The sequence below is a fragment of the Bos mutus genome, chromosome 5 (genome assembly GCF_027580195.1).
Source record: "Bos mutus isolate GX-2022 chromosome 5, NWIPB_WYAK_1.1, whole genome shotgun sequence".
Taxonomy (NCBI): domain Eukaryota; kingdom Metazoa; phylum Chordata; class Mammalia; order Artiodactyla; family Bovidae; genus Bos; species Bos mutus.
In genome coordinates, this window is record NC_091621.1 from 17,814,557 (window position 1) to 17,886,645 (window position 72,089).

A 72,089-nucleotide genomic window follows, 5' to 3' on the forward strand; every position below is an offset into this window, starting at 1 on the left:
AAGTGAAAGTCACTCAGTCGTGTCCAGCTATTTGTGACCCTATGGACTGTATAGTCCATGGAATTCTCCAGATAAGAATACTGGAGTGGGTAGCCTTTCGCTTCTCCAGGGGATCTTCCCAACCCAGGGGTCGAACCCAGGTCTTCCACATTGCAGGTGGATTCCTTACCAGCTGAGCCATAAGGAAACCCTGTGGTTTGGGGTAAGGGGAGACTAAATGACTCCTGGTGTGAGACCAGGACTAAGTGTTCACTCAGTACTAACATTCTTGATCAGTTTGATTTGAGGACTACTAACAATACTATGCCCTTTGGGTGACTAGTGGTAAATATGAAAGGTCTGATAAGAAATACTGCCTGTTATCTGTCATAAAAATGTCTACAAATAATAAATGCTAGAGCGGGTATGGAGAAAAAGGAGCCCTTGTACACTGCTGGTGAGAATGTATATTGATGCAGTCACTATGGAAAACAGTATGGGGTTCCTTAAAATAACTAAAAATAGAACTATTTGTGTTGGCCAGTAAGTTCATTCTAGTTTTTCCATAATATGTAACGGAAAAACCCAGATGAAGTTTCTGGTCAACCCAATATCATATGATCTAGCAATCTTATTTCTGGGCATATATCTAGAAAAGAAGAAAGCTCTAATTAAAAAAGCATATGCATCCCAATGTTCATTGCAGCACTATTTACAATAGTCAAGACATGGAAACAACCTAAGTGCCCATTAAGAATATGTGATATACATGAGTGTGCAAGTGTACATCCCTATGCACACACACACATATACACACAATGGAATATTGTGTGTGCTAAGTCACTTCAATCATGTCTGACCCTTTGTGATCCTATGGACTACAGCCTGCCAGTCTCCTCTATCCATGGCATTCTCCAGGCAAGAATACTAAAGTGGGTTGCCATGCCCTCCTCCAGGGGATCTTTCCAACCCAGGGATTGAACCTGCCTCTCTTATGTCTCCTTCATTGGCAGACAGGTTCTTTACCACTATCACCACCTGGGAAGCCACAGTGGAATATTACTCAGCCGTAAGAAGAATGAACCATTGCCATTTGAAGCAACATGGATGGACCTAGAGATTATCACACCAAGTTAAGTAAGTGAAAGTAAGATGAATATTATATGATACCACTTACATGTGGAATCCAAAAATAATACAAATGAATCTATGTGCATAGCAGACACATAGACATAAAAAACTAAATTATGGTTACCAAAGGGGAAAGGGAGGGAGGAATAAATTAGGAGTATGGGATTAACAGATACAAACTACACATAAAATACATAAGCAACAAAGATTTATCATATAATAAGTACATGTGTGTTCAGTCATGTCTGACTGTATGTGGCCCCATGGACTGTAACCTGCCAGGCTCCTCTGTCCAAGGGATTTTTTCAGGCAAGAATACTGGAGTGAGTGGCCATTTCCTTCTCCAGGGAATCTTCCTATTCCAGTGATTGAACCCATATCTCCTGCATCTCCTTCATTGGCAGGAGGATTCTTTACCACTGAACCACCTAGAAAGCCACCTTATGTATAATACAGAGAACTATATTCAGTATCTTGTAATAATCTATAATGAAAAGTAATCTGAATAATGTGATTCAGGCAACTGAATCACTTGGCTGTACACCTGAAACTAACACAACACTGTAAATCAGTTATACTTCCAATAAAAAGCAATACATCATTGAAACAAATGCAAAATAAATAAATAAATAAATAAATAAATTCTGCCTGTTGTAATTTAGATAAGCTGAAGAAATCATTTTTTGAAAGCTCCACCTGCTTTTTTAGACATTTCCTTATGAATATCTGTCAAGTTTTCAAGTGGCTATCGAGGTTCAGCAAGAGTATCACTATAAAGATGTCTCCACAGAGTTTGTTTTGGGGAACTTGTGAAATAAATGTGGGAAAGTGCACTAGATTAATTATTGCAGCCATTTAAGATGATAATTTAAAGTCTATATAGCAACCCAAAGAAAAATGAAAATACTAATTGGCCTAATATAGAGTGTACATTGTATGTACCTTATAATTATGGCTGTATTATAAACTACCCAGAAATACACTAAATGCTAACAGATGAGTCCATCAAGTTGGTGGGATTTTTCTCTAATTATGAGTTGTAGATAATGTAAATTGTTGTCATAATAGAAAATAATGAATAAATAGAAAACCAGAACAGAAAAATAAGAGCATATTTGAAAGAGACATTCAAGTCTTGTCATCCATGGGGTTTCTTGACCAGTGGCTGATGATGAAGAAGGAGGAACTGAAGATCATGATTTCTAGTTTTTCTGAAGAGTGAAATGCATTCCTCAATGTAAAGAAAAGGAGCAGGCTGAGAGGAAGATAACTGAGTTCAGTTTAGACATTATAGTGTTGCGGTTACCATGAGTACTGATGCAGGAGGAGGAGGAGATTTTGGAGAAGGAAAATTTGCTGAGTTTTTGTACATTTATTATATGCTGACTATCCACCAGACAAATAGTAACTATATACTGGTGTTTGAACAGAGATGGAAAAAGTGAAGCGAAAGTGGAAGTTTCTCAGTCGTGTCCAACTCTTTGCGACCCCATGGACTATATAGTCCATGGAATTCTCTAGGCCAGAATACTGGAGTGGGTACCCTTTCTCTTCTCCAGGGGATCTTCCCAACCCAGGGATCGAGCCCAGGTCTTCCGCCTTGCAGGCAGATTCTTTACCAGCTGAGCCACAAGGGAAGCCTAAAAATACTGGACTGGGTAGCCTATCCCTTCTCCAGAGGATCTTCCCGACCAAGGAATTGAACTAGGGTCTCCTGCATTGCAGGTGGATTCTTTACCAACTGAGCTACCAGGAAGCCCTGAACAGAGATTAGAAGTAGCTAGAGATTATGATAGGGGGCCCACCAATGAATGCATAATGACTACAATTCTGAAAGTGTCTAAAATAGTCCAGAAAATGATCCCAGAGAGAAACAGAGCCAAGGACAGAACCTTGAGAGACTAAGATGAGAGGAATGGAGCAGCTGCAACTGGGGACATGGAGTCTGTTTTAGAGGCCAGTAGTGTTGTACATATCTTCTGTGAATTATTGAAGGCATTGGGAATGGACTCAGATGCTGAAAGTGAAAAGTATTTAACTATAAATCTGACTTATAAAAGTGATGAAGAGAGGAAATGAGGATAACTTCTAGGTAACTCTTGGTCTGAGTGACCGAATGAATGGTGGTGTCACCAGCTGATTACTTGAATGAAGAGGATTAGTAGATTTAGCAAAAATTCATGGATGTAGGTTTTGAGTCCCAAATGTCTATGGTACATCTGAGGAGAAACAGCCAGTCAGCAGGTAGATCTGATTGGAGTTCATGGATGAGTTTGGGGCCAGCGATAAAGACCAGTGTGGAGATGGTGGTGAAAACCCTGGCTATGGGTACAATATCCCAGAAAGAATAGGTTAGACAACATCTAACATTGCAGAGAGGATCAGGACAAGGAGTGAGATGGGGGCCACTGATTTGGCTGTGGGAGCGTCATTGGTACTTTGGTCAGGGTATAGGATCAAGAGTGCTGTTGCTGTGTTTTGAGTAATGAATACGCAGGACAGAGTTAAAACAGCAAAGCCAGACCATTCTCTTAAAATGTTGGTAGTACAAGGTACCGAGTCTTTATACTGGGGGAAAGATGCACAGCATGTTTTTAGAATGTAGAAAATGAGCCAGAGGGACTTCCCTGATGGTCCAGTGGTTAAGATTTCACCTTCCAGTGCGGGGAATGTGGATTCAGTCCCCGGTTAGAGAAATAAGATTCCACATGCCTCTAGACCCAAAGAAAAGCAACTGTAGAAGACAGAAGTAATTTTGTAACAAACTTAATAAAGACTTAAAAAAAAGGTCCACATTAAAAAAAAATATTGAAAATGAGCCAGAGAGGAAAGAATGGTTGAAAACACTTCGATATGGAGACAATGGATAAAGTAGGTCCTAGAGAAATTCTCAGGGGATCAAGTGGGAGTGAAGTTGCCATGGAATGGATGGGAATACCTACTGCTTTGAGAACCCCCTGTGAAGTGCTTTGCAAACACACCTTAAAGCAGTAATTTTCGCCCTCTCTCAGTCCGTGCCAACCTAAATCCATATTACAACTGGACTGGCAATCTTCAGATTAGTAAATCCTGACCACTCCTCAACCTTGTGCTAGCTATTAGAGTTACCCAAGTAAGAGCAGTTCCATTACTAATCAGCTCCTGAAATGTGGATCCTCTGCCCTTTTGACTTTGAAATCACCATTTATTTCCTCTCCATCCTTTGGCAATGGAGACTCTTTGAAATGCCATTAGATCTCAACATGAACATTCCATGGAACTTATGGTGGTGGTGGTTTAGTTGCTCAGTCGTGTCCGACTCTTTTGGGGCCCCATGGACTGTAGCCTGCTAAGCTCCTTTGTCCATGGGATTTTCCAGGCAAGAATACTGGAGTGGGTAGCTTATCCCTTCTCCAGGGGATCTTCTAGACCCAAGGATTGAACCTGGGTCTCCTGCATTGCATGCAGATTCATTATCAACTGACCTTATATGTTAAGTTAGATAACCCCATGATGTCCACTAAATTCAGTAAAAATTCACCTAACTGTTTTTTGTTTCGGTTCATGAGGCAGCAAATGAGAAAACAATTAAGCATGCATTATATATTTTGCATATTTTGCATCAAACCATCATTTCCAGAATGAAGGGAAAAACTAAGATCTGAATGAATGAAGTAACTTGTTCAATAACGTGTGGTGACCGAGCATGAGCTATAACTGAGGCTTCCTGCCTTGAATTCTCGTGCTACATCCTGCAGCATACATTTCAAACTTTTTGTTACAAAACACACGGGCTTCCCTGATGGTTCATCAGGTAAAGAATCTGCCTGCAATACAGGAGACTCGGGTTCAATCCCTGGGTGGGAAGATCACCTGGAGGAGGCAACCTATTGCAGTTTCCTTGCCTGGAAAATCCCCTGGACAGAGGAACCTGGGGGCTATGGCCTATAGGGTCACAAAGAGTCGGACACGACTGAAGTGACTTAGCACGCACGCGCATGTTATTAAACATGGGGTTGCCTTTTCCTTCTTTCACTTCTTTTTCTTTAACAGTATATCTGTACTTTATTGCATTTGCCCTCAAGCAGTAGGCTTATCCTCTTATTCCTGCAGTTGAGCAATCCGGATCTGTTTGAAAGCTTTGCTACCTGTAAATGTGACAGAATCAGGTTGCCAAATAAATAAAATATTGTTTTCTTTGGTCTCCACTGTGGTCTTATAAACCAGCTATAATTGGTTTATTTTGTAATTATCCCCTTTGTCAAGAGAATTGGTTTGAGGGACTTCTTCAGCTTTCACATTTGCATGTTACAATGTGCCATGTCTTGAGTAGTACATGAGTAATAAAAAAACAAAAATGGAAACAAACCTGTCGTAGAATTGATATGTTATTTGCCCTTGCATTTGGTTGGTTCTAGTTTTATAGATTTAAATATAAAACATATGAAAAATTTCTTTTGAAATTGAGCCTTTGAGCTTTTCTGAGAAAAGGCAGTTCTGCGTGTGTCAATTGAATTAAACATGACATGGGATTCCCAGAGTGGAAATCTGAGCTCTTCAGAAAGTTTTGGGTGGTTGGACTGAAGGGACAAATAAATCAGAGATTTAGAAAGCTTATAGGTCTTATCAAATCTTATTTACACTCTTGAGGGGGGCAACATGTAAAACAAATTAAGATGTGTCATTATTGGTATCTAAATTCCATGGTAGTTTTTCAACTCTTTTCTGTGGCAGTGGTCCTACTTATTTAGTTTGGGTTAATGCCATTTGATTTCAGAACTGGAAGTTCTTTTCTCTTCCATGGATTTTTTTCTTTAATTAGAATGATATTTTTTGACAGTAGAGCCAGAGTACCACTAAACAAAACAAACCAATCCCCATTGGTGACTATGTTATATTTAAGGGTATTCCTTCAAAGACAAGACATAAATAAAGTGCATCAATTAGGAGTGGGTTGGTCTCACTTTAACAATTATGTGGGCAGAAAGAGGCTTAAATTATAGCTTGGCAGTTGGGGAAACCCTTCTTATTCTAAGAAACTGCAGTCAGTAACTTGAAAATAACACTAGTGTGCTAGAAATTCAGAGTGTGACATGTGTTCCTTATTTGCAGTGGGAATCACTATAACACATACACTTTGGCATTTCAAGGTTTGAAAATTGTCATAGCGATATTTTTTTCGTATCTAACGTCAGGTGATTTCATTTATTTTTAAATTTTAAAAGCCCTGCATACGTCTCTTCCCCAATTTATGAAAAACAGAAAAATATAAATAGAAACAGCCTCTTATTAAACCTACAGTGTAAATAGAGATAACAACTATAAAAATTTGGGTTTTCCTTTCTCCCAGATTAAAAAAAATTATTATTAATAATAAATAATGATAATATTAAAAATAAAAATAATTATAACAATAAGGAAGAGGAACTAAAGAGCCTCTTGATGAAAGTGAAAGAGGAGAGTGAAAAAGTTGGCTTAAAGCTCAACATTCAGAAAACGAAGATCATGGCATCTGGTCCCATCACTTCATGGGAAATAGATGGGGAAACAGTGGAAACAGTGTCAGACTTTATTTTTTTGGACTCCAAAATCACTGCAGATGGTGATTGAAGCCATGAAATTAAAAGACACATACTCCTTGGAAGAAAGGTTATGACCAACCTAGATAGCATATTGAAAAGCAGAGACATTACTTTTCCAACAAAGGTCCATCTAGTCAAGGCTATGGTTTTTCCAGTAGTCATGTATGGATGTGAGAGTTGGACTGTGAAGAAAGCTTAGCACCGAAGAATTGATGCTTTTGAACTGTGGTGCTGGAGAAGACTCTTGAGAGTCCCTTGGACTGCAAGGAGATCCAATCAGTCCATTCTAAAGGAGATCAGCCCTGGGATTTCTTTGGAAGGAATGATGCTAAAGCTGAAACTCCAGTACTTTGGCCACCTCATGTGAAGAGTTAACTCATTGGAAAAGACTCTGATGCTGGGAGGGATTGGGGGCAGGAGGAGAAGGGGACGACAGAGGATGAGATGGCTGGATGGCATCACCGACTCGTTGGACGTGAGTTTGAGTGAACTCCGGGAGTTGGTGTTGGACACTGAGGCCTGGCGTGCTGCAGTTCATGGGGTCGCAAAGAGTCAAACACAACTGAGCGACTGAACTGAACTGAACTGAACATTTATTGAGGATTGGGCACCAGTAAATTTATAGTTTATGTATTGAGTCTATTAAATGAGGAAATTTATATAAAGGACCTGTGTGTGTGTGTGTGTGTGCATGTGCTCAGATGCTCAGTCATGTCCGGCTCTGTGATCCTATGGACTGTAGCCCATCAGGCTCCTCTGTCCATGGGATTTCTCAGGCAAGAATACTGGAGTTGAGTGCCATTTCTTTCTCCAGGGGATCTTCCACTCTGCATGCTCTTAGGCAAGCTAATTAACCTCTCTGTATTTCAGTCCCCTGTAATCTGAAGACTAATCTACCCACCCCATAATATCTTTGTGAGGATCAAATGAAAAAAAATTAAAACACATAGAATGTATATAAAGCCATAGTCTACATAGGGTAAAGTGGTGCCGTGTTTGAATACAAATTCAAACAGTTTAAGCCCAGAGTCTAAATATTTAACTATCACTCTCTGCTGCTTCATATACATGCTAATTTATATTTGATTTAGATCATTCTTTAGAAACAATGTAACGTTTTCCTTTTCCCACAGCCTTATTACCATAAGGATTCTCCGTGTTAATTCCATGTTAATTATAATTTAGTCACAAGACATCATTTTATGCCTATATCTTATGTATGTAATTATTTCTTTATTGAGCCATTTAGATTGTTTGCAGATTTTTGATATTATAAATAATGCTATGATGATGTTATTTTTCCATAGGTCTTAGCATTTCTGATCCATTTCTTGGATAGATTTCTAGAAGTAGAATTGTTGCTAGGAAGATCTTTTAAGGTCACACTTTTCTAAATTATAATGAGTACAAGTCAATTAAAGAAAAACCCACATCTACAAATAAACTCCAAATCTTCTTTAAAAGTTAATTAATGGGAGTGTCTAAGTTTTAGAAGCTTTTATGATGTGATGAGAGAAGGCAGGGGGCTAAGCAGTGGGGAAACCATTCTCTAACTCAAGCCTGACCTTTGCTCATTAATAAGCCATGGCGTTATCCTTGTATGCAACCCCTGGAGCTAATCCACTTGCGGATTGCCCATTGATTCTGAATAAGCTGTGTTTTTAGATCAGCTAAATAGGGGGCCACAGCAAGAAGAGAAATTAGGCCAAAGATTGCAAAGCATGTACAGAGGCTTAATGTTGTTTTTAATCATCATTCTTTGTATGACAAATAAAAAATCAAGTCAAATTCTGTTCTAAAATAGCATTCAGCATGAATATGGGAATTTCAAGATACATTGTGAAATAAAGCAGGGTGAGTTCTCTGCAAACGTCTTTATTCTCAAAGCAGAAGGCAGTACCAGAGAACTGAGTAGATCTTTAGTGGTGGTCCTGTGACTCAGTAGCTGAAATACTGCAGCTTCTTTTGGTCACCCACCTGCTCTCTGCTATTTTCTTGTTCAGTGCTTCACTTCTATCTTTAATCCTGCCCTAGTCAATTTTATCTCCAAACCTAAATCTTATTTATTCACCATGCTGCTCTTGTCTTGCCCCTAGTAGATTATCTTAATTTTTTTTTCAATCTTGCTATTTATCTATCTTTCCCTGGACTCCAAGAGAAAACCATGTGCTTGACTTTATCTATGTTTTATATAGACATTTGCATGGGGCTTCCCAGGTGGCTCAGTGGTAAAGAATCTGCCTTCCAATGCAGGAGACGCAGGTTCTCTGGGTTGGGAAGATCCCCTAGAGAAGGAAATGGCAACTCACTCCAATATCCTTGTCTGAAAAATCCCATGGACAGAGGAACGTGGTGGGCTGTAGTCCAAAGGGTCACACAGAGTCGGACACAATGGAGCTATGTATACTTGTGTGTGTATATATACACACACACATGAACATGTACACATATTTGGGTATATTTTAACTGTATTTTGTCTTCATTAACCAATAGGCTTGACCCTAGGTGAAAATGTAAATTATTATTCAAGTCCTCTCTTTATTCTTTGTCTTTTCTCAGTGTTTTCTGACTGTCCTGTGTCCCAGGCAGGTCCACTGGCCCAAATTTGTCATGACTATTTTCTGAAAAATGACAGCTGAGTAATTGAATGAGCAGACTCAAGCTAAACAAAAAGGGCATGTTCCTGGCTCTGGCAAAGGGACAGATGAAAGCAAGAGGATTAAATATAAAGTGATTACAATTTTGTTCAGTTGCTCAGTCATGTTCGACTCTTTGCGACCCCATGGACTCCAGCACACCAGGCTTCCCTGTTCTTCACCATCTCCAGGAGCTTTCTCAGACTCATGTCCATGGAGTCTGTAATGCCATCCAATCCTCTCATCCTCTGTCATCCCCTTCTCCTCTCGCCTTCATTCTTTCCCAGCATCAGGGTCATTTCCAGTGAGTCAGTTCTTTGCATCAGGTGGCCAAAGTATTGGAGTTTCAGCTTTAGCATCAGTCCTTCCAATGAATATTCAGGATTGATTTCCTTTAGGATTAACTAGTTTGATCTCCTTGCAGTCCAAGGGACTCTCAAGAGTCTTCTCCAACACCACAGTTTGAAAGCATCAATTTGGTGCTCAGCCTTCATTATGGCCCAACTCTCACATCCATACATGACTACTGGAAAAACCAGTGATTACAGTGAGAACACATAAATATGTAATTGCATTTAGGGCTAGCTAGGAGATTATGTTCTTTTAGTAATATCTAGCCTTAAATAACACACAAATGCTCCTTTTCCAATGCTCCCTCAGGGAAGGTAGAACTATGTATAATGTTACCTTTTATAAAGAATCTATTGGTTCTTTATTCAGAAGCTTAGGTTTAAATTCTCGACTTTCAAGGAACACTGTATAAAGAACTCCCCCCTCTAATGCTCTAGCATTAGCCTCTAATGCTAAAGAGCAGTGGCTCCCAGTTGGCTGCATGTTTGAATCACCTGGGGAGATTTATAAAAATGCAATTGGGCCTGGGAATTTATGTTTTCCAAAAGTTCTCCAAGTAATTTTGTTGCTCAGCAAGGTTTGAGGGCTCCTGTTAAAGAAACTGCTTGAATATTAGCTAAGTTGACTTTTGTGCCTTTAGAAGGTATTCAGTAGGTGGTTAGCAGTTATTGAGCATGAAAGCTGTGCCAATCCTCATGACCTTTTATAGCTGAGGAAGTTTGTCTAGGTTTGTGAGTGGCAGAGATTGAGTTCAAAACAAGCCTCTGAGTGCTTATTCTTATGGAACCTTTCAACAAAGGTTGATTAAGGCACACAAAATAATAAGGAACAGGCTCAAGTTAAGAATTTACTCTTTCATTCTTATATCTTAATCAGTTTCTTCATCACAAAATGGAAATGATATCTTTGTAGGATATTTTTTACTTAAATTTGTTCTAAAATGGTTTTACTCTTAGAGAAGTTTTGTGAAGCTAGCACAGAGGCTTTCTATACACCCTTCACCCAGCTTCCTAGAATGTCAACATCTTATGTAATGTAATATCTAGCATAAACATTTTATAGAACCATGGTATATTTTTCAAAACTAAGAAATTAACATTTTGGTTTCCCCAGTTTTTCCACTAATAAATTATTTTGTTCCAGTGTTCAGTCCACTGTACTACACTGCATTTAGTCATCATTTCTCCGCCAATGTAATAGATTCTTGGCTTTCCTTGTCTTTCATGACTTTGACACTTTTAAAAACCAGTGACCAGGTATTTTTAGAATGTCCTTCATTTTGGGTTTATTCGATTTTTTTTTCAATGATTAGACCAATGTATGAATTTGGCTTAAGTATACCACCACCACCACACCACAGAAGTGATACAACCCTTCTCATTGCCTTGCAATAGGGCTTTTATAAGATTTTTAATAGTGGACTCCGTGTGTTCCCTCCCAGTGGAAGCATTTAAGCAAAAGCTAGATGATTGTTGGCAATGCTAAAGAAATCCCTGTATTAGACAAGATCTTTAAAACCCCTTTCAACTCTAAAAGTCAAAAACTAGTAAGTGAACAAAAGAAAAGTCACATATACAAGACAAATATGAGATCTGGCTAGAGCTCAAAGAACAGAAAGTATCAGCTTTCCAAATACTGACCTCCATCCTGTTTTCCTACATGGTGGCTGAATTCAGAATGTGACATCTTCATTATACTGGGGACTTTTCCCAACACTGCAGCCCCAAAGAGGCATCTGTGAGTGTTTGCTCTGGGTAATTGAAGCCACTGGGTTGCTCTTGTGGTTTTCCTCTGTGTTACTGAAAATTAAATTGATGTGTAGTTAATTAGAAAGCAATCTAATTTGAAAGAAAGCAGTGACCTGACTCTTAACTATAACTCTGTGGTTTGGATATTTTAAATAACCTTTTTTTGCCTTAATTTCTCTAACTGTGAGTTATAATTATTACTGACATAGATTGACTTATATTGAACTTAGAACATATCTCCAGGAATATAATACCTAACCTTTCAACCTTGGGATGAAACATGATTAACCTAGAAGAGTTAATTCTGTATTTCACATATGTCTTATAAAGGTGCTTCATTACAGTATATAATTTTAAAAAAGAAGACACCTAGAAAACTAGAAAAGTGGAGGAACAACTGTAATGTTGCAAATGCTTTCTTGGAACTCTGAATGCATAACTTGGGAAGACTAGGGTGCCTGGAAATGGCCTTGGAAAGGAGAATGCCTGGTTTAGTGCCAAGGCTGCAGCTACCTACCACATGTATGACCCCCAACAAATCATTTAACCTTACCATTTGGCTTCTGTTCTGTTAGATAATAAGACACAATTTTTAAAACTAGTTTCTAATTTCTGTAGTTCTTTGATTTTGAGGGGAGAGTCATCCTTCATGTCTTATACAACCATTGATTCTGTATGCTAATATACCGTTTGTAAATATATTGTGCTGCTATTCATTTGAAAGTTCAGGAAATGCTTGGTTCTACATTTTTCCAGCTTGGCAAAAAACAAAGAAAACTTGTAAATGTCTCACAGTATTTAATCATTTCTTTGAAAAATTGATACATTTTTGTTTCTGTATTTCGTAACTAGATAAAATCACTGCTTCAATCCCAAAGGAGAGATAGTTTCGTTATGAGATCTGAATATTTGAAATAGAAAATTACCTCATCATAAATGAATACATATACAATCTAATGAATAAAGTGTCTATTTGCCCAAGATGTTCCAAGTTATTTTACTGGCACAAAAATTGTAAAGTGTTTGGAAAAACAGTTTCATTGTGATAAGTGTAATCAACACATTTCCTGTACTCTAGTTGCAGACCTGTTCATAAACAACGTTAAAAGAAAAATAGAGTGACATAATGTCTGGGAAAGAATTCTCTAATAGAAACAGACTCAAGTCCAGGGGTTGTGGTTTTGCAAGTACACAATTCCTTCTGGGAGGCCCTCTTGACAGATTTGCCCTCATTTGAAAAGGAGTGTCACTGAGCTTGACACAGAGGTGGTTCCCACCAGTGTGGTCTGGCTCATTCTGTTATCCTTGCTGACCGAAGAGGGAGGAGCAAATAACCCAAACTCCAAACTAGCTCCTTTCTTCCGGAATTTTTGCCAATTCTAACTAACCCTTTAAGGTCCAAGGTAAGATAACTTTTGGGGGTCTTCCATGACACCTTCAGTGGATTATGCTGAGAGGCAAATGGGCTTTTTGATGGGTCAGATGTGTCTTGAATAAGCACACATGTCACTTCAATTAGATTCTGGCCTGGGACCTATCCCAAGTTGAAAGTTCATTGTTTTTCAAAATAACAGGGAATCAAGCTCTTTATTAATGATTTTCCAGAATGGTTTTGATGGTTTATAATGAACCATGTTCAAATAAACTTGTGGATTGCTTTGGTAAATACTTCCAAAGTCAGAATATTTATAATCAACATAGAAAATAGCAAAATCAAACACTTTTTAACGATGTCTCTAAAGTGTGTCTGCACACTGACGATATGGATACTATATTTTATACTCAGCTGTGTGGTAAATGTTTAACAGTTGGCCCTCTGGAGGAGGCTGTGATTTTTTTATAGTTTGCCCATGTCCATGGCATCAGTATTCCCACCATGGCCAATTGCAAGCTCCCCAAGGCTCCTGTGTGTGGAGCTGAGGAGAGAGGTGCACAGTCAGCCCTCGGGAGCTGAGATGAGCAAGCTGTAGCGCAGCCCTGATTGTACCCAGGACATGAATGAAGAGGAAGACCGGGTGGCAAACTCAGGCCATGAACATGCAGGAAAATGCCTGCTCCCAAGGCAAACCCAGCAGTTTCACAGACATACCCATCTACTTCAGAACATTAAAAATAACATTCTGTACAAAAGTGATTAGGATTGAGATGTTATTCCTTTTTGCTAAGACTTTTTACTACTGTTTTTAAAATTGGACCCCTATGGATTGTGAAATTTTGTTCCAAAATTTTGATTCAGTTGCCATATGGAAGGGCTCTCTCTGCCTGGAATTGGAGAGTGGTTTTGGACAGCTGGGGCTTCCCAGGTGGCACTAGTGGTAAAGAACCCCCCTGCCAGTGAAGGAGGTGTAAGAGACGTGGGTTTTTACCTGGCTTGGGAAGATATCCTGGGGTGGACACAGCAACCCCCTTCAGTACTCTTGCCTGGAAAATCCCATGGCTAGAGAAGCCTGGCAGGCTCCAGTCCATAGGGCTGCAAAGAGTTGGACGTGACTGAGCAACAGCATGCATGCACACTTGGACAGTTTGGTAAGGCCGCACAGGAGAAACCACACGGGAAGAGTGAGTGTCCTGTTTCCCATGCCTGAAGACAGTTACGCAGATCTTAACCTATTCAGTTTCTTATAACTTTGAACAGAAGGAATTTGAGAGCTAGAACTTTGTTCCTATGGTCTGTGCAGTGTGACCTGGGTACCTTTTGTGGTAATCTTTAGTCAAATCCTTTTTTCTTGGATTAATTCTTATTCTTTTTTATTTGAGTATAATTGCTTTACAATGTTGTCTTAGTTTCTGCTATTCAACAATGTGAATCAGCTATATACACACATATATATATATATATTCCCTCCGTCTTGTACCTCCCTCCTACTGCCCCCTTGCATCCCATCCTTCTAGGTCATCACAGAGCACCAGGCTGTGCTATACAGCAGCTTCCCAGTAGCCGTCTAGTTTACACGTGTTGGTATATACATGTCAAGGCTACTCTCTAACTCCATCCCACCCTCCCTTTCTCCCCACGCTGCCCTGTGTACACATCTGTTCTCTTTGTCTGTGTCTCTATTCTTGCCCTGCAAAAAAAATACAAATCCTTTTTCTTAATCTTGGGTCCTAATTACATCTTATTTCTATATGCGTAAGTAAAGAACCACTGAAACTTTTCTTCTAGCATTTGACGGGAAAAAGACTCTAAAGATAAGCTTGATGGATGGTGACTTAATAGTCTTATTTATGAGTATATTCACTTAAGTGTTTTATGATGTTTCCTATAATTAAAACACATATAAGCCTCTCACCTCCTTTGAATGCTGCGATTTCTTAAATGTCTGCTTAAAATACCCCTTCCTCAAGCTAAGGACTTCTCGCCGCCCCCCACCCCCAGCCCCTACCCGTGGGTGAGAATGATCATTTAAATGTCAGCTTCACAAATCTTTTGAATACTTTCTCCTTTTCTCCTGTCTCCTTCCCACTTTTTCTTTCTTTCTCCTTTCTATCCTCCCTCTCTCCTCCCCCCATAACCCTCTCCTTAACCTCTTTTCGGAATAAGGAGAATCAATCCAGAAAATGAATTACAATTGAAATACAAATACAGGAAATTCCAGGCTTAAGCTTCGAATGGCAGAGTGAACTTGGCCATCCATGTGTTGCATTTTATATTTTTCTCATGTACTGACTACGTTAGGATAAGGTAACCAGATGTCCTGCATTAGGGAAGACAGTGTCTTAGGTTTCAGCTTTTTTTTTTTTCCCTCTTGACAATGTTTCTGCTCAAGAATTTCTACCAGGCCATTTTTGCTGAGTTTCTTATTTTGATTCCAGAAATGCTAAAAGCCTCCCTGGCCAAAATCATCTTTTGGAGTTCTTGAAAGGGGGCATTTGGTCCAAGATGAGCTCCTACAGGGCTCCAGAGCAGCAGAGAACAGAATAGTTCATTAGGATCTGTCCCTCTGATGACCAAATGCCTGCTTCTTATCTTGTGGCAGAGAATACAGCCCTTGTAGCAATGGGCCAGGAATTTGTTCTCTAGAGGAGGGAAGTAAAGAGTCTTTGCTTGAATGGCTTAGGGCAGATAGCAATGGTAGGAGAGAAGAGGAAGGCTAGATGCAGGAGGAAGAAACTACCTAAAGGAGAGGTGAAGGAGGGGCTTTCCAGGTGGCTCCAGGGTAAAGACTCCCCCTGCAACACAGGAGCCACAGGAGACACGAGTTTGATCCCTGGGTTGGAAAGATCCTCTGCAGGAGGAAATGGTAACCCACTCCAATATTCTTGCCTGGAGAATCCTATGGACAGAGGAGCCTGGGGGGCTACCATCCATAGGGTCACATAGAGTCAGACACAACTGAATGACTGAGCACGGACTCATTGGGTAAAGGAAGGAGGAAAAGCAAGAGGCATTTCTGACTGACCCTTGATTCTCAGAAACCCCTCCTCTGTGAGCTAATCTTCCTATTATTCATCCTTCCCCTTTAAAAAAACCGATTGGCTTTTTCTGCACTGTTTAAATTGGCTGATCAATAGAGCAGTTATTTCTTTAATTTCCACAAAGAATTTCCTAACAGAAGCAGAAGATATTAAGAAGAGGTGGCAAGAACACAGAAGAACTATACAAAAAAAGATCTTCATGACCCAGATAATCACGATGGTGTGGTCACTCACCAAGAGCCAGACATCCTGGAATATAAAGTCAAGTGGGCCTTAGGAAGCATCACAACAAACACAGCTAGTGGAGGTGATGGAATTCCAGTTGAGCTATTTTGAATCCTAAAAGATGATGCTGTGAAAGTGCTGCACTCAGTATGTCAGCAATTTTGGAAAACTCAGCAGGGCCACAGGACTGGAAACGGTCAGTTTTCATTTCAATCCCAAAGAAAGGCAGTGCCAAGGAATGCTCAAACTACTGCACAATTGCACTCATCTCACATGCTAGTAAAGTAATGCTCAAAATTCTTCCAGCCAGGCTTCAGCAATATGTGAACTATGAAATCCTAGATGTTCAATCTGGTTTTAGAAAAGGCAGAGGAACCAGAGATCAAATTGCCAACATCTGCTGGATTATTGGAAAAGCAAAAGAGTTCCAGAAAAATATCTATTTCTGCTTTATTGACTATGCCAAAGCCTTGAACTGTGTGAATCACAACGAACTGTGGAAAATTCTGAAAGAGATGGGAATACCAGACCACCTGACCTGCCTCCTGAGAAATCTGTATGCAGGTCAGGAAGCAACAGTTAGAACTGGACATGGAACAACAGACTGTTTCCAAATTGGGAAAGAAGTGCGTCAAGGCAATATTGTCACCCTGCTTGTTTAACTTACATGCAGAGTACATCATGAGAAACGCTGGGCTGGAGGAAGCACAAGTTGGAATCAAGATTGCTAGGAGAAATATCAATAACCTCAGATATGCAGATGACACCACTTTTATGGCAGAAAGTGAAAAGAACTAAAGAGCCTCTTGGTATAAGTGAAAGAGGAGAGTGAAAAAGTTGGCTTAAAGCTCAACATTCAGAAAACTAAGATCATGGCATCTGGTCCCATCACTTCATGGCAAATAGATGGGGAAACAATGGAAACAGTGGCAGACTTTATTTTTGGGGACACCAAAATCACTGCAGATGGTGACTGCAGCCATGAAATTAAAAGACACTTACTCTTTGGAAGGAAAATTATGACCAACCTAGACAGCATATTTAAAAAGCAGAGACATTACTTTGCCAAAAAAGGTCTGTGTAGTCAAGGCTATGGTTTTTCCAGTAGTCATGTATGGATGTGAGAGTTGGACTATAAAGAAAGCTGAGCACCAAAAAATTGATGCTTTTGAACTGTGGTGTTGGAGAAGACTCTTGAGAGTCCCTTGGACTGCAAGGAGGTCCAACCAGTCCATCCTAAAGGAGATCAGTCCTGGATGTTCACTGGAAGGACTAATGTTGAAGCTGAAACTCTTAATACTTTGGCCACCTGATGTGAAGAACTGACTCATTTGAAAAGACCCTGATGCTGGGAAAGATTGAGGGCAGGAGGAAAAGGGGACAACAGAGGATGAGATGGTTGGATGGCATCACCAACTCAATGGATATGAGTTTGGGTAAACTCTGGGCCTTGCTAATGGACAGGGAGGCCTGGTGTGCTGTGGTCCATGGGATTGCAAAGAGTCGGACATGGCTGAGCGACTGAACTGAACTGAGAGCAGTTATTTCTTTAATTTCCTCAAAGAAGTGAAAAACCTATCCACCTGACTATGTTCTTTGATGATGCTCATTGACTGACTTTACACATCCTTCCTAAGATAGATTTCTTCACCAAGAATATGATTAGCATGGCAGTGAGCACACATCCTACAGCTCTGCTAGCAATCTTTGTATTTGAAATCACACCTAAACACATGTTCAGTTCAGTTCAGTCATTCATCCATGTTCGATTCTCTACGACCGCATGGACTGCAGCACACCAGGCTTCCCTGTCCATCACCAACTCCCAGAGCTTACTCAGACTCATGTCCATTGAGTTAGTGATGCCATCTGACCATCTCATCCTCTGTTGTTCCCTTCTCCTCCCGCCTTCAATCTTTCCCAGCATCAGGGTCTTTTCCAATGAGTCAGTTCTTCGCATCAAGTGGCCAAAGTATTGGAGTTTCAGCTTCAACATCGGTCCTTCCAACAAATATTTAGGACTGATTTCCTTTAGGATGGACTGGTTGGATCTCCTTGCAGTCCAAAGGACTCTCAAGAGTCTTCTCCAACACCCCAGTTCAAAAGCATCAATTCTTTGTGATTTGACAAAACTGCCATGAGTTACCACATTAGACCGGTCGGAAAGACCATCATTAGAACATCTACAAGTAACAAATGCTAGAGAGGATGTGGAGAAAAGGGAACCTTCCTACGCTGTTGGTGGGAACGGAACTTGGTGCAGCCACTGTGGAAAAAAGTATGACAGTTCCACAGAAAACTAAAAATAGAATTGCCATATGATCCAGCAATGCCACTCCTGGGCATACACCCAGACAAAACTATAATTCAAGAAGGTAAGTGCACCACCATGTTCATAGCAACACTTCACAGTAGTCAAAACATGGAAACAACCTAAATGTCCATCAACAGATGAATGGATAAAGAAGATTTAGTACATATATATACAATGAAATACTACTCAACCATACAAAAGGAAAAAATAATGACATTTGCAGCAACATGGATGCAGTTAGAGATTATCATACTGAGTGCAGTGAGTCAGAAAGAGAAAGACAAATACCGTATGCTATCACTTACAAGTGGAATCTAAAATATGGCACAAATTAACCTGTCTTCAAAACAGAAACAGACCCACAGACGCAGAGAGCAGATTTGTGGTTGCCAAAGGGGAGGGGGGAGGAAAAGCGATGGACAGGGAATTGGGGGTTGGTGGATGCACAGAATTACATTTAGAATGGATAAACAATGAGGTCCTCCTGTGCAGCACTGCGAACTATAATCCAATCTCCTGGGGTAAACAGTAGTGGAAAAGAATATAGAAAATAATGCATGTTAAGTATAAAACTGAGTCACTTTGCTTTATAGCACAGAGCAGTACAACATTGTAAATCAGCTACACTTCAACAAAAAAGTATACATGTAATATGGTAATTTGATGCTAGTGAGGGAACTCTAGATTCACATTTGTGCATCACACAGTCAAGTAAATACAGTAGAGTCAAAGCCTATATTGTAATCCTGGAATATGGGAGGTTTCCATGAGCTAACTCACTCTTGTATTTCTAGATTGACCTCCTGTCATTACCTGCCATTCCTCAACATTTTCTCCTAAGAGTATAGTTTGATCATCAACTATGAGGATGTGGCTTCCTGTTTTTCTGTTTCTGCAGATTTTTCTTTTTGCTAGAATGTACTATGCTCAGTGTCCCTATTTTTTTTTTCACATCTGCTTGAAATATATGTACCTTTTCATAATTAGGAAGATAAAGTGTGATTTCTACTAGAACTAGATAAGAGTATGCTGAGTATTATTTAGTACAAAGGCAAAAAAAAAAAAAAAAGGAGGTAGAAAATTTTTGAAAAGGAGTGGTAATGGGGTGTGTGTGTGCTAAGTCTCTTCAGTCATATCTGTCTCTTTGCAGCTTATGAATTATAGCCCTCAAGGCTCCTCTGTCTGTGGGATTCTCCAGGCAAGAATACTGGAGTGGGTTGCCATGCCCTCCTCCAGGGGATCTTCCTGACCTAGGGATTGAACCCGGGTCTCTTCCAATTCCTTCATTGGTTCTTTAACACTAATGTCACCTAGGAAGTCTCCAGTAATGGGGTAGTGGTAGTAAATAGCCTACTAGGTATCAATCAGATTATCATGTATTAAAATGGAAATTAAATGAATACAGTTAAATCAGTTAATTAAAGTGAATTTTAAAAGGCTTAGCAAAGTAGAGCTAAATAAACAAAGAGACAATGATCATGGATAAGAAGACTAAATCATAAAAAAAATTGTGAATTCTCCCCAAGTTAGTATCTAAATAGTATTGATATTATAATTTCAAAATTATTTTTCATGCAGATTAACAAACTAAATCTTATATAAAAGACAATATATCTCAGAATAGGCATTTTTTAAAGGAGAAAACAAGAGAGGTACTTGCCTTATCCATATGAAAACATATAAAAAGAGTAAATTGTAATTAAAACAATGTGGAGTTAGACAAATGAATTAGTGGTATTTCAAACCCTAAAATGATAATGCTGTTAAAGTGTTGTACTCAGTATGCCATAAAATTGGGAAACTCAGCAGTGGCCACAGAACTGGAAAAGATCAGTTTTCATTCCAATCCCAAAAAAAAGACAATGCCAAAGGATGCTCAGACTACCGCACAGTTGCATTCATCTCACATGCTAGCAAAGGAATGCTCTAAATTCTCCAAGCCAGGCTTCTACAGTACCTGAACCGTGAACTTCCAGATGTTCAAGCTGGATTTAGAAAAGGCAGAGGAACCAGATCAAATTGCCAACATCCACTGGATCATCGAAAAAGCAAGAGTTCCAGGAAGACATTTACTTCTGCTTTATTGACTATGCCAAAGCCTTTGACTGTGTGGAGCACAACAAACTGTGGAAAATTCTTAAAGAGATCGAAATACCAGACCACCTGACCTGCCTCTTGAGAAATCTGTATGTAGGTCAGGAAGCAACAGTTATAACTGGACATGGAACAACAGACTGGTTCCAAATCGGGAAAGGAGTACATCAAGGCTGTGTATTGTCACCCTGCTTATTTAACTTATATGCAGAGTATATCATGAGAAATGCTGGGCTAGATGAAACACAAGCTAGAATCAAGATTGCTGGGAGAAATATCAATCACCTCAGATATGCAGATGACACCACCCTTATGGCAGAAAGCAAAGAAGAACTAAAGAGCCTCTTGCTGTAAGTGAAAGAGGAGAGTGAAAAAGTTGGGTTAAAGCTCAACATTCAGAAAACGAAAATCATGGCACCTGGTCCTATCACTTCATGGCAAATAAATGGGGAAACAATTGAAACAGTGAGAGACTTTATTTTTGGGGGTTCTGAAATCACTGCAGATGGTGATTGCAGCCATGAAATTAAAGGACATTTGCTCCTTGGAAGAAAAGTTTTGACCAACCTAGACAGCATATTAAAAAGCAGAGACATTACTTTGCCAACAAAGGTCCATCTAGTCCAAGCTATGGTTTTTCCAGTAGTCATGTATGGATGTGAGTGTTGGACTATAAAGTAAGCTGAGCAGTGAAGAACTGATGCTTTTGAACTCTGGTATTGTTGGAGACTCTTGAGAGTCCCTTGGATGGCAAGGAGATCCAACCAGTCTGTCCTCAAGGAAATCAGTCCTGAATATTTATTGGAAGGTCTGATGCTGACGCCGAAACTCCAGTACTTTGGCCACCTGATGCAAAGAACAGACTCATTGGAAAAGACACTGATGCTGGGAAAGAGTGAAAGTGAGAGGAGAAGAGGAGGACAGAGGATGAGATGGTTGGATGGCATCACTGACTCAATGGACGTGAGTTTGAGTAAACTCCGGGAGTTGGTGATGGACAGGGAGGACTGGTGTGCTGCAGTCCATGGGGTTGCAAAGAGTCGGACACGACTGAGCTACTGAACTGAACTTAAAATTTCAAAAACAACTGAACATCTAGAAAATTAGCACATATAAAAAAATATTGCTATCTGTATTTGTCCATTTTTAAAAAGTCTTTACTGAGTTTGTTACAATATTGCTTCTGTTTTATGTTTTGGATTTTTGGCCATTAGGGCGTGGGGGTGGGGAGGAGTCTTAGTTGTCCAACCAGAGATTGAACCAGCATCCCTGTGTTAGAAGACAAAGTGTTTACCACTGGACTTCTAGGGAAAACTCTATATTTTACATTTTAAAAACTCCTGAATTTAAATAAGAAAAAAAGTGCCAGGTATATAAACAGTCAGTGTATATAAAAAGCAGTACAGATAGGTTACTCTATGTAAAGACAAAAGTTTTACTTTATTAATAATCAAGAGAAATGCAAAAGTTAAGTGATACTTTTTAACCACCAATTGGGCAAGCTTTAAATATTTGCCAAGTGGATATTTGGACCAGTGTGTGGGAAATAAACACATCCAGCACAGCTGAGAGCCATGTAGATAGATCTATTACTATTCAAAATGCTCGTAAGCTTTGAGCTACCAGTATGCTTCTCAGTAGACATCAGAGAAATGAGCACAAGGAAGCCTCTGCAGGGACTTCCCTGGTGGTCCAGTGGCTAAGATATGCTCCCAATGCCAAGGGCATGAGTTTGATCTCTGGTCAGGGAACTAGATCCCACATGCCATAACTAAGATCCTGTTCGCTGCTACCAAGATCCTGCATGCTGCAACTAACATGATCCCGTGTCCCAAAACTTAAGACTGGGTGGAGCCAAAAAAAAAAGTTTAAAAAAGGAAGCCTCTGCAAAGTTATTCACTGAACCGTTTGAACGATTGAGAAACGGCTTTGGTTTTATCAGTAGGGGAGTGTCTAAACAGAAAGAAATTGTAGAGTAATGTAGACATGCAATTACAGCTATGATATAGTCGGTGAAAAGAGTACATTTAGGAATAAATAATCTATAATATTTGTTGAAAATGAATGTATATTCTCTATGATTTTATATTTGCATGCAAATGTATAGAAAAAAATTTGGAAGGATTCACACTAACTGGCTGTTTTAGGGTACGTGCCATGGATTGGAAAGGTATATGGTCAAGAGGGATTTCAGCTTCATCAGATATTAGCAGAACCCTGATTTTTGTAGTAGAAAATGTTACGGCCTCTCTTATTTATCAGTGGGCCTACTGTTTAATTTGGGGGAGTGCTCAATGCACCTGTGAGAGAGGTGCATCCTGTTGTATTCACTGGAATACTTAGTATTTGATACACAAAATAGTAGGGTTTTCCCAGGTGTCTCAGTGGTTAAGAATCCGCTTGCAATGCAGGAGACTACAGTTCGATCCCGGGGTCTGAAAGATCGCCTGGAGGAGGACATGGTGACCCACTCCAATATTCTTGCCTGGAGAATCCCATGGACAGAGGAGCCTGGCGGGCTGCAGTCCATAGGGTCACAGAGTTGGACACAACTGAAGCGACTGAGCTCGCATGCACACAAAATAGTATCATGTGATATATGTATGTTCATATATGTATGTTCATTATAAATTATATCAGGACCAGATTATGTATGATGTTAAAGATGCTTAATTATGATAGTCTCAAATAATTTAAGTTTTAAGAATGGGCTGATCATAGCAAGGGCCCCACAAGATCCAGAGTAAACTGATATACATGAGGTGAGAATAGCCCCTTCCTTATTTCTTTTGTTGAGTTTTACAACTGACTTGCTGAAGGTTAAAAATTTGGAAATGAAAATATTTTTCTGTGCCTTGATATATCATAAACATCAGTGACTTCCTCATCTTTATGTTGACAGTTCAGTTCAATTCAGTCGCTCAGTCGTGTCTGACTCTTTGTGACCCAATGGACTCCAGGACACGAGGCTTCCCTGTCCATCACCAACTCCCAAAGTTTACTCAAACTCATGTCCATTGAGTCGGTGATGCCATTCAGCCATCTCATCCTCTGTTGTCCCCTTATTCTCCCACCTTCAATCTTTCCCAGCATCAGGGTCTTTTCCAATGAGTCAGCTCTTCACATCAGGTGGCCAGAGTATTGGAGTTTCAGCTTCAACATCAGTCCTTCCAATGAACACCCAGGACTCCTTTAGGATGGACTGGTTGGATCTCCTGGCTGTCCAAGGGACTCTAAAGAGTCTTCTCCAAAACCACAGTTCAAAAGCATCAGTTTTTTGGCTCTCAGGTTTCTTTATAGTCCAACTCTCACATCCATACATGACTACTGGAAAAACCATAGCTTGGACTAGATGGACCTTTGTTGGCAAAGTAATGTCTCTGCTTTTTAATATGCTGTCTAGATTGGTCATAACTTTTCTTCCAAGGAGCATGTTGACAGTAGCTTGTTTCTATTGTATTTTTCTTTCTCCTATAATTTCATCTCGCTTTGCTTGGGCTTTTAATATATAGTACTTAGGAGTGGATGGTGTACAGAAAGAACATGAACTTTGGTATTAGGGAGACTGAACTTCAAAGCCTAGCTCTGCCACTTAGTAGTTTACGTGTGTGACCTTGGGAAAATGTCTTAACCTCTTCATTTAATAATGACCTGTATTGAGAGGACTTTATGATAATTAGAGAAAATTCTATGCCTGTACTCATGTATCACAAACACACATATATGTAACCTAGATATATATGTAAACACATGTACATCTTAAGTATTATGAGACCTGAAATCTAAAGCTTATACATGAAGATGCTTGTGAATTCATTTTCAAAATAAAACACTTTGATGTAATAGCAATTTTTTTCCTTTTCTAAAAACAAAGAATTCCTTTTTTTAATCTTAAAATCCCCAGCTTCCTTTAAAAATTTTTAAGCCAGATCAAGGGCTTGGAAATCAAATAAATGACAAGAAAACACAATGCCCAGATCTACTCTGGAGGGAGCCTCAACCACCTTTGCATCCAAATGTTTGCAATTTTTCAGCCTTGCTTCATCTGCAAGTGATTCCGTTTCAGAGACCAGGAAGAGAGAAGTTAAAGGTCAAGGGAATCCAGTTCACTAAGGTAGTTTGTAACAATCAGTAGAACACAGAAAGCTGAGTGAAGTCGATGGTCTTCCTGTCCTGGCTACGTGCACCATATGGAAACCAAAAGGTGCTGGGAGGGTGTAGGGAAGAAGCCAAGGAAAAATAAATTCAGTTTGAAATTGTAATGAGAAAAAGGAAAATGTAAGGTTGACAAATACCAATAATAATTTGCATCTGCCCCCAACTCAATGTTTTGAACCTTCCAACTATTTAAGCAAGGGTGTTTTTTAGGCCAGTCTTCTAATGCTCTTTATTTATTTGTTTTTTTACTAAAGACCTCATTGATGTGAACATTCACCCACCAGGGATAATTTGTGGCAATCCTGGCAGCTTCATTTGCCTGAGTAACCCCACATCAAGGTTATGTTACTGTGCTGAGTTTACGAGACCACACTAGTGAGAAGGGGAAGGCTGTGGTGGGCTGTGTGCATGAAAACAGCAAAGTCCCAGCAGTACTGAATATCTGTGTATTTTTTATATACATATTTTTTGTTAATTTGATCGTTCAGTCATGCCCGACTCTTTGCAACCCCATGGACTGCACCACGCCAGGCTTCCCTGTCCTTCACTATCTCCAGAAGTTTGCTCAAACTCACATCCATTGAGTCAGTGATGCCATCCAACTATCTCATTTTCTGTTGCCCTCTTCTCATGCCCTCCGTCTTTCCCAGCATCAGAGTCTTTTCCAGTGAATTGGTTCTTCTCATCAGGTGGCCAAAGGATTGAAGCTGCTATTTCAGCATCAGTCCTTCCAGTGACTATTCAAAGTTGATTTCCTTTTAGATTGACTGGTTTGATCTTACAGTCCAAGGAACTCTCAAGAGTTTTCTTCAGCACTTCAGTTTGAAAGCATCAAGTCGTTGATGCTCAGCCTCTTTTATGGTCTAACTCTCACGTCTTTACATGATTACTGGAAAAACCATAGCTTTGACTATATGGACCTTTGTCAGCAAAGTGATGTCTCTGGTTTTTAATATGCTGTCTAGATTTGTCATAGCTTTTCTTCTAAGGAGCAAGTGTCCTTTAACTTCATGGCTGCAGTCACTGTCTGCAGTGATTTTTGGAGCCCAAGAGAATAAAGTCTGTCACTGTTTCCATTACACACACACACACACACACACACACACACACACACATACTTCAGTTCAGTTCAGTTCAGTTGCTCAGTCGTGTCCGACTCTTTGCGACCCCATGAATCCCAGCACGCCAGGCCTCCCTGTCCATCACCAACTCCTGGAGTTCACTCAGACTCACGTCCATTGAGTCAGTGATACCATCAAGCCATCTCACCCTCTGTCATCCCCTCCTCCTCCTGCTCCCAATCCCTCCCATCATCAGTCTTTTCCAATGAGTCAACTCTTCACATGAGGTGGCCAAAGTACTGGAGTTTCAGCACATATACTTACATGAAATATAGTATATTGTATATATTAGATGTAAACATGAAATAAAATAATCTTTAAAGTATTGTTAAATTTTCCAGGGCAAATATTCCTTTTCCAAAATATACCTTCCATAATATAGAAATGAGACATAAGAGTCAAGAACAATATATTTCATTCATTCATTTAGTGATTTTTGAGTACTTACTAGGAAAGTAACATGTTGTACTAGAGAAGTAACACTGAACAAACAGGGACTTCACACAGCTGATACTTTAGCAGAGAAAGGTGGAAATAATAAGAATGATAATAATAGAAATACCAATATTATTAATAATAATGAATTATAATCAACATTTTAGAATTATACCCAGGGTACCGAAATCCATCTAACAGGGGAAGGATAGAAGACTTTGTTGAGAAAAAATTGTTAAAAAATTTTTTGTTTTGCTTTGAAAACTTGCGAATAGCCAAAGAATATGATCAAATTTGTGCTTTGTAAGAGCCTCCTGTGGAGAATGAATTGGATTTGGGGGTGGAGTCACACAGGATGAAGGTAGAACTTTTCCCAGTTCTTTGGGAGGAGTCTTCTAGAAGGCCTGATCCTTTCAAACAGGTGAAAACACATTAGGGAACTGGGAAATCCATTCCAGGACTGGATGCACATGTGTCAGCCTGCATGTGAGCATGTGAGAAGCAGGATGGTCATCAGGCCTGGTTCATCCTGGGCCCGGGGAGAGACGTTGGTTCACTGGTAGGCAGGTTGATGGAGGAGGCCCTCCACTCTGAGTGCCAAGTGGGCAAGGGCCCCTTGTGTTCTCCTCCCTGCAGGCAGGGTGCCTTTCCCAACTTGCCCATGTTTTGACTTGTGATCAGTTTAGACCTTCATTTGGCAAATAGAACTCTTATCCCATAGGAGATATTGCTATTCTGTTGTCTTGGCTCGTGACTCCTAGTTCTCTGAGCAAGTCTGCACTGTGTTTTCACAGCTGTAGAAATTTTCCTTCCTAAAATCGACTTTCTAAATGAAGCCTCAAGAGTTATAAGATATGGACAAACTGCAATATACCTCAGAAAATCTTATTTAAAATCAAAATAAAAACAAAACCCCCTTTTTTTTATTGAGTCAGAAGTCTAGAAGTTAATAAGTAAAATAATCTCGCTAGTTATTCTCACCCCACCCCTAATTTCAAATCCACATTTATCTTGTAAATTCTGTATTATGTTGTCATTGAACCTGATTAGACAATATGGGTTAACTGCAGATGAACTGCTGCAATGCAGGTGGGTGATACATCTTCTTGGGACCAAAGCATATGCATGACCAGACAGCTGTTGCATGACTTCATGCTTAATCCTTGACATGTGGATCGTGAAAAAAATAACATAGAGGGAGCAGAAGGCCACTTCATCCCAGGAATATCTGAATCCTTCCAGCTAGAAGCTATCATTGAGCAAAATGAGTCACTGCTAGTCTTAAAATGGAACAGAATTTGAATATTCTGAAATTCAACTCTCAACGTTAAGCCAGACTTAGGATTCATCATTGAGAGTGTACCAAGTACTTGAAAGGTTCTTGCTTTGCTGTAGAGCGTTTGATGATCTCTGATACTCAGAATCACAAAGAATTACACTCTAAGTAGTCACAGATGTCCTTGGAGAGGATGGTTTCTCATGCATACTGATATAGTTACGTTTGACTGTTTCATTTTCCTTTTGGCATGATATACACCATAGTAATCAAATCCAAGCTCTAATTTTACTTGCTGTGTTTCCACATTTATTTTGTTGATGACTGATACATGATTTATGAACATGTGCACTTCTGTCTACATGTATGTGCTAGTATTTCCCTTCTTTAAAGTTTGAGTGTTAATTTCTTTAGTAAAAGAGCTATTTTTAGCTGACTTGCACTCCACATATTTAGAGTAAAGTTTATTCCCTTTGATAAACATTTGCAATTCCAGAAGTAAGTTATAAAGTTTTTATGGAATAACATTTGAAATTATGAGAGTTTTGAAAATTCAATCCTTGGTGAGAATCTTTATCTGATATAGACTGAATGATTTTATTAAAAGCAGACTTCTACTTGAATCTGTAAATCTATCTTATCATCTTCATATCTTAATTGACTTATTATTCCATGAAAAACTATCAGACTTCATTGTAACTTTTTGTCTTCAGTAGTCATAATTTGGGGCTTCCCAGGTGACTCTAGCTTCCCAGGTAGCGCTAGTGGTAAAGAACCCGCCTGCCAACGTAGGGGACATAAGAGATGCAGGTTCGATCTGTGGGTCGGGAAGGTCCCCTGAAGGAGGGCATGGGAACCCACTCCAGTATTCTTGCCTAGAGAATTCCATGGACAGAGGAGCCTGGTGGGCTACAGTCCATGAGGTCACAAAGAGTTGGACACGACTAAAATGACTTAGCACACACACACACACAGTCATAATTTGGTTTTGTAATAGTAAATATAGTATATAGATTTTTTTGACATGATCCTCAGACAGTGTTTTTAGACTGTGCAATAGATGCCTTTGGAAACGTAAGTGCATATCATTTTTAAAACATATAAAAGCATTTGTAAAATGTACTAGGGACACATTGAAAGCAATGCTACAGTAAATCCTTTTGCAAAGTAAAGAATATTCATACCATGAATACTGACCACCTTTTATATTTGTTTCATCTTTCTGGATTCTTCTACTTTAGGATGTCCCTAAACAGGGTTGTTTTGCTCTGTGAAAGGATTAGAGATAAAAGACTGTCCTCTCTCAGATCTAACTTCTTCAGTAGCATCTTTTCCTCACTTCAACATCTGGTAAAGCAGCCTGCAGACAAGAAAGAATCTCCTGCAGGGAATGCAATTTTTGGCCTCCTTTGTAAAGAGGATTTGAAATAAAACCAGGCCTGGTTATGAGCCACCCATCCATTTTAATATAGCCTTTGCCAATTTCGCTTAGAGTAATCCTTACAATCATTCTTAAAGGAATTGCAATCTGCTGTGCTCTGTTTGTGGTTTCTGAGAGTCATTTCTCTGTCTTCTACACTCTTCCCTTACGACGATTTTCTCTGAGCCAGCCTGTCTAGCCCAGTCCTGTGTATAAATAGATCCAAGTTCGGATTTCTTGAGCACTAATGCCCTGCTATTGCTGGGTTATGTGAAACCCTTTCTTATGTTGAACACAAGAAGCCCATGATTATTGGTCCCACAGATTCTCACATTCTTAATCAGTTCCACCTGGCCAATAAACAGTAAAGCCAGGACAGCTTCTCTTCTGTGTGGGTTTCCTACTTTATGGATAATAAAACTGTCCTCAGTGTGATTTAGGAATCCCTTTGATGCCTGCTAGTTTACTGTATTGGTATTTCAGGGGTGTTGGCAGTCACTGGTGAGACTGCACTACTGGCATCTCAGAACTGTGGCAGTGAGCTCACTCGGCTAAATAGTGGGGGAAACACAGCTGGTAACACATTTTCTTTTACTGAGATCCATCAGAGAAAAATTTAGAAATGGTCTTGTTGAAACAAGCAAGGTCAAGGGTAGTTAGATTTCTTTCAAACATAGAGAAAGGAAATAAAGAAGAGGGGATGCGGAGAGAAAGCGGGGATGAAGAAAAGGGACAAAGAAGCTGGAATGTAATTTTATGATCCCCGTGAAAATTCTTTTTTTTTTTTTGCAATGGTACTTTGTTAAAATCATGGCTGGAAATCAAACTCCTTGTCTGCAAGTTAAGGAAATAAAACTGGACTAATTATTAGCTTTTCTGTATTGAATGTGCTAGTAAGTAAAAGTGCTGTCTGCAAATTTCAGGCAAGAGAGGAGTATTAGGAACATTCTTTCTCAGTCCCTTTCTAGCTCCAAGTTTGAGGTCTTTTTATTTTCAGTGCATGGTTTTGGTAATATGTTGATGTTTCATGGGGGGTCGGTTTTGTTTATCTTTTTATTTTTTTCTGACCAATTTGTTAGGATATTTGAAGTGGGAAAACTAAATGGTGCAGGAGGTTAACGCCTATCAGATCAAAAGAGACAAGAAACTGGGGAGTCTGGAAACAGTGAATGCTTTGCAAACTTTCAGAGCTCTCATTGGTTGGCACTATTTATTTTGAACTATTTCTTTAAACCATTCTAACCATTAACTTAAAAATTGGAACTCATTTGGACTTTGAAATAGTTTTGTTACATAGTGCCCTTCTTTGTATTAGCATTACATACCCTTGTCTTTAATTATTTGGTCACCGCTTGAATGAAATAAATGTCATCAGCCTTATCATTACTGTCATCATCACGTTTTAAAGATAAGTAATATTAATTGGCTACAATTTAAAGAGCTTAGGAGAAAGTTCTGTAATATATAAGAGAGAACTCTTCTGTGAGTGCCTAGTGCCCGAGAGTTACTTATTGAATACGTGATAATTATTTGCAACATCTGTGTATGCTTTTAAAGATTTTTTTTTTATGTGGGCCATTTTAAAAGTCTTTATTGAGTTTATTACAATATTGCTTCTGTTTCATATTTTTGATTTTCTGACTGCAAGGTATCTGGGATCTTATCTCCCCTATCAGGGACCGAACCTGTGCCCACTGATTGGAAGACACAGTCTTAACCACTGGGCCACCAGGGAAGTCCCATCTGTATATAAAGATCCACAGTTTCTCCTTAAGTATCCTCCCCCCAAATCAGTTAATGTACCTTAATGAATATTTTTAAAATATTGCTATAGTTTTCTAAAACTCTCACTGTAAAGATTTATTGATCTATATTGCAGATGGTGAAATAGGTAGAGACAGTGAAGTGTGTTAACCATGAGCAGGATCTGTGTGTGTGTGTGTGTGTGTGTGTGTGAGAATGTGTTTAAGACTATTTAACAAACATGTAGTGAGCACCTATTATTCAGGTGTTGGGTACTGTAATAAGTGCCAGAACTATAAAAATAAATAAGACCTAGTCCCTATTGGAGATCCAACCAGTCCATTCTGAAGGACATCAGCCCTGGGATTTCTTTGGAAGGAATGATGCTGAAGCTGAAACTCCAGTACTTTGGCCACCTCATGTGAAGAGTTAACTCATTGGAAAAGACTCTGATGATAGGAGGGATTGGGGGCAGGAGGAGAAGGGGACGACAGAGGATGAGATGGCTGGATGGCATCACTGACTCAATGGACGTGAGTCTGAGTGAACTCCAGGAGTTGGTGATGGACAGGGAGGCCTGGCGTGCTGTGATTCATGGGGTCACAAAGAGTCGGACACGACTGAGCGACTGACCTGATCTGAGTCCCTATTCTTGAGAATTATATAGTATGATGTGGTGACAGATTTCCAAATAAATAATTATAATTGAAAGTGGTAGTACTAAAATAGAGGCTGACTTTGCCTGGGGGAATTGAGGAAGGCTCCCCAAAGAGGTGCCTCTTGAACTGAGTCTTGAGTGACGAACTTGGGTTTGGTAAGAGCAGGACAGAGAAGAATATTTTGAAGGGAGAAGTCTGAAAAGGCATTAAGAAGTGAAGTACATAACCTGTCTGGGAAGAGCTGCAGTACGGAAAAAAGGAGCAAGAATTAAGCATTGAAAGTTTTTTTCCCTGCCTAAGTTTTACTTATTAGTTGCTCTGACAAAAAGTTTATGAGGGAGTAGGTTGACACTTGTGAACAACATTCCACAAATGTAGATAATTGGAAATATTATAGAATAAGAGTGAAAAATACAGCAATTTGAAACCAAAATGATGGAGTCTGTAGCCAGTACTTCATGACCACATATCAAATTCTTTCAGGATTATTACAAGTGCTTTTATTAGTTTTTTATGCATTCATTAATAAGTCACATTTAGTCTTTTAAAAGGTATTTGAAACAATAAAGATTTTGATAGCTTTATATATTTGACCAAAGTTAAAAACTAATTTCTTACACTTATATAAAGTCAACATTTCTAGTTAACTTTAGAGGAGAAAACAATTTAAGCATTGAACAAATTGGATTTCAGTAAATACTAAGTGTGAAGGGAAACAACTTTGTTTTATCTTGGTTTTTGTCTACATGAGTTAATATGTGTAATACTTTGTGTCATGTGTTTCCCATGGAAAGAGATTTACTCAAATAGTAATAAGTTGTTATGTCATCCTAACTGACTTGACAAGCAAGAGATGCTCAGTTAACTTGCTCCTTGCAGCAAGCCCACCTCTTTCACATTTGGGGCAGCCAAAGAGTGACATGGCAAAATATCGTTTGAAATGCTTACATTTCTAAACTTAAAATAACATAGAGTAAGACTTTGGCTTAGGAAGTGATGTGGGAAACCACTAAGGAATACCTTACTGGACTATAACAAGTTTTTTTTTTTTCCCCCTGTGTAATTATAATTTCCTAAGGAAAATTTAAATATTTTTGCCTGTATTATAGAAAATTGCTTATTGAAAAAAAACCAGGATATTATTTAGCCTTTAAAAAGAAGGAAATCTTATATGCTATAATACAGATAAACCTTGAGGATGTTATACTACATGAAATAAGGTGGTCCTGAAAAACCAATATTGCATGATTCCATCTATATGAGTTATCTAAAGTAGTTAAACTCATAAACAGGAAGTAGAATGGTGGTTGCTAGACATCGGGGGGAAGCTGAAAATTGTTGTTCAGTAGTATAGAACTACTATTCTATAGTAGTATAGAATTTCCGTTTGACAAGATGCAAAATTCTAAAGATCCTGTGAATATATTAATAGTTTACTGTATACTTAAAAACAGGGAAGATGGTAAATTTTATGTCCATATGTTGTTTACTATGATTTAAAAAAGCAACAAAGCATCCAAAGGTATTCATTCTACATGAAGATTCACATTAAAAGCAATACATTTCATGATACATCTGTTTAAATCTTTGTAATGTAGCATGAACATATTTTTGAGACTGGGCATATACATTTTTAATTTAAATCAGTTAAAATAACTGAAGATACAATGTGTAGGATTGTATAGGATATGACACTGTCTGCTTTAATTGATGTTTTCATTCTACAGGTGAGTTTTTTTCTACTTGTAGATGTTATTCTTTGATAAAGGTATTGTTTCATGCATGTGAGCAGAAAACCATTTCCTTCCCCTGAAATCACAGTTCATTGTTACTCTATTTACTTCATACACAAGAAAGGCTCATCCTGCCTCCTTTGCATTGCTGCCAATGGTGTGAGAAATCCTTGAGTGAGGAACTATTAATATAACAATATACCTAATATTGTTATACCTAAATAGACCCTTGCAGGGCACAAACAGAATCTTGTGTGCACCAGGACCCAGGAGAAAGGAGCAGTGACCCCACAAGAAACTGACCCAGACTTGTGCAGGAGTGTCCAGGAGTCTCCAACAGAGCTGTGAGTCAGTGGTGGCCTGCTGCAGTGTTGGGGGCAGTGAGTATAGCAGTACATACATAAGATCTTATCTCCATTACCTCCACCGTAGTTTGAAGTGAAGTGAAATCGCTCACTCATGTCCGACTCTTTGCGACCCCATGTACTGTAGCCTACTACACTCCTCCATCCATGGGATTTTCCAGGCAAGAGTACTGGAGTAGGTTTGGGGGAACACAGTGCCACCCACCAACAGAAAATTGGATTAAAGATTTACTGAGCATGGCCCTGCCCATCAGAACAAGACCTAGTTTCCCCCTCAGTCAATCTCTCCCATTAGGAAGCTTCCATAAGCCTCTTATCCTTCTCCATCAGGGGGCAGACAGACTGAAAACTATGGGCCCAAAGATGGGCCCAATAAAGGATAGAAATGGTACGTAACAGAAGCAGAAGATATTAAGAAGAGGTGGCAAGAATACACAGAACAACTATACAAAAAAGATCTTCACGACCCAGATAATCATGATGGTGTGATCACTCAGAACCAGACATCCTGGAGTGTGAAGTCAAGTGGGCCTTAGGAAGCATCACTATGAACAAAGCTAGTGGAAGTGATGAAATTCCAGTTGAGCTATTTCAAATCCTGAAAGATGATGCTGTGAAAGTGCTGCACTCAGTATGCCAGCAAATTTGGAAAACTCAGCAGTGGCCACAGGATTGGAAAAGGTCAGTTTTCATTCCAATCCCAAAGAAAGGCAATGCCAAAGAATGCTCAAACTACCAGGCTTCAACAGTACATGCACCGTGAACTTCCAGATGTTCAAGCTGGTTTTAGGAAAGGCGGAGGAGGCAGAGATCAAATTGCCAACATCTGTTGGATCATTGGAAAAGCAAGAGAGTTCCAGAAAAACATCTACTTCTGCTTTATTGACTGAGCCTTTGACTGTGTGAATCACCACAAACTGTGGAAACTTCTTAAAGAAATGGGACTACCAGACCACCTGACCTACCTCTTGAGAAATCTGTATGCAGGTCAAGAAGCACCAGTTAGAACTGGACATGGAACAACAGACTGGTTCCAAATAGGAAAAGGAGTACGTCAAGGCTGTATATTGTCACCCTGCTTATTTAACTTATATGCAGAATACATTATGAGAAACGCTGGGCTGGAGGAAGCACAAGCTGGAATCAAGATTGCCAGGAGAAATATCAGTAACCTCAGATATGCTGATGATACCACCCTTATGGCAGAAAGTGAAGAAGAACTAAAGAGCCTCTTGGTGTAAGTGAAAGAGGAGAGTGAAAAAGTTGGCTTAAAAGTTAACATTCAGAAAGCTAAGATCATGGCATCTGGTCCCATCACTTCATGGCAAATAGATGGGGAAACAGTGGAAACAGTGACAGACTTTATTTTGGGGGGGCTCCAAAGTCACTTCAGGTGGTGACTGCAGCCATGAAAATAAAAGACGCTTGCTCCTTGGAAAAAAAGTTATGACCAACCTAGACAGCATATTAAAAAGCAGAGACATTAACTTTGCCAACAAAGTCTGTCTAGTCAAGGCTATGGTTTTTCAGTAGTCCTGTATGGATGTGAAAGTTGGACTGTAAAGAAAGCTGAGCACCAAAGAATTGATGCTTTTGAACTGTGGTGTTGGAGAAGACTTTGAGAGTCCCTTGGACTGCAAGGAGATCCAACTAATCCATCCTTAAGTAAATCAGTCCTGAATATTCATTGGAAGGACTGATGCTGAAGCTGAAGCTCCACTACTTTGGCTACCTGATGTGAAGAACTGACTCATTGGAAAAGACCCTGATGCTAGGAAAGATATAAGGCAGGAGGAAAAGTGGATGACAGAGGATGAGATGGTGGATGGCATCACGGACTCAATGAACATGAGTTTGAATAAACTCTGGGAGTTAGTGATGGACAGGGAAGCCTGGTGCATGGTGTTCCATGGGGTCACAAGGAGTCGGATATGACTGAGCGACTGATCTGAACTGAACTGTACCTAATATTATGACCCTGGGAGTTTGAGAAGCTCTGGGGCTGCTCTTGAGCAGTGCTTCTTACTGAAGGATTTTAGTCAGAGCCAGGAGGAACTGGGTGGACAGATGGTGATGAGACCATCCTGAAACACATTTCCTATTTTCGTTTGTTTCAGTTCAGAGATTGGGCTAGTTGCAACCAGAGTTGTAGTTGTGATCATATTTCCTGAGTCTTGGGATTTTCTAAGCCTCTGGTAGCATCCCTGGGTTATGTAGAGGCGATGACCCGCTTCTGGAGTTATCAGTCATCCATTTCTAAGACTATTAGATTACCTAGATTCTCTGGTTAACCTCAGATATGAATATTACCAAAGCAGGTAGAAACCTCACCTTCCATTTGTTGATGTGTCCACTAACAAATCATTAAGAATTTTCACAGGAGTTTTAGGAAGGATACTGCTCTCTGCTTCTCTTCTTCCTCCTGTCGTTTCACTTATCATCTTTTAACATATTGTATACTTTACTTATTTATTATGTTTTTATCTATGTTCCCTCCACCCATCTCCAGAAAGGCAGAGATCTTTCTGTCACTTTTGTTCCCTGATGCATCCCACACGTCTAGAATGGTGCCTGGTCTGAGTAGATATCCTCTAAATATTTTTGAAATGAGATAGTCACAGATTTAAACCTCTAAAGGATTAAACAATGTATGCTTTCCTTTGATTATGAATGCGTACACCAGTGACGTCCAGATCTCTGCCTCTCTTTACCTCTCATTAGAACTCCAGCTCAACCTTTAGGCTCTTGTAAACAATCACAAGGCTTCCCAGGTGATACAGTGGTAGAGAGTGCCTGCCAATCCAGGAGACCCAGGAGAAGCAGGAGATGACTGAGTCAGAGATGACTGAGCGCACGTGCGCGCGCGCGCGCGCACACACACACACACACACACACACACACACAGAGCCAGTTATTAAGCATTTCTGAAACTATTCTTGTAAGTGGTTGCTTATGTACATGCTCAGTCGCTTAGTTGTATCTGACTCTTTGCAACCCCAAGGGGCTGTAGCGTGCCAGGCTCCTCTGTCCATGGGATTTCTCAAGCAAGGATACGGGAATGCCTTGCCGCTTCCTACTCCAGGGGATCTTCCCGACCCAGGGATTGAACCCGAGTCTCCTGCATTGCCAGGTGGATTCTTTACCACTGTGCCACCTGGGAAGCACATAACAACTGACTGGTACTCTAGAATTCAAATGTAGGGTTGTATACTTAAGAGCAAGATCATGCTTTCACACAGCCATGGTTCAGTTGAAGCCTAGTCATTGTGTAACTTTGGCTAAGTTGTTTAAATTCTCAAACTTAGTTCCTTCATCAGTAAAAGTGCTACCATAACATTTAATTATTGGGATGCCATGAAGTTTAAATGATCTTATTTTGCACACTTTAAGTTCTCAATGAGTGGTAGCTGCAATGAGAAAGAATAAGTATTCTGGTAGTTAGAATTCCTTTATCACAGCATTTCTAAAAGTACTTTAGTACATACATTTTAGTATGACCAATGTTGCCCTATGGAAAATCAGTATAGCATTCGTTTTTCTCATATTTCCCTCCAGCAATATCAAGAAGGAATTGTCCAGAATAAAAATATTACTCTTTATATGAATCAAGGTTCAGCTGGCCATTTCTTGTAAGTCATTAAGTGACTCACTTGAGAAAATCCCGTTAACTATGATTTCTGCTTGAAGAGATGGAAAAGGTAGAGCATTTTCTTTTTCTACCATTTTTACATTTAAGGCAAATTCTTAAAGGCATTCAAATTTCTTGAGTAGAATTCATGGTAAATAAACAATTTCCTGACACATAGTTTTGATCATTTTAATCTCCCTGATTTGTTCTCAGAGTAAATTCTTAAGGCTTTACCTTCACTTATGGGACCAGAATGTGAAGACTCTGAGTGCTTTGTGAGTTGATATAGAAGTTCTAGGCTGCAAGCCGCTGCCTACTATTCATCTGTCTCTTAAGGAACCAGTAGGAACTCAAGTAAGAACTCTGGTAAGAACTAGTCAGAGGGTGTATGGAAGTGACTCCTTTGGTGCTGTCAGTAGCTGCTGTGTGATTTTGGGCAAATCATTTCCCCTTTTTGAATTGTATGATGTTTAATGTCCATTTAAAAATTATGTATTTATTATTATTATATTTTTGCCTATCGTGTGTCTTCACTGCCTCACAGGCTTTTCTCTAGTTGCAGCAAGGGGGGGCTACTCGGTAGTCGTGGTGCCTGGGCTTCTGGTTGCAGAGCCTCTCTTGTTGTGGAGCTTCTCTTACGGGGTGCAGGCTCTAGGGTGGGTGGGCTTCAGTAGTTGTCTCTTGAGGGCTTAGTAGTTGTGATTTCCAGGCTTTAGAGCACAGGTTCAATATCTGTGATGCTCTGTGGCATTGGGATCTTCCCGGATCAGGGATAGAACCCTTGCCTCCTGCATCGGCAGGCTGATTCTTTACCACTGAGCCACCAGGGAAGCCCTAATGTCCTTTTAAAGTAAAAAATGCTGTCCTATGAAGGTAGTGTTACTGCCTTTTTGAAAACTGAATTCTTTCACAATGATAATCTTGGATATGCAGGGACTTTGATTCTAAACAGTCTGACAAAATGCGTAATTTGATAAGCCCTTATTTACACATAAGTAAGTTAAAAGATCTTCCCTGATAGCTCAGTTGGTAAAGAATCGCCTGCAATGCAGGAGACCCTGGTTCCATTCCTGGGTCAGGAAGATCCACTGGAGAAGGGATAGGCTACCCACTCCAGTATTCTTCGGTTTCCTCGTGGCTCAGCTGGTAAAGACTTGGTTGCAATGCGGTAGACCTGGGTTTGATCCCTGGGTTGGGAAGATCCCCTGGAGAAGGAAGGGGCTATCCACTCCAGTATTCTGGCCTGGAGATTTCCATGGACTGTATAGTCCATGCGGTCACGAAGAGTCGGACTTGACTGGGCAATTTTCACTTTCAAGGTAAAAGGTCAGTGGAGTTTTTTAAACTTCAATGACATTTGATAAACTCCCCAAATTAAGAAGGAGATAGCCAGGGAACCATTTAATAAAAGTTGAGAAAAATTAGATCACGTGATGGCATTTTCTCCACACTGTCCCCTTTAGCAGAATCTGATGTATCATGATCCTGGCTTCACTTTGTTCTTTCTTGGTTGTCCACTGTTTCAGGCTCATTCTGTTAATTAGGTATAACAGGCATGTGAATTAGGCCCTGAGTGTTTTTAAGGCCCTTTGAAAATATGTGAGGAATCCTGGAAACAAGTGAGATTCTACAAAATCTTGAAAAAAAAAAATACCCATAAAACTAACATTGATAAATGTTTAATTAAATGTCTGTAGAACATAATAAGTTGGCCTCATTAATTGTTAAAATTAGTGTTCATAAAATTTTCATGTTTGGAAACTATCTGCAGTTTTTAAAAAGAATTCCTGAATATGCAAGTTGCTTATAAAAATATAACAAATCATAAATTCACTGAAATGCCTAGCCAAAGAATTTCAGAAGCAAAACTGTAAAAATCCTTCATGATTTTGTACTAAAAAAAAATCATATTTATGTGTTCTGTGAGTTTATTATAGCATATTGTATAGTAACTAGAATAATAATAATAATGAATGTTTATGGAATGTTCATTATGTGCCATATATTATTCTAAGTGGTTGTCAATTATGTTTGTGCCATTTATTTTTTTCTTTCTCTCCCTCTGCTTGCATGAGTGCTTGCTAAGTCACTTCAGTTGTGTCTGACTCTTTGCGACCCTATGGACTGTAGTCCACCAGGCTGCTCCTTCTATGGAATGCTCCAGGCAAGAATACTGGAGTGGGTTGTCATTTCCTTCTCTAGAAATTTTCCTTAAATTTGTCTATTTTTCTCTCCACTGACACTGGTCCTGTCCCCCCACCCCCTATCTAGAATCTTAATGTCTCTTAACTAAACTAATGCGAAAGTCTCCTTTGCATCCCCACACGTCCCCGATGTTCAGTATCCAGCGGAAGTCTGTTTAAAACTCTTCGGTGTCTCCTATTGCTTCAATAAAAGAGTATAAAATCCTGAACGTAACCTACAAATCTGCATCATTGTATAACCAGCCTTGTCCCAAGGCCCCCTCTTTATGCTCTGGTTAGAGATATTGGACACACCATGTGGCCTTCTACCTTGGGGACCAGGAGAGACGGCATGAGCATTGCCCAGGAGATGCTGGGGCATAGAAAAATACCTATATAAGATGTAGGTTACTATTAAGGAGAGGTTAACAATTGGAGAGGGATGGAAGAAACACACATTTATAGAGACACGATGATACATGCGAGTCCTGGCTAGGTGCTTTACATACACAGTCTCATCAGATAATACACAGAACAGTCTGTGAGGCTGCCATAATGATGGAGTGAATAAAATAAGAAACTGACACTACGAGAGGCTGAGTTGCCAGGACAGCACAGCTTGTGAATATCAGAATTGGGATTTGGAACTGGACTCAAAAGGTAATGTTTTTTCCATTTGCTACACCACCTACCTTGTTATTTGACCACCTTTCTAACCCCAGGCTCTTTAAGATAGCAAGTAACTTACCCAATAAATGTTGGGTGAATTGAATGCCAGGGTAAATCATCTCCAGCTTAAGGACTTCTTTGAAGTAAACCACCCCACTTTGTCCTGGAAGTTGAGTTGGTTCTTGTGGAGGCTAAGTGACCTTTTCCCCATAGATCTACATTCACAACTGTATTCTGGAGATCTGAGACTATTTTAGCTGTTTACCATTACAGTTAACCTAACTTTCATGTTTCTAAATACACAGATTCTTTCAGCATGACTCCTTTGAAGCACGGTGTTCTCAAATGTGAAATTTAGCAATTTCCCGAGTATAATGGTACAGTATTTTTGTGATTTTTGAAAGTACCTGGATACGTTGTTCTGGTTTTTATTAGCACATACATATAAATATTTTAAAAAGTTCACTAGAGCGAGGCAGGTGACCACTTGGAGGTTTGCCCAGTGGCTGCTTACAACTCACCACCAGATATTTCATGCCAAAAGCTCCTTCTCTCGGCCAAGGAGCAGATGAGCCTCTAGATGATTACCATGTGTGTGAGAGGTAGATGTCAGGCCTCCATCAGAATTCCTCAGGAGCTCATCCATAATTCCATCTTTCTTTGTTACTTTTCCTATTCTTGGTTTAAAAATATCTGTTTAAAAGATGTTACAAAGGCTTGTGATATTTTTAGATCAACTCTGAGTAACACAGACATAAGGATGGCTTCAAACTGTCTTGCCATTGTTTCCTGAACCTTTTTTTATTTTCTAATTTTGGGCTACACTGAGAGACTTGGGGGATCTTAGTTCTTCAACCAGGAATCGAACCTGCACCCTTAGCAGTGAAAGCACGGAGTCCTCACCACCAGACTGCCAGGGTATTTCCTATTTCTTGAATCCTTAAAGCTATCAACTAAGAATGCTTATTTTCACAAGCTACTACTTTTTAACCTCTCTATCAAAAGTTTTCAATACTTTTCATTGTATTTCATTTCCAATAAGTCAAATCTGGCACATTTCTTGTATCTGATTAAATGAGAGGGAGATGAGACTGCTCAGGATGGAAGCCTACACAGGTAGGTGATCAGCCCCAGGTAATCTGCACTTTGCTTTTAAGTCTGCCCCCTCCTCCCCGCCGCCCCGCCCCTGACACACAGGCAAACTGAGTCAGGTACTGAAAGAACTTTTAGCTCACTACAGATGATGGCCCCAAACTGGGCTCCTCTGGGATGGGCAGGAGTCATTAAGTGGAAGCTCAGGTTATATTGCATAAGTCAGGTAACATTCATGCTCCCAGTACTACAGTGTGTGGTATTTTCTGGGTGAGTGCCTATTGTCAAAGGGAGCAGGGAGCTGGAGAGGGGAGTCAGGAATTCAGACCTGGATGGAGTTCTGTTCCTGCAGCTCTCTGTGTGTGACCTTGACCAAGTTTTATAATCTCCTCAATCTTAGGATTTTCAGCCATCATTAGTGATCCTAACACTTTCTGTACTATTGCTGTAAATAAGAAACTAAAGTGTGTGTATTAGTGTTTTTAGGGTTTTCATAAAAAGTAACCATAAACTCAAGGGCTTAAAACAGGAGAAATCTATTCTCCCCCAGTTCTAGAGACTAGAAATCTGAAATCAAGGGGCTGGCAGGACCATACTCCCTCCGAACACTCTAGGAAAGAATCTTTTCTTGCCTCTTCTAGCTTCTGGTGGTTACCAGTAATCTTTGGCATGCCTTTGGTTACATAACATCAATCTCTGCTTGTCTCCACATGGCCTTCTTCCCTCTGTATCTGTGTGTCTCAAATCTTTATCTCCTTATAAGGGCACTGGCCACTGGATTTTGAGCCGACTAGTCCAGCATGACCTCATGTTAACTTGAATGTATCTGTGAAGGCCCTATTTCCAGTTAAAGTCATGATCACATGTGCTGGGATTTAGAACGTCAACATAGCTTTTTTGAGGGGGACACTGTTTCACCCACAACAGTAGGCAAAATGTTTAGTACTCTGACTGTGTATATACACATTTAGTAGCCTAGTACATTTTCAATTTCAAATGTGTGAAAAACACATCTTGCTATTGAGATGTTTCCTTTTGGTCCCATAGAAGCCATGTCTGTGAGCTTCAGTTTATTAATATTTTCTTGCTTATATTCTCTGCTTTTGGAGAGTCATAGATTCTTCCTTTTGAGACCCCAAAGATCATTTAGTACAACTACTCCCTCTAGCTGGTTTTGAAATTTATTCTAGAGCAGAGGTCCCCAACTTATGAGCTCTAATACCTGATGATCTGGGGTGGAGCCGATGTAATGATAATAGAAATAAAGTGGACAGTGAACATAATATGCTTGAATCATCCCAAAACTATCCCCTCACCCCAATCTGTGGAAAAATTGTCTTCCATGAAACAGATCCCTGGTGCCAAAAAGTTTGAGGCCCACTGTAGAGCATCTTTCTCCTGTTATTGTCTAGTCCCTGTTATTATTGCTCCAGGACAGGAATCTAAGGACCATGCAAAGACTCTGTTTCACCTTCTGATTATCAGTAAGTTCTTCTACATCTTAAGTCAACTTCTATCTCCTTAAAGTTTAGTCACCAGTCCTATAGGAGCAAGTCTAATTCCTCTTCCCTATCTTAGCTGTTCACGTATTCCAGATCAAGAATCATATTTAATCTTTCAATTAAAAAATAAATAAATTTAAAAAAAAGAAAATGAAAAGACAAAAAAAAAAAAAAGGAAAAACCTTCCAAATCTGAGAATTATTAAAAAGTGAGAAAAATCCCTTAATTGCAACAAGTTACCCACTGTACAGAAAGATTCTGTGGCAGAGAAAATTGGCGGTGTTCTGATGATCAGACTGAACAGCTGCTGCTGCTGCTGCTGCTGCTGCTGCTAAGTCGCTTCAGTCGTGTCTGACTCCTTGCGACCCCATAAGCAGCAGCCCACCAGGCTCCTTAGTCCCTGGGATTCTCTAGGCAAGAGTACTGGAGTGGGGTGCCATTGCCTTCTCTGAGACTGAACAGCTAGAAGACTCCTATTCACACTACTTTTCAAGTAATAAAGCTAATGATTTTTCTCACAGACTGCTGCAAGAGCCATATTTCTGTTTTGTTAAGATGTCTATTCTCTATTGGTCTAGTGGTTTTCCATACTTTCTTCAATTTAAGTCTGAATTTGGCAATAAGGAGTTCATGATCTGAGTCACAGTCAGCTCCCCGTCTTGTTTTTGCTAACTGTTTTTGCTTCTCCATCTTTGGCAGCAAAGAATACAATCAATCTGATTTCTGTATTGACCATCTGGTGATGTCCATGTGTAGAGTCTTCTTTTGTGTTGTTGGAAGAGGCTGTTTGCTATGACCAGTGCATTCTCTTGGCAAAACTCTTTGAGCCTTTGCCCTGCTTCATTCTGTACTTCAAGGCCAGATTTGCAGGTTATTCAAGGTATTTCTTAACTTCCTACTTTTGCATTCTAGTCCCCATGAAGAAAGGAAAACCACAAGACCATTCAGGTGTGACCTAAATCAAATCCCTTATGATACAGTGGAAGTGACAAATAGATTCAAGGGATTAGATCTGATAGAGTGCCTGAAGAACTATGGAGGGAGGTACGTGACATTGTACAGGAAGCAGTGATCAAGACCATCCCCAAGAAAAAGAAATACAAAAAGGCAAAATGGGTGTCTGAGGAGGCCTTACAAATAGCTGTGAAAAGAAGAGAGGCAAAAGGCAAAGGAGAAAAGGAAAGCTATATCCATTTGAATGCAGAGTTCCAAAGAATAGCAAGGAGAGATAAGAAAGACTTACTCAGTGATCAGTGCAAAGAAATAGAGGAAAACAATAGAATGGGAAAGACTAGAGATCACTTCAAGAAAATTAGAGATACCAAGGGAACATTTCATGCAAAGATGGGCACAATAAAGGACAGAAATGGTATGGACCTAACAGAAGCAGAAGATATTAAGAAAAGGTGGCAAGAATACACAGAACAACTATACAAAAAAGATCTTCATGACCCAGATAACCACGATGGTGTGATCACTCACCTAGAAGCAGACATCCTGGAATGTGAAGTCAAGTGGACCTTAGGAAGCATCACTATGAAAAAAGCTAGAAGAGGTGATGAAATTCCAGTTGAACTATTCCAAATCCTGAAAGATGATGCTGTGAAAGTGCTGCACTCAATATGCCACCTAATTTGGAAAGCTCATCAGTAGCCACAGGACTGGAAAAGGTGAGTTTTCATTCAAATTCCAAAGAAAGGCAATGTCAAAGAAAGCTCAAACTACTGCACAATTGCATTCATCTCACATGCTAGTAAAGTAATGCTCAAAATTCTTCAAGCTAGGCTTCAGCAGTACGTGAACTGTGAACTTCCAGATGTTCAAGCTGGATTTAGAAAAGCCAGAGGAACCAGAGATCAAATTTCCAACAAGTTCTGGATCATTGAAAAAGCAAGAGAGTTCCAGAAAAACACTTACTTCTGCTTTAATGACTATGTCAAAGCCTTTGACTGTGTGAATCACCACAAACTGTGGAAAATTCTTCAAGAGATGGGAATACCAGAGCCCCTGACCTACCTCCCAAGAAACCTGTATGCAAGTCAGGAAGCAACAGTTAGAACTGGACATGGAACAACAGACTGGTTTCAAATTGGGAAAGGAGTATGTCAAGGCTGTATATTGTCACCCTGTTTATTTAACTTATATGCAGAGTCCATCATGAGAAATGCTGGACTGGATGAAGCACAAACTGGAATCAAGATTGCCCAGAGAAATATCAATAACTTAAGATATGCAGATGACACCACCTTTATGGCAGAAAGCGAAGAAGAACTAAAGAGCCTCTTGATGAAAATGAAAGAGGAGAGTGAAAAAGTTGGGGTAAAGCTCAACGTTCAGAAAACTAAGATCATGGCATCTGGTTCTATCACTTATGACACTTAGATGGGGAAACAATGGAAAGAGTGACAGATTTTATTTTCTTGGGCTCCCAAATTCCTGCAAATGGTGACTGCAGCCATGAAATTAAAAGACGTTTGCTCCTTGGAAGAAAAGTTATGACCAACCTAGACAGCATATTAAAAAGCAGAGACATTACTTTGCCAACAAAGGTATGTCTAGTCCAAGCTATGGTGTTCCCAGTTGTCGTGTGGGTATGAGAGTTGAACTAGAAAGCTGAGCACTGAAGAATTGATGTTTTTGAACTGTGGTGTTGTGGAAGACTCTTGTGAATCCCTTGGACAACAAGGAGACCCAACCAGTCCATCCTAAAGGAAATCAGTCCTGAATGTTCATTGGAAGTATGCTGATGCAGAAATTTCAATACTTTGACCACCTGATTTGAAAAGACTCTGATGCTGGGAAAGATTGAAGGTGGGAGGAGAAGTGGATGACAGAGGATGAGATGGCTGAATGGCATCACTGACTCAATGGACATGAGTTTAAGTAAACACCGGGGGTTGGTGATGGACAGGGAGGCCTGGCATCCTACGGTCCATGGGGTCACAAAGAGTTGGACATGACTGAACAACTGAATTGAACTGTTCTCTATACTTGACTGAAAACGCACAGGCTTATTTTTGGTCCATTATAATATAAATAATGTATGTGTGTATGGAACCTTAGTTTTCAAATTTTTTGTATTTTATTCCTTTTCTCTGTGGTTCATACTAATATCTTCACCAGTTTACAGAAAAGAAAACTGAAACCCAGTATGGCTAAGTGACTAATTCAGTCATATGGCTATGGGGAAACTAGGATTCCAATGCTGCTATTTGACCTCAAGAATCTGTTCTGATAACCACTGTCATGCTCAGTTGCTTCAGTCGTGTCCAACTCTTTGTGACCCCATGGACTGTAGCCCGCCAGGCTCCTCTGTCCATGGGATTCTCCAGGCAAGAATACTGGAGTGGGTTGCCATGCCCTCCTTCAGGGGATCTTCCTGACCCAGGGCCTGAATCCGAGTCTGCTGTGTCTCCTGCATTGCAGGAGGATTCTTTACCACTGAGCTGCCAGGCAAGCCCCATAACCACTATGCTAAACTGATATTCTGAAAACATTCATGAACATGTAAAGTGGACTACAAAACGTATTACAACAGAATGCATCTTTCATGGAAATGGAATGGTGAATGATTAGAAACAAGCAAGGTTTAGCTAGTTTTTGGAGTTTACACTTACTTGATTGTTTTAGTTTAGACTTCAAATTAGATATTGAATTAAATTATCAAATTAAATGTTGGAAAGCAATATTTGGATAAGTATGAAGCTTAGTTACTAGGAAATTACTAGGAAATCTTGATTACATTCCATGAGTTTTGTGCAATTTAAGGAAGTCTTTGTAGTTGGTTGGAGCTGTAAAAACTATTATTCTTTCTTTGTGCCCTCTTGGAAGAAAAATTAAGAAGCACCATTTTTTAATAACAGAAATTATATTCTACTAGTATGAAAGATTGGTTTTATCCTTTGATTATTAGAGGATTTACTTCCCCAGTAAAACAAAATATCCATAGTTTGTATTAAAGTCCCTTCTCACTTTTGACAATTTAATACCCACAGTCAGGTCACATATATACTGTAAATGACCATGGATTTCTAACTTCTGCATCATACTGGTTTGAAAAGGAAAACTTTTGATAAAACTGGGCATCTCCCAAATTCTTCCAGTGTTTACTTGCCTAACCTTGCTCTTTCAGGTCACCAATACTTTGGGTGACATTGATAGATGAAGTAGCAGGTGATTTCCAGGGATTGATATCTTGTTGCAAATCTAATTGATTGTGGCACAAGTCTTTTATGTTTTTGTCCCATGACCAAGTGAGAGGTAAGGGTATTATACCCTCTGCTCTCACAACATGTGAAAATTGGTGTTTGAGGAACCCTCCACAGTGGAGGTGGCTGGATAGATAGGGATTGAAAATAGGATTGTTTATTTCTCCCTTTTAATTTTTGTTCTTTTGCTAAAGAATACTAATTAAATATGAAGTTAGTGCAGTGCAATATATGCTATACAGAAAGGGCACATGATTATGAGTATGGGGTCTAGAATTAGATTCCTCAGATTCAAATACATCCTTCACTGCTTCATAGCTATGTGTCCATAGCAGTTTATTTAATAACCCTGGGATTTAGTTTCCTCATCTGTAGAACAGGAATAACACTAATAGCCATTTCATGGTTTATTATTAGAATTGTCAGTTAATCCTTATAAAATACTGAGAACAGTAACAGACAAATAGTAAGTGCTCAATGAATGTTAATGATTACCATTCATATCAATGAAGAATGCTATTATTTTAACTTCCATTTATGACTGGTAAACCCCTACTAATTCTTGTATATCCCATAATACGCCCCCCCCCCACCCCCAACAGAGTCTTCTCTGATGGCCATTTGCTCCTCTTTGGAACTTTCATATTGAATTACTCACCACTTTCCAAGAATATGCTTGTATGTTTTTCTTCTGCATTCACGTTTGAAGTCTCAGATATCAGAACCTATTTAATTGGGTAGAATGCACAGCATAGTACCCAGTATATTAGACACCTGTGATTAGTAAATAAATAAAAATTGAGAGCGTGCTGTGATACAACATGGTCTTTGCTGTGTTTATCATCTACTCATGGTTCTAAGTGTACTACCAAGATGCAGTCATTGACAGAATCTATTATGTCAAGAATCTATTTATGTCAAGAGGGAGGCATATGAACCACCCAAAAGAAGATGATCAAAATCTCAGTAGCTTTAGAGTTATACTTATTTTGGGCAGAATGTTAGGAGGCCATAAAAATTACAGAAATCATCCCTGGTTTCTCGGCCTCTGATCTCAATCCTTTGTAATAATTTCTATTTCTTGCTAATAGGCTATTCTTTCTAAAACACTACTTTCAACATTTTTCCTTCTCCAGAGCCAAAGTGTTACCTAATAAATATTATAAAAGTTGAATTTTTGAGTGGTTATTAAGAAGTGGGTACTATGCCAAGCACGTCCATGCATTATCTCACATAATAAAAGCATATTTATTATAATATTATTCTGTTTGAAAGGAAGTTCAGTGAGAATAGGACCCTTGCCTTTTGAAGTGAAAGAGTAAACTGCTTGTAGATTAATGCCTGATTGATGCTCTCAACATGTTGAGTGAATGAGTTCGTTATCATTATTCTTGTTTTATAACTACTGAAAATAAGAACAGAGAAATAAAGCCAGAAAATAAAAGACAGATCCAGGGTTTTGATACATGTAGTCTGGCTACCTTTAGGTATAGGATAGGACATTAGAAGATTATCTCCATACTTTTCCATCTAGCATTCAAGGAACAGCAAATCCTGGGCCACCAGAAATTTGATACAGGTTGCTTTTCTCCACTGTACATTGAACTTGCCATGCTCGTTTACAATGGCACAGTGTTTGCCCTCCCTATACTGTCTTGGTTTTTCTATTTGTGTTGTTTGTATTTAGCTTGTCCCTCCAAATAGACCTTCATTCTTAAAAGGCAATGTGTCTGACTATTCTCATTTCTTGATTCATTTCTCATTCTCATTTGCTTGATTCAAGTAGTTGAGCTTTATATTTAAGAAACATTAAATATTCATTAGCTCAATAAATATTTATTGAGCACCTAGTATATGTGCTTTTAGATATGGAGATGAAACAATACTCACGAAAGACAAGGCCCTTTTTTCAAGAAACTTATATTGGAAGGCAGAAGATAAATAAGTAATAAACAAATATAATAAGACATAAATGGAAATAAGTACAATGAAGAAAATAAAGCTGAAGTTGGAGGTGACCTGTGATGGGAGATGGCAATGTGAGTCTGATAGTGATGCTGGTGGGGGTAGTGGTGTGGTGAGGAAAAGCATCTCTGAGAAGGTAGTGCTTGAGGTGGGTTATCTCTGAGAAGGTAGTGCTTGAGGTGGGTTGGCAAGACCTGAAAGCAGGAGGCAGCCTTGAGACATTATGGGGCAGAGTGATCTGGCCAGAGGCAATGGTAAGTGGGAAAATGAGAATAAGCTTGGCATGTCTGAGGATAAAGAAGGATGACCTGCATGCTCTGAGGCTGTTGTGACTAGGACAGATATAGGCAGTGGCCAGATTATGAGGTACCTTGTTGACCCGAGAAAGAAGCTTTGAGTTTATTTAAAGGGCAATAGAATCAATTGGAAGGATATTAAACAGCAGAGAGGAATATATGCTTTATATTTTAAAAGATCATAATATTAAAAACATAATTGTGTGTGGCGCCATAGGAACTCTCATTCCTTGCTGGTGGGAATGCAAAATGACACAGCCAGTTTGACGACAGTTTGGCAGTTTCTTATAAAACTAAACATATTCTTACCATACTATCTAGCCATCACACTCCTTGGTATTTTTACTCAAAGGAGTTGAAAACGTACATCCATACAAAACCCTGCACAAAAATGTTTATAGCAGCTTTATGCATAGTTGCCAGAACTTGGGGGCAGCGAAGATGTCCTTCTGGAAGTAGAATGGATAAATAATCTGTGGTACTTCCAGACAGTGGTTTATTACCCAGCATTAAAAAGAAATGAGCTATCGAACCATGAAAAGACATGGAGATACCTTCAATACCTATTACTAAGTGAAAAAGTCAGTCTGAAAAGTTGATTCCAACTATATGAGAATCTGGAATAAGTAAAACTATGGAGGAGCAAAAGGACCAGCGGTTGCCAGGAGTCAGGAGTGGAGGGAAGGATGAATAGGTGGAGCACAAAGGATCTGGGGGCAGTACACATACTCTGTATGATACTAATGGTGGATACATGTCATTAAACATTTGTCCATACTCATTGAACCTACAACTGCAAAAGTGAACCCTAATGTAAACTATGGCCCTTGGGTGATGATGTTGTGTTAATGTAGGTTCATCACTTATAACAGTGTAACACTCTGGTGGGAAATATTGAGAATGCGAGTGGCTAGGCATATGTGGGAGTAGGAGGTATATGGGAATCTCTGTATGTTCTTCTCAATTTTGCCATGCACCTAAAACAACACTAAAAATTTAAAGTCTTAAAATTATTGTAGTAGAATATGAGGGGAGTAATAGAGAATTAGTAATTTCTTTGCACTCCAGAAGAGAGATGGTGTACCAGGCAAGAAGTGATACAGATAGATGTGTGTGCATATATGCTCAGTTGCTTCAGTCATGTCCTCTGTCCATGGGATTCTCCAGGCAAGAATACTGGAGGAGGAAATCCAAAAAATCACACAGGATGTACTGAAGAGGAAGAGCCAATAGATTTTACTGATGAATTGTACATGAAGGATGATGAAAAGAGAAGAATTATAGATAATTCTTAGGTTTTTGGCATGAGATCTGGGTAGACAGTGGAGACATTTATTGAGGAAAGGATGCCTTGGGACAGAGGATAAAGAAATTAATAGGTGGATCAAGGTATTAAAGAGACAGATCATAAGTATTAATTTAGTTCCTTACTTATTCACCACCTTGATCCACAGAGGATTTGAATCATCTTGCAGTGGGAACACATATTTATAATAATGATAAAGTAGACATAGAAAATAAGGAGGAAGGGAAACATAAGCAGAAGTAGAAAGTCAACTGTAGAAAAGATATATGCAGGTGATTAGATTCTAAAATAGTTACTATTATTCAGTCTTGGATTGGCTCTGAGGGAAAAGGGAGTCTTGATCAGTAAGTTAATTTTCATTATCAGATCAGAGGAAGCATAACCATGCCTCAGGAGAGGCAAACTTTTTCAGGCTTTGCTTTTGTGAAGAAAGTCTTCACAGTGAAGCTCAGAGGAGGGTGAAGTGAAGAATACAATGTGAGAATTTTGATTCAGTTTCAGTTAAGAGCCTTCTTTGGAAAGGCCTGAACAGACATAAACTGCCTGAGAGTCATTCAAAGAAGTCAAAATTTTGAATAGCACTTATACCTGAGGATTTCCTGTTTTTTATGGTTTCTAAGCTCAAAGTCTCCCAAGGTCTCTCCTGAATGATACTAACAGTCTTCAGTACAGAGACCCAGCTTCCCATCTCCTAGTTGGATTTAGCCATTATTTAGCCATTATTTTTCACTTGAACTCACCTGCCAGTGCAGGAGACATAATAGACATGGGTTTTATCCCTGGGTCAGGAAGATCCCCTGGAGAAAGTCATGGCAACCCACTCTAGTATTCTTACCTGGAGAATCCCATAGATAGAGGAGCCTGGTGGCTACAGTCGCAAAGAGACTGAAGCAATTTAGCAAGACTGATAGTCTACGCTCCTTTCCTGTTTACTGTGTAAAGCTAAAAGTTTTGGTTTATTCTATTAAAGTTCAGAATGACTTGGAATCTTAATTTCAAACTACTTCTACTGCTTTTTTTCTTCTTCAGTATTTTACTTCCAAAAAAGCTACAATTCTTCCCATGTATCATCAGAGACAGGTTCTAAGCAGGACCATATGAAGTGGTATTTGCTGATAAAAGCATACACTCCTACAATTCTACATAGACTAGGTTATCTTGAACTTTGGGCAATGTCTCAAGACACACATGCTTATTTAAACATCTGGCTCATCTGCTAATTAACGAAATTGGAGAGGGGTGTTCAGGTCTCTGTTCCTCTGTGATGAATCTGTGCATGTGTTTCATCTGCAATCTGTACTTAAGGATGAAATCCGTAACAATTTGAACATGACAATCTTTCCTTAAAATGTACTGGAGATGTAGAAAGATAACTTTACAGCAAAGAAATCTGCTCTAAGTTCTATTGAAATTGCTTATTTACAATAAAATCAAATAACACAAAGGTTTCAAAGTATTACCTTCATTTGCATAAGTGCTGAAAATTCTTGTAAAGAAATCATGATGGGAGAGCTTTGTAAAATTCATGGAAGTATAAAGTAAGGTTTCACATCACTGGAAATTCCAGATATTAAATATTTACGATGGATGATGCAAACATTTTATATACTTGTCTTGGTCTAACAAAATACTGGGTGGTGTAGTACCAAACATTTATATCTCAATCTGGAGGCTGAAAAGTTTAAGCTGAAGATGCTGGCAAATTTGGTGTCTGGTGAGGCCCTGTTTCCTGGTTCATAGATAGCCATCTTCTGACTGTGTCCTTTCAGAGCAGAAGGGGTTAGGGAGTTTTGGGGGTCTCTTTTATGAGGATACTAATACCATTCATAAAGATTCCATGCCCATGACCTAGTCACCTCCCAAATGTCCTACCTCCAAATGCCATCACACTGAGGGTTAGATTTCAACATATGAGTTTTAGGAGAACACAAGCATTAGTTGATAGCAATATTATAATATGCAGAATTGTAAAATGAGTACAAACAAGAATAAAGGGATTGATTTGCTAAAGAGAGATAAGTACTTTCAAAGCAAAGTAATTTTGTAGAAGCTGGAAGTGGTTTTGTTTTGTTGATTAATATAAAGAGAATAATAAAAATCATAACATCCTGATATTATGTTATATGTTACACTTATCTTTGATCTCAGAATGTATTGGCATATATTGTCTTAATCACCTCTTTTTTTCCATCATGACAGTCATATCATCAATGATTTAAAGTCATAAAATGCATAAAGATATTTTTATGTGCTAATGTATTCAATTATGCAAATGTTAATTGGACACCTATGTGCAAGGCCCTGTGTTAGAAATGGCAAAGATGTTTAACAATTCAGTTGGGAGCTAAGTTCAAACACAACTAGCTCTAATAAATAACACACTTTAATAAATGATTCAATGAAGGACAATGAAATAGAAACTAATTTCTATTACAAAAAAGATCTTGTGAAACAGCATTTTGAGGAAGGCAATGAGGCTAACTTTTCATAAATGGAGATGCATAAGTTATAAAATTACTGAAAATATGTTTTAGCATATTTCTATTTTTCTATTCTTCCCAGTAATTTTCAAATATTATAAGGCAACATTATTAAACACCACAAAGAAAAGTTTTCTGGTTTCACTTTATATATATATTTCCCAGATTTGTAGATTATTACTGTTACTTTCAATCTAGGCAGTAGGATGAAAAGTCCATGTTCATAAATTCACCTGTTTTGTCTTCTGGTCTCCTCTCTCTCTCTATTAAGAAGCAGTGGAGAGCTAGTGTTCAACGTCTGGTGTCAAAAGAGCCTTTTCCATTATTACGTTGGGCAAGTTAGGTAACTAAATTGAAAAAAAATGAGATAGAGAAAGATTTCCAGGCAAATATGAACCATGTGCTTAAGATAAAACAAAACAAAGCTTCCTAAGGGACAAAAAGGAACAATCGATGAGGAATTTGTAGAGGCCATGAATATAATTCTTTGGAAGATAAATTGAAAGCAAAGACAAAAAATAGAGTGCTGCTCATGTAGGAGAGAAAGGAAGAGGACTGGGAATAGTATTTGAAGGAAGAAACAATATAAATCAGAAGAATGTGCCTAATTGATGATGATACATGCCATGCCTAATTCTATCCAGATAATATTCAAAAGAAGATAAGTAAAAGGAAGGTGATGGAAATGGGTGCCATGAAAGGCATACAATTAGAAGACTATGGGGGTGATTAGGGAGTTCTTGAATAGTCTGAAATCTTTGTCTTTTTTGGCCTGATGTTTTGATGGAGAGATATCCTAATAACTATTTAAAGAAATTATCAGAACTAACCAATAAGAGCAAGGACTTTGTCACCAAACAGACTTGGTTGAAATCTTGACCGCATCTCGTATTATATATGTGATCTTGGAGAAGCTACTTAATCTAAGCTTATTTTCTTCTTTTTTAAGTGACACCAAAGAGCTACATTGTAGGGATTATATGAAGATGAAATGAAATAATACTTGAAAGAGCTATATTGTAGGGATGATATGAAGATGAAATGAAATATTACTTAATAATACCTTCCAGAAGGGAGTATGTTTGGGACATTTTCAATCTCTTTTGTTTCTCTGACAGTATCTGTCGTCTTTATATCCGTTTCACTGCATATGGAATTTGGAATCAGTCTTGCCATTTTCCCACTCTTTTAGGAATTCACAGTTGCAGAGAAGGCTGAGAGATACCATATTTATGTCCACTGTAGGACACCTGTTTTCTCATTTTGGATTAGTTTTGTAATATTTTCTAGGTCTGCATTCCAAAACTTTGCTGATATGTATGTAAGTATGGGTACTTTTATCGGTGGTTTAATCTGGAACATGTGTGGCCTTTCAGTCTACATATGGAGTGCTTTCTTCAACTCAGAAAATAGTTTATTATACTTTTGATTGTTGCTTTGGTTCCGTTTTATTGCAGTTTTAAGTTCCAACCTACGATTATTACTCATTCCATATATTCTATGAGCAATGGAGTATACAGTCTGATGTGCACACATATGGGTGTGCATGCATGCATATGTGTATCTGTATGAAATCAACCTTGTTAATTATATTATCGTTTACATTTATGTTTATTTTTGACTATTTGAGGCTTGCCTTTTGAAACTTTAATTAGCTTATTCTAAATTCAATAATTCCTTTCTTCTGTAAAAAACAATTTTCCTACTTTGACTTAAATTTCTAAAGCAATGTTGAATTCACTGTGGTGTGTTGAAAGACAAATTTAATGCTTCTGAATTTTGATCTGTTCAAGAACAGCTGTCAATGCTAACAATAGTGATTTTGCCCATTTCTCCCATATTTCACAGTATTTAATGAAACAATTTAGGGCATACAAGTGTATGTCACTTTTCCGTGTGTATTGTAAATTTACCCTTTATCTTGTTAAAATTCCTCTCTTCTAAAGTATTTGATTTTTATCTCTATTTTTTCTGTTAATTTATTTTGCATTTGCATAATTTATATTTGTTCTTCCTTTTCAGATATTTACAATACTTTATTTTAGGTGTGTTTCTTATAAAGAGCTAGTTGGATTTCTTTGATTCAAGTAAGTCTTATTTTAAATTTATTTTAAAAAATATTTATGTATTTATTTTAATAAATATTTATTTATTATAAATATTTATAAATACATAAATAATAAATATTTATGTATTTGGCTGCACCAGGTCTTATTTGCAACACTTGGGATCTTTAGTTTCAGCCTGTGGGATCTAGTTCCCTGACCAGAGATTGAACCCAAACCCCTGCCCTGGGAGCAGGGAGTCTTAGCCACTGGACTATCAGAGAAGTCCTGTAAGTCTTTTTAAAACAGACTGATTATCCATTTAATGCTTGCAAACTTGAATTAATATTCTTGTTATATTTTCCTTTGCTTTCTACTTTTCTATACTTCCCTCGCCGATGTTCCTTTAAATTTTATGTCTTAAAAATTAAAAAAATAATTCGTCTTTTTTTACTGTATGGACTACTTTGTTTATATATCCTCCACCTGTTTGGAAGGTATAATTTTTGCAAAATGGTTTGCTTTAAATTATCCAGAGTTATGTTTAATCTCTATTCAGCTCTTTTTCAACATTGAGTAAAATGCTAAAATACTATATTTGAATGTTCCTATTTGATATATGGTATTTAATTTTAATTTACTCTCTTATATCTTTTTTTCCCCACCTCCTTTTTAAGATAACATAGGATTTTTAGATGCAGGTATTTTATAATATTGCAGACTTTTTACATTATATATTTTTTCATGAACAGAGTTATATTATTTCTAAAGCCTCAGCTCAGGAATTTCATCCTCCCAATTCCACCCCTACTTTAATAAAGTTTCTGATTTCCCTATCTGTACTCAGTCAGTCCTTCTTTGAATCTAGTACATGTGTGCTTTCTGGTCTGTTCCCCATAGGTATCATAATTATTAGTTTCGATGTGTCTCTTCAGTCAGCAGTGAGCTTTTTGCTGATAACAACCATCTCTTTAATTCTGTATTCACAGGACATAAGGTCATTTGTGCTTAGTCATGTCTAACTCTTTGTGACCTTATGGACTGTAGCCTGCTAGGCTCCTCTGTCCATGGGATTTCCCAGGCAAGAATATTGGAGTGGGTTGCCATTTCCTCCTTTTAGGGCTCTTCCCCACCCAGGGATTGAGCCCACTTCTCCTGCATTGCAGGAAGATTCTTTACCACTGAGCCACCAGGGAAGCCCCATTCACAGGACATAGTATTGAAATATAATGTGCAATGTTTAATAGAAGCTCGGTAATATTTGGTAAACAAATGAAGGTGTGAATGAATATTAAATGTCTTAATGAAATATGTAGCTTTATTTTTGGAACTCTATATGGATTTTGTTATTTTAAAAGTAATAGGAATGGATTATGAAATAAAGTTTTTATGTGACCTTTTCTTAGCTTCTAGAAAATCTTCAATGACTGTGATCTTACTAACGATAGTAAAGGGCTAGGGCCTGAAAGCTACAGTCCTTGCTCTTAAAGGGTATTCACTCACTGAATATTCAAAATGTTCAACATTTAGTAAGTACCTACAGCATGCCAGGCACTGGTACATAATCTACCCTCTCAGAAAGGATTCTGAGATGTTATTATAAACCTTGAAGATTGCTGTAAGACTGACCAGTTTTAATGTTGCTAAGTTCATTAAGGTCCAGAGGGAAACTCTCTTAAAAATATTGAAAGAGATACCTGTACCCCAGTGTTCATTGCAACACTGTTTACAATAGCTAGGACATGGAAGCAACCTAGATGCCCATCAGCAGATGAATGGATAAAAATGTTGTGGTACATATACACAATGCAACATTATTCAGCTATTAAAAAGAACACATTTGAGTCAGTTCTAACAAGGTGGATGAAACTGGAGCCTATTATACAGAGTGAAGTAAGTCAGAAAGAAAAATACCAATACAGTATATTAACACATATATATGGAATTTAGAAAGATGGTAAAGATCACCCTATATGTGAAACAGCAAAAGAGACACAGATATAAATAACAGACTTTTGGACTCTGTGGGAGAAGGCAAGGGTGGGATGATTTGAGAGAACAGCATTGAAACCTGTATATTACCATATGTGAGATAGATGGCCAGTCCAAGTTCAGTGCATGAAACAGGGCACTCAAAGCTGGTGCCCTGGTACAACACAGAGGGATGGGATGGGGAGGGAGGTGGGAGAGGTGTTCAGGATGGGGGACACATGTACACCTGTGGCTGATTCATGTCGATGTATGGCAAAAACTACCATAATATTGTAAACTAATTAGCCTCCAATTAAAATTAATTAATTAATTTAAAAAAATAAAATAAAAACCTTATTTTCTAATTAAAAAATATTTAAGTAACTCATAATTTCTTTAATATTCTAATCCCTAGCTTTGGGATTTGTTCAATAAAAAAATATCATCCACCATTTGGTTATGAATACATTTTGCCTAAAATCATTTGGTTATGCCTCCTAGGTATAAGACTTAATGGTAGGCACTATGGAGGAGATCTATAAATGTAAACTGCTTTCAGAAGTTTTATATTGTTGAATACAGATCATGTAACCTACTCCCTGGTTAATACTGATTTTACATGAATTCTTAGTAACTATTTATTTTGATTGAAATTACTATTTTTCTCTTAGATGGGAGATGAGGTATGGATGGAAGGGATTTCAGATGATTCAGATTTCGGTTGAATGTGTTAAATTCATTTTCTAATAGAACTGCTAAAAATGAGATGTTTTCTAAGCAAATCAAGCATGACACTGTGTCCTTCAATATCCTGTGCTCTGGTTTCAAACACAGCTGCTGCCGCCCCATTCTTGGGTGCAAGCCTTCCTCCCTAAAGTTGTTATGGTTACTGATACCATCTATAATTCCAGACACACCTCTCATTGATAATGCCCTGTTTTACTCTTAAAAAAACTAAACTCATTGACTTCTAGCATGTATTTGAATGATGTCACAAAGTTTCAAACTAATGTTTGTCAAAATTCATAGGAAATTTTTATAAAAATAATCTCATTTCAAGTGTGAAAAATGTATCAGATCCTTGTAATTCCAAGTGTTGGATTGAAACATCAGCAATAATTTATACATGTGTTTGCACATACACATCTGTGTGTATATGTATATATATAATAAGGATAAAAGTGAATCATTAGCCTGCATCATCTTACTTATTATACAAGTTACTGGTAATATCTTAGAACACAAACAATGAAACTTTATGATAAAAAAGAAAGAAGGAAAAGAAGAAATACAGGGAAAACCAGTGGATAGCCAGTTTTCTCATCAATACCTTCCCAAATCTCCAATTAACTTTAATGGTGTCAGTTGACTCCTCTCCCCTCCCCATTCCTCCCTACCGAATTATAAGGCTTTGAAATTCGACTCTCCCGAAGGAAAGAGGTGATGCCCTTTGCTTACGTTCTTCCTTAGCTAGGTGAGATGGGTTTCTCTTTCTTTCTTTTGTTCACATATTGAATCTTGCGTTGATTGATTTTATTTTTAAACTTTACATAATTGTATTAGTTTTGCCAAATATCAAAATGAATCCGCCACAGGTATACATGTGTTCCCCATCCTGAACCCTCCTCCCTCCTCCCTCCCCATACCATCCCTCTGGGCCGTCCTAGTGCACCAGCCCCAAGCATCCAGTATCGTGCATCGAACCTGGACTGGCAACTCGTTTCTTACATGATATTTTACATGTTTCAATGTCATTCTCCCAAATCTTCCCACCCTCTCCCTCTCCCACAGAGTCTATAAGACTGTTCTATACAACAGTGTCTCTTTTGCTGTCTCGTACACCGGGTTATTGTTACCATCTTTCTAAATTCCATATATATGCGTTAGTATACTGTATTGATGTTTTTCCTTCTGGCTTACTTCACTCTGTATAATAGGCTCCAGTTTCATCCACCGCATTAGAACTGATTCAAATGTATTCTTTTTAATGGCTGAGTAATACTCCATTGTGTATCCATTCATCTGCTAATGGGCATCTAGGTTGCTTCCATGTCCTGGCTATTATAAACAGTGCTGCGATGAACATTGGGGTACACGTGTCTCTTTCCCTTCTGGTTTCCTCAGTGTGTATGCTTAGCAGTGGGATTGCTGGATCATAAGGCAGTTCTATTTCCAGTTTTTTAAGGAATCTCCACACTGTTCTCCATAGTGGCTGTACTAGTTTGCATTCCCACCAACAGTATAAGAGGGTTCCCTTTTCTCCACACCCTCTCCAGCATTTATTATTTGTAGACTTTTGGATCGCAGCCATTCTGACTGATGTGAAATGGTACCTCATAGTGGTTTTGATTTGCATTTCTCTGATAATGAGTGATGTTGAGCATCTTTTCATGTGTTTGTTAGCCAGCTGTATGTCTTCTTTGGAGAAATGTCTATTTAGTTCTTTGGACCATTTTTTGATTGGGTCATTTATTTTTCTGGAGTTGAGCTGTAGGAGTTGCTTGTATATTTTTGAGATTAGTTGTTTGTCAGTTGCTTCATTTGCTATTATTTTCTCCCATTCTGAAGGCTGTATTTTCACCTTGCTAATAGTTTCCTTTGATGTGCAGAAGCTTTTAAGGTTAATTAGGTCCCATTTGTTTATTTTTGCTTTTATTTCCAATATTCTGGAGGGTGGGTCATAGAGGATCCTGCTGTGATGTATGTCAGAGAGTGTTTTGCCTATGTTCTCCTCTAGGAGTTTTATAGTTTCTGGTCTTACGTTTAGATCTTTAATCCATTTTGAGTTTATTTTTGTGTATGGTGTTAGAAAGTGGTCTAGTTTCATTCTTTTACAAGTGGTTGACCAGATTTCCCAGCACCACTTGTTAAAGAGATTGTCTTTAATCCATTGTATATTCTTGCCTCCTTTGTCAAAGATAAGGTGTCCATATGTGCATGGATTTATCTCTGGGCTTTCTATTTTGTTCCATTGATCTATATTTCTGTCCTTGTGCCAGTACCATACTGTCTTGATAAATGTGGCTTTGTAGTAGAGCCTGAAGTCAGGTAGGTTGATTCCTCCAGTTCCATTCTTCTTTCTCAAGATCGCTTTGGCCATTCGAGGTTTTTTGTATTTCCATACAAATTGTGAAATTATTTGTTCAAGCTCTGTGAAGAATACTGTTGGTAGCTTGATAGGGATTGCATTGAATCTATAAATTGCTTTGGGTAGTATACTCATTTTCACTATATTGATTCTTCCAATCCATGAACATGGTATATTTCTCCATCTATTAGTGTCCTGTTTGATTTCTTTCACCAGTGTTTTATAGTTTTCTATATATAGGTCTTTAGTTTCTTTAGGTAGATATATTCCTAAGTATTTTATTCTTTCCGTTGCAATGGTGAATGGAATTGTTTCCTTAATTTCTCTTTCTGTTTTCTCATTATTAGTGTATAGGAATGCAAGGGATTTCTGTGTGTTGATTTTATATCCTGCAACTTTACTATAGTCGTTGATTAGTTCTAGTAATTTTCTGGTGGAGTCTTTAGGGTTTTCTATGTAGAGGATCATGTCATCTGCAAATAGTGAGAGTTTTACTTCTTCTTTTCCAATTTGATTCCTTTTATTTCTTTTTCTGCTCTGATTGCTGTGGCCAAAACTTCCAAAACTATGTTGAATAGTAATGGTGAAAGTGGGCACCCTTGTCTTGTTCCTGACTTTAGAGGAAATGCTTTCAATTTTTCACCATTGAGGATAATGTTTGCTGTGGGTTTGTCATATATAGCTTTTATTATGTTGAGGTATGTTCCTTCTATTCCTGCTTTCTGGAGAGTTTTTATCATAAATGGATGTTGAATTTTGTCAAAGGCTTTCTCTGCATCTATTGAGATAATCATATGGTTTTTATTTTTCAATTTGTTAATGTGGTGTATTACATTGATTGATTTGTGGATATTGAAGAATCCTTGCATCCCTGGGATAAAGCCCACTTGGTCATGGTGTATGATCTTTTTAATGTGTTGTTGGATTCTGATTGCTAGAATTTTGTTAAGGATTTTTTGCATCTATGTTCATCAGTGATATTGGCCTGTAGTTTTCTTTTTTTGTGGCATCTTTGTCAGGTTTTTGGTATTAGGGTGATGGTGGCCTCATAGAATGAGTTTGGAAGTTTACCTTCCTCTGCAATTTTCTGGAAGAGTTTGAGCAGGATAGGTGTTAGCTCTTCTCTAAATTTTTGGTAGAATTCAGCTGTGAAGCCGTCTGGACCTGGGCTTTTGTTTTGCTGGAAGATTTTTGATTACAGTTTCAATTTCCGTGCTTGTGATGGGTCTGTTAAGATTTTCTATTTCTTCCTGATCCAGTTTTGGAAAGTTGTACTTTTCTAAGAATTTGTCCATTTCTTCCACGTTGTCCATTTATTGGCATATAATTGTTGATAGTAGTCTCTTATGATCCTTTGTATTTCTGTGTTGTCTGTTGTGATCTCTCCATTTTCGTTTCTAATTTTGTTGATTTGATTTTTCTCCCTTTGTTTCTTGATGAGTCTGGCTAATGGTTTGTCAATTTTATTTATCCTTTCAAAGAACCAGCTTTTGGTTTTGTTGATTTTTGCTATGGTCTCTTTTGTTTCTTTTGCATTTATTTCTGCTCTAATTTTTAAGATTTCTTGCCTTCTACTAACCCTGGGGTTCTTCATTTCTTCCTTTTCTAGTTGCTTTAGGTAGAGTTAGGTTATTTATTTGACTTTTTCTTGTTTCTTGAGCTGTGCCTGTATTGCTATGAACTTTCCCCTTAGGACTGCTTTTACCATGTCCCACAGGTTTTGGGTTGTTGTGTTTTCATTTTCATTCGTTTCTATGCAAATTTTGATTTCTTTTTTGATTTCTTCTGTGATTTGTTGGTTATTCAGCAGCGTGTTGTTCAGCCTCCATATGTTGGAATTTTTAATAGTTTTTCTCCTGTAATTGAGATCTAATCTTACTGCATTGTGGTCAGAAAAGATGCTTGGAATGATTTCTATTTTTTTGAATTTACCAAGGCTAGATTTATGGCCCAGGATGTGATCTATCCTGGAGAAGGTTCCATGTGCGCTTGAGAAAAAGGTGAAATTCATTGTTTTGGGATGAAATGTCCTATAGATATCAATTAGGTGTAACTGGTCTATTGTATCATTTAAAGTTCGTGTTTCCTTGTTAATTTTCTGTTTAGTTGATCTATCCACAGGTGTGAGTGGGGTATTAAAGTCTCCCACTATTATTGTGTTATTGTTAATTTCTCCTTTCATACTTGTTAGCATTTGTCTTACATACTGTGGTGCTCCCGTGTTGGGTGCATATATATTTATAATTGTTATATCTTCTTCTTGGATTGATCCTTTGATCATTATGTAGTGACCTTCTTTGTCTCTTTTCACAGCCTTTGTTTTAAAGTCTACTTTATCTGATATGAGTATTGCTACTCCTGCTTTCTTTTGGTCCCTATTTGCATGGAAAATCTTTTTCCAGCCCTTCACTTTCAGTCTGTATGTGTCCCTTGTTTTGAGGTGGGTCTCTTGTAGACAACATATGTAGGGGTCTTGTTTTTGTATCCATTCAGCCAGTCTTTGTCTTTTGGTTGGGGCATTCAACCCATTTACGTTTAAGGTAATTACTGATAAGTATGATCCCGTTGCCATTTACTTTATTGTTTTGGGTTCGAGTTTATACACCGTTTTTGTGTTTCCTGTCTAGAGAATATCCTTTAGTATTTGTTGGAGAGCTGGTTTGGTGGTGCAGAATTCTCTCAGCTTTTGCTTGTCTGAAAAGCTTTTGATTTCTCCTTCATATTTGAATGAGATCCTTGCTGGGTACAATAATCTGGGCTGTAGGTTATTTTCTTTCATCACTTTAAGTATGTCTTGCCATTCCCTCCTGGCTTGAAGAGTTTCTATTGAAAGATCAGCTGTTATCCTTATGGGAATCCCCTTGTGTGTTATGTGTTGTTTTCCCTTGCTGCTTTTAATATTTGTTCTTTGTGTTTGATCTTTGTTAATTTGATTAATATGTGTCTTGGGGTGTTTCTCCTCGGGTTTATCCTGTTTGGGACTCTCTGAGTTTCTTGGACTTGGGTGATTATTTCCTTCCCCATTTTAGGAAGTTTTCAACTATTATCTCCTCAAGTATTTTCTCATGGTCTTCTTTTTGTCTTCTTCTTCTGGAACCCCTATGATTCGAATGTTGTAGCGTTTAATATTGTCCTGGAGGTCTCTGAGATTGTCCTCATTTCTTTTAATTCGTTTTTCTTTTATCCTCTCTGATTCATTTATTTCTACCATTCTATCTTCTAATTCACTAATCCTATCTTCTGCCTCTGTTATTCTACTATTTGTTGCCTCCAGAGTGTTTTTAATTTCATTTATTGCACTATTCATTATATATTGACTCTTTTTTATTTCTTCTAGGTCCTTGTTAAACCTTTCTTGCATCTTCTCAATCCTTGTCTCCAGGCTATTTATCTGTGATTCCATTTTAATTTCAAGATTTTGGATCAATTTCACTATCATTATTCGGAATTCTTTATCAGGTAGATTCCCTATCTCTTCCTCTTTTGTTTGGTTTGGTGGGCATTTATCCTGTTCCTTTATCTGCTGAGTATTCCTCTGTCTCTTCAATCTTGAAAATACAGGGAGACACTAGAGTTTTCACAGTCATTTGCTTGCTTTAAAATGTTCTAGTTACACTTTTCCATGTCAAGTGTATTCTTTTTTTATGCTAAAAATATGTGAGAAACTTTCAAATGACAAGACAGATGGTGTATTAAACATGGAAAATTCCTTTAATTTTCTTCTTCCTAAGTGAATACCCTCAGTTCAGTTCAGTCGTTTAGTCATATCGGACTCTTTGTGACCCCATGAATCGCAGCACACCAGGCCTCCCTATCCATCATCAACTCCCAGAGTTCACTCACACTCACGTCCATCAAGTACGTGATGCCATCCAGCCATCTCATCCTCTGTCGTCCCCTTCTCCTCCTGCCCCCAATCGCTCCCAGCATCAGAATCGTTTCCAATGAGTCAATTCTTCGCATGAGGTGGCCAAAGTACTGGAGTTTCAGCTTTAGCATCATTCCTTCCAAAGAAATCCCAGGGCTGATCTCCTTCAGAATGGACTGGTTGGATCTCCTTGCACCCTAGGGGTATAAAAAAATCTTGTTGATAGAAAATAGTTAAAATTGTACTTAAATATGTTCTTAAGGAGATTGGTTTTTTTGTTCTCCTGAATTCAAAGGATAGGGCCCCATAGGGAGTGGCCAGTTTGGTCTTGTTCTCTTGAATCTTTAGTGAAGAACTTAGCTTAAGAAGGCTGAGTACCTGTTGAATGGACAATTCTTTTCACAGCTTCATTAAAGAACGATGTAGTTGGGTGTATAAAACAAATAAGCAATAAAAATCTTTTGTACAGCACAGGGAAATAATAGTCATTGTTTTGTAATAACTTTTAATGGAGTTTAATCTATAAAATATTGAATCAGTATGCTGTACACCTGGAACTAATATAATATTGTAAGTCAGTTATACTTCCATTAAAAAAAAAAAGAATGAAGTAATTGGTCAGGAATATCAGATAATTTTATAGTGGGTTCCTTACACATGAATGATTTAAGTATGTTTCCCTAAAAGAAACTGTTTTCATACCTAGAGATAGTATACATCCCTGTGCATAAAAAGATATCTGAGTTCAGAAATTCATGTATATAATTTAAAAAAACAAGTTTGAGCACTTTAACAATTACATATACTTTTACAACTTCTGCTTCCAACTAAAATGGAGTTGCATGGGGCTGGATTTACCCTTCCATGTGCAATAACTAGAAAAAAGATGAACTATGTGAGAAATACAGAGTGTCAGACACTGTTGGATGATGGTGCTCGAGAGATGGAAAACTAATGGTGTGAGTGTGGTGAACTGCCTCAGTTCATCACCTTGAGAGAGTTTTCCGGCCATAGTACAGGTAGAGGGAACCCAGGCAGAGTTTGGTGTACTGTCTGAGTAGGAGAGATGGAGCTAGGGTATAAGAGAATCAAAAAAGCAAGCGTTCAGGGTACAGAGTGTGAGAGGCAAGAGGGAAGCATGGAGGAGAGTGCAGAGATCTGAGGAAGAGTTCCATTTAAATATTCAAAAGAGTACTGTTAGGCACATGAGTTTGAGGAAAATATTTGATGCTTAGGAAGTATCACTTGAGTGTCAGAGAAAAGAGTGACTAGCACTGACATAGGAATGTACATGGTACCTACCAGTTAGGCTGGAAAACTCATTCTTCATAGGGCATTGGATAGAAAACTCAGGAGGGGTTTGCTTCATTTAGTTCAGTTCAGTTCAGTTCAGTCGCTCAGTTGTGTCTGACTCTTTGCGACTCCATGAAGTACAGCACTCCAGGCCTCCCTGTCCATCACCAACTCCCGGAGTCCACCCAAACCCATGTCCATCGAGTCGATGATGCCATCCAACCATCTCATCGTCTGTCGTCCCCTTTTCCTCCTGCCCTCAATCTTTACCAGCATCAGGGTCTTTTCCAATGAGTCAGCTCTTCACATCAGGTGGCCAAAGTATTGGAGTTTCAGTTTCAACATCAGTCCTTCCAATGAACACCCAGGACTGATCTCCTTTAGGATGGACTAGTTGGATCTCCTCACAGTCCAAGGGACTCTCTAGATTCTTCTCCAACACCACAGTTCAAAAGCAACAATTCTTCGGTGCTCAGCTTTCTTTATAGTCCAACTCTCACATCCATACATGACCACTGGAAAAACCATAGCCTTGGCTAGACAGACCTTTGTTGGCAAAGTAATGTCTCTGCTTTTGAATATGCTAAGATGGTCATAACTTTCCTTCCAAGTTTGCCTGATTACCAAGGAATAATTAACCTTAGATTAAATGTTCTGATACCATTCAGCATACCTTAAAAGTAAGAACTTGAATGGATCAAATTGTTTCCAAGTAACTTAACTGCATCCCAGAATAAAGTTTAATACTTACAGAAAAACAAAAATATCTAGTGCCTGGCATGATAAAATATATGTCTTACACCAATCAAAGATTATCAGGCAGGCAAAGAAACAGAAAATGATACCAATAGTGAGGAGAAAATCAATTGGTTAAAAAATTATGCAGAATTAGTAGGTAATGATGGAAATATAGTTGGCAACATTGTGTTCCATAGTTGAAAAAGTTCAGTAGAGACTTGTAAGATACAAAATTCAAATCAAATTTCTGAGGGAGAAAACCACAATTTCTAAGAAGAAAAAGCAAGTGGATGGAATTAACTTGAAGATTAGATATTGCAGAGGAAAGATTAGTGAATTTGAAGATATAGCAATAGAAACTATCCAAAATGAAACACTGGGATAAACAAACAAAAAATAATTGAATAGCGTGGCGTTGACCTATGGGGCAACTTCAGGCAGCTTAATGAAGAGGAAAGGCAGAGCAAATATCTGAAGAAATAATGGCTGGAAAGTTTCCAAATTTGATGAAAGCTATAAGTACATAGATCCATAAAGCATAGCACATCCTAAGTACAAAAATACAGAAAAAACTATACCAACACATCAAAATGAAATTGCTCAACACTAATGATAGAGAGAAATCCTAAAATCAGGCAGAGAAGAGGAAAAAGACATATTACATAAAAAGAATGGAAAGGATGACAGAGAAAAAAAAGATGTGTTATACTAAAAGGAAAAAAGATAACGATGACCGGAAAATTTCTCTGATAACAGTACAAAACAGTGGAGCAACTGAAAGAGCTGCAGGTGAAAGAGACAAATCCACAATTGTACATGAAGATTTCAATGTCTTTGCTCAACATTTGGTATAGAAAGTTAGCAAGAAGATGGAAGATTTGAAAAATACTATCAACCAATTTGACCTAGTTGACAATTCTAGAACATTCTACCAAAGTATTCTTTTCAAGTGCACAGAGAACATTTACCAAATTGACCATATTTGTAGCCACAAAACAAGTCTCACAAAACAGGCTTTAATAGTACATGAACCGAGAACTTCCATTTAGAAAAGCCAGAGGAACCAAAGATCAAATTGCCAACATCCGTTGGATCATCAAAAAAGCAAGAGAGTTCCAGAAAAACATCTACTTCTGCTTAATTGACTACGCCAAAGCCTTTGACTGTGTGGATAACAACAAACTGGAAACTTCTTAAAGACATGGGAATACCAGACCACCTGACCTGCCTCCTGAGAAATCTGTATGCAGGTCAGGAAGCAACAGTTAGAACTGGACATGGAACAATAGACTGGTTGCAAATCGGGAAAGGAGTACATCAAGGCTGTATATTGTCACCCTGCTTATTTAATTATATGCAGAGTACATCATGAGAAACGCTGGGCTGGAAGAAGCACAAACTGGAATCAAGATTGCTGGGAGAAATATCAATAACCTCAGATATGCTGATGATACCACCCTTATGGCAGAAAGTGAAGAAGAAATAAAGAGCCTCTTGGTGTAAGTGAAAGAGGAGAGTGAAAAAGTTGGGTTAAAGCTCAACATTCAGAAAACTAAGATCATGGCATCTGGTCCCATCACTTCATGGCAAATAGATGGGGAAACAATGGAAACAGTGAGAGACTTTATTTTTCTGGGCTCTGAAATCGCTGCAGATGGTGACTGCAGCCATGAAATTAAAAGACACTTGCTCATTGGAAGAAAAACTATGACCAACCTAGACAGCGTATTAAACAGCAGAGATATTACTTTGCCAACAAAGGTCTGTCTAGTCAAAGCTATGGTTTTTCCAGTAGTAATATATGGATGTGAGACTTGGACTATAGAGAAAGCTGAGCACCAAAGAATTGATGCTTTTGAACTGTGCTGTTGGAGAAGACTTTTGAGAGTCCCTTGGACTGCAAGGAGGTCCAACCAGTCAATCTAAAGGAAATCAGCGCTGAATATTCTTTGAAAGGACTGATGCTGAAGCTGAAACTTCTATACTTTGGCCATCTAATGTGAAGAACTCACTCATTGGAAAGACCCTGATGCTGGGAAAGATTGAAGGCAAGAGGAGAAGGGGATGACAGGGGACGAAATGGCCAGATGGCATCACTGACTCAATGGACAGAAGTTTGAGTAACCTCCAGGAGTTGGTGATGGACAGGGAAGCCTGGCGTGCTGCAGTCCATGGAGTCGCAAAGAGTCGGACATGACTGAGCACCTGAACTGAACTGAAACAAGTCTCAATACATTTAGAAAGTTATCTGGAAAATTCCCAAATATATGGAAATGAAATAATAGACTTGTAAATAATTCAAAGGTCAAAGGAAAATGTTGAAGCTAGAAATTATTTTGAATGGAATAAAAATGAAAGTAGCATATATCTAAATTAAATTCTAGTACTTAAGAAACTAGAAAAAATTAAGAAAACTTAAGCCCAAAGTAAGCAGAAGAAAGAAAATAATATAGGTCAGAAGGAGTTCCACTGAAACAGGAAACAGAAAAATAGTAGAGGAAAGTAAATGGAAACAAAACCAGTTCTTTGAAAAGACTAATCAAAGTGATAAATTTCTTGTCCAAATGATTAACAAAAAAGGGGAGAAGACACAAATGACCTATATAAAGAATAAGAGAGATAAGATGGCTACAGATTCTACAAATACCAAAAGGATAACTTTATAGGAATAAATTCAGGTGAAATGGGAAAATTCATTGTTAGACATAAACTGCCAAAGTTCACTCAAGAAGAGGTAAATAAGTTGAATATCCCTATATCTATTAAAGTTTAATGTGTAGTTAAAAACTTTTCCACCACAACTGTGCCAGCATGCCTCAACTATTGAAGCCTGTGTGCCTAGAGCCTGTGCCCTGCAATAACAGAAGCCACTGCAATGAAAAGCCCATATACCTCAACAAAGAGTAGCCCCCACTCGCCGCAGCTAGAGAAAGTTTGCGCAAATCAGTGAAGACCCAGAACAGCCAAAAATAAAATAAACAAAACAAAACAAAAACCTTAAAACTCTTTAAAAGAATAAAAATTGCCAATAATAAAAAGCATAAGATATGAAATACTTAGACATAAATCTGACAATAATGTGCAAGTTCTGTACACTGAAAACTACATACTAATGATGAAAGAAGGGAAAAAACGATGTAAACAGAGATATACCATGTCAGTGGGCAGAAGAATCACTATTGTTAAGATGTCAGCTCTCAGAATTATCCAGAGATACCATGAAAGTTCAATCAAAACGTCAGCAGACTTTTTTTTTAAGATATTGATAAACTGACTCTAAAATTTAAATGAAAATGGAAAGGATCTAAATTTGCTCAGACAAATTTGAAAGAGAAGAACATCAGTGGATTTACTTGATTTCAAAACTCATTATAAAGGTACGGTAATTATGACAGTGTGATATTGGTATCAAGATAGACAAAGATCTGTGGAACAGAATAGAATCCAGAAATATACCCACACATACACGGTCTATTAATTTTCAATAAAGGTATAAAGGCAAACAAGTGGAGAAAGGAGAATCTTTTTAAACAATTTGTTGGAACAATTGGATGGGTATGTGCCCTGGTGGCTCAGATGGTAGAGTCTGCCTGCAATGTGGGAGACCTGGGTTCAATCCCTGTGTTGGGAAGATCCCCTGGATAAGGAAATGGCTACCCACTCCAGTATTCTTGCCTGGAAAATCCCATGGACAGAGGAGCCAGGCAGATTACAGTCCATGGGGTCGCAAAGAGTAGAACATGACAGAGCGCCTTCACTTTCACATGCCAAAAAATAGACTTTGGCACACATATGGTATCACATAAAAAACTCTGAGTAGGAGCTGGCATGGATTATAGTTCTAAATATAAAATATATAGTCTCTAAAAGAAAATATAGGAAGAAAATTTTGTGACTTTGAATTAGGCAAGGATTTCTTAGGTATGGTACTCTGAAGCAGAAGCTATAAAAGAAAACACTGAGAAATTTGGACTTCATTAAAATTAAAAATTCCTGGTCTTTGAAAGACAGTTAAGAAAATGAATGAAAAGATAATCCATGGACTGGGATAACATATTTACCAAGCATATTTATGATAAAGGACTTTGATTCAGAATATGTAAAAAATAAAAACCCTCAATATTCAATAATAAAAAGCCAAAGAATCCAATAAAAATGGGCAAATAGCTGAGCAGATACTTCACCAAAGAAGATAATACAGATGGTGAATAGGGACTTGAAAAGATGCTTCATATCATTAGTCATTTGAGAAATGCAAGTTAAAATCACAAGTTAAAACCACAATACATATAGGTCTATTAGAATGGCTAATATTAAAAAGACTAATCATACCAAGTATTGGTCTGATTATGGTGAAAATTAACTCTGAAAAACAGTTTGGCAGTTTCTTAAAAAGAAAATTTATTACTGTCATATAGTAGCCATTCCACCTCTTAGAAACTTTTATCACAGAAAAGAAAGCAAATATTCAAATAGCTACATGAGTATTTACTTTATAAACTTTATCTGTAACAGGCAAAAACTAGAAATAACCTAAATGTCCATTACCAGATACATGGATCACCAAACTGTATTATACTCATGTAACAGAACACTTCTTAGTAATAAAACTGTATGAACAATTGATAAACACAAGAACAGGAAAGAATCTTGAAGTAATTGTGCTGAGTCAAATGAAGCCACACAAGAAAGAGTAGGTACTGTATATACTGTATGCTACTGCTAAGTCGCTTCAGTCGTGTCCGACTCTGTGCGACCCCATAGACGGCAGCCCACCAGGCTCCCCTGTCCCTGGGATTCTCCAGGCAAGAACACTGGAGTGGGTTGCCATTTCCTTCTCCAATGCGTGAAAGTGAAAAGTGAAAGTGAAGTTGCTCAGTCGTGTCTGACTCTTAGCGACCCCATGGACTGCAGCCCACCAGGCTCCTCCATCCATGGGATTTTCCAGGCAAGAGTACTGGAGTGGGGTGCCATTGCCTTTTCCGATATACTGTACACACTGTACCATATGATTCCACTTATATAAACTTCTAGGATTAAAGTTAGCAAGTTAAATATTATTTTAATGCACTAATTTAGACTATATATTACATATTTTTATTCTAGATATTGGGGATATTTCCCAGTATCTAGTGAAATAGGAGAGTGAAACAGTTGGCTTAAAAGTAAACATTCAGAAAACTAAGATCATGGCATCTGGTCCCATCACATCATGGCAAATTGATGGGGAAACAGTGGAAAGAGTGACAGATTTTATTTTAGGGGGCTCCAAAATCACTGCAGATGCTGACTGCACCCATGAAATTAAAAGATGCTTGCTCCTTAGAAGAAAAGTTTTGACTAACTTAGACAGCATATTAAAAAGCAGAGACATTATTTTGCTAACAAAGGTCCGTGTAGTCAAAGCTATGGTTTTTCCAGTAGTCATGTATGGATGTGAGATTTGGACTATAAAGAAAGCTGAGCACCAAAGAATTGATGCTTTCAAACTGTGGTGTTGGAGAAGACTCTTGAGAGTCCCTTGGACTGCAAGGAGATCCAACCAGTCCATCCTAAAGGAAATCAGTCCCAAATATTCATTGGAAGGACTAATGGTGAAGCTGAAACTCCAATACTTTGGCCAGCTGATGCAAATAACTGACTCATTGGACAAGACCCTGATGCTGGAAAAGATTGAAGGCTGTCGGAGAAGGGGATGACAGAAGATGAAATAGTTGGATGGCATCACCGACTCAATGGACAAGAGTTTGAGTAAGCTCTAGGAGTTGGTGATGGACGGGGAGGCCTGGTGTGCTGAGGTTCACGGGGTTGCAAAGATCAGACACGACTGAGCGACTGAACTGAACTGAACTGAGGATATTTCCTATTACTCCTTAGGAAAAGAAATCATAATACTAATCTTGAATCTTAATATTATAAGATAAAATTATTAGAGATTTAGAAGCATTCAAAGAGTATTAATTTTTTTGAGAATACTTGACTGAAGTTAAGAAATATGAAGTTTGAAATAGATTTCTTTTTTACTTGCAACAATTGTTTATACCTCTGGTTTAAATTGGATGTATGGCATAAAATATTTGCTACAGTTTATATAGAAAACTGTATGAAATATGAATTCAGAGAGCTGTAATGAATTCAACACATTTTGTTCTTTTTTCATTCATGTCTAATTGACAAATAACATTGTAATATATTTAAAGTGTACCATCACCTCTTATATTTACCTTTTTTTTATTAGTAGTAAAAACACTTAAGTTCTCTTTAAGCCAGTTTCAGTTATACTATATAGTATAATCAGTTTTAGTCATCAGACCTTTTTCATCATAAAGCTGAAAGTTTATACCCTTATTACCAACCTCTGCTCCTTCCTCTGTCACTCCAACTCATCCTGG